The sequence below is a fragment of the Gavia stellata genome, chromosome 9 (assembly GCF_030936135.1).
Source record: "Gavia stellata isolate bGavSte3 chromosome 9, bGavSte3.hap2, whole genome shotgun sequence".
Lineage (NCBI taxonomy): Eukaryota > Metazoa > Chordata > Aves > Gaviiformes > Gaviidae > Gavia > Gavia stellata.
Genome location: NC_082602.1, coordinates 16675180 through 16745149, shown reverse-complemented (window position 1 = coordinate 16745149; position 69970 = coordinate 16675180). Strand labels below are relative to the sequence as shown.

Genomic DNA, 69970 nt, shown 5'->3' with positions numbered 1-69970 from the left:
CATGAAGAACAACTTTGTGAGTCCTCCCATGTCGCGGTAAGCGAGCCTCAGGAAAGACCTTCCAGGGATCCAGGAGTGTAGCTCCTCCTCCCCTCTGTTCTGCTTTCAGTTCCCCCGCTGTGATCACTAATGGAAGCAGCCAGAGAAAGGCAATTCTGTATCATGACTGCTTCCCAGGTTTTTAACGTGTGTCTTTGCCCCATGCTGGAAGGAGATAAACACTTTCTTTTTTTTAAATGGTCTTATGTGAAATTAAAGGAAACTTTGTCAGAAGGGTTGCTTTCAGATGGAAAAATTCAAGTTTGTAGTCCTTTCCCTCTGGATGTGCGCAAGAGCTCATTCTGGACTCTGAAAACGTACATCTTGTAAATATTATAAAATGCTTCAACTTTCACAAAAATGGTATGATTTGATGAGAAAATTTTAATTGGAAAAAAATGTTCTGTTGTTCTACTCAATTATAGCCATGCCTGAAATTTTTCAAACTCTCTTGTCCTTTGCTGTAGTCAGATCTAGTTTTTCACAGAGACCATGGCTCAGCAATTGGGCATTACTGAAGTAACCAGTGGTTAGAATTGAATTTGAACTTCTGACCACCTAATGGACCGCTCTATCTCCCATTAAGGCAGCTAAAAAGATGTTGTATTTTTAGCATGAAAATTTCGGAACACTTCTTCACTGGAAATATTCATAAGTTTGAAATGAAATATTTTCTGCGGTTTTTTTAATTTTAATTTTTTTAGACTGTCACATTTGTGGTCTCCTGTTTACTAGTTGTATAGTTCTACAAAAATGCAATTTAACAACAATACCATTTATATCTAGAAAAAGATGAAAATCAGTAAAAACAATCCCATGTTGCTTTTTTTTCCTTTGGAGATGGAATAAAGTACCTCAGATGCTGCTTCTCTGTAAAATGTGAGGAGGGGTAGAAAGAATGGACAGCTTTTCCTAGTTCCTTGTTTTGTTTGTGCTTACAGCATCTTAATTTCTCTATTACCAGGGAACGAGACAAAAATATCCTTGTTGGATGATGAGCCTACATCCAGCCAAAAACCTCAGACTGATTGCCTCCATCTCCCCGGGTGTTAATTCTGGGTACTTTGTGCACAGCTTTTCATCTTAAATCCCATTTTGTTTGTGACAGAGTATTTATTTAGCAACCGTTCCAGTTCTGACTAATGATGATGGCATAGCCACATGCTCGGAGAGCGCGAGCATGTGTTGTAAAAACCTGCTCTGGCCAGCAGGTTGAGAGAAGTGTTGAATTCCACAATGTGTGTGACACAGCCACCTTTCGTTATCCCGGCATGAGAAATCTGAGCTCAGCCCTAAGGATAGACGTGTCTTCAGCAGAAATAAAGGGACAAATATAGTCTCCAAGGAAGCGGTGAAAACAGCTCTAGTGACAGCAGACTTGGACTCTGCATCGAAACCTTTGGGGGAAGGAAGAGGTTTTTCCAACGTAATGTCAATTTTGCAGAATTAGAAGGTCAAGTGATTACTATTTGTGTTTTCCCATTCAGATACAGCTTCACGGAATTTATTGAGATACTGATGCCATTATTCAAGTTAAATTACATCTGTCTGTCAATTCCATTAACTCCATGGGGATTCTTGGAAGTGAAGTCCTACTTTTTATGGGAATATGGAAAAATGCTTTGCACCCCTGCTAAAAGATAATGCTAATTTGAATTTTCACTAGACATTTTTTTCAACGTACTGCACTACCATTAGCCTTCACACCAACCTTGTGGGATATGTACGCTGTATTATCCTCCCCAGAGGAGGCACTTCAGACCCAGATAACCCAGGTCTGATATTTTCAGAGGAACATAAAGGAGTCAGGAGCACAATTTCTCTTCAAGAAATACTGCAAATAGGGCTAAGTCCAAAAGGCCTCTGGAAAATCCATGCTTCAGTAGTTTGCAGTAGGCCTAACTGCAGTGTAGTGGCAGGGACTGGGGAAATCCTACTCACCCTAATGCATACCCCAGATAACAGAAGCCAAGGAACAACATGCTCTGAAAAATTTTCTTGGAACCAGGACACCTTTTTTGGGGGGATTTTTTTTTTTTTGGTCTGAAAAATTCTAAGCTGCTAGCCCTCTACAACTAAAAGAAAAAGAATTTCTATTTATGGTTTGAACTGCACCAGGAGGGGGAAAAAACAAACAAAAAACAGCCAAAAAGAGATGGCTTTGATGTTGGTTTTGATTTTTTGAATCACTAAATACTTTGAAATTCAGTCTAAATTTGGCCAAAAATTGGATGGGGGACAGGAGACTTGCTGTTCTGAACCGAATTTCTGTAAAATTGTTCTTGGGTCCACTTTTTTTCCACCCATATGGAGCCTTCTGCTTTGGAAAATGCTCAGTCCCACCTGCAGTCTGGAACTGAAGACCGAGCAGAGCACCAGTATGGATGCTGCCGTTAAACATTGCCTGATGTGTTTTTGTTGGGGGCACAGAAAGCAGAATAAATTCCAGACTCCCGCGTGTACAGGCTGGCTCTCTAGCATTTTATACCTAACTCTGTGTCTGAGAGGAGGAGGTGGCGAGTAAGAACACACTGAATTTTCTTCCCTGCTTCTCTGGCTTATCTGCACTTCAAGAGTCCTCCTAGATCAGTAACTAGCTTTAGAAGGTGTCTCAGCAAAAAACTGGACAAGCCCCAACTATTGACTTTGGATCTAATCTGCATGGCTCTCTAATAATCTTGTTGCCATGAGGATGCAGGTATATTATCTCTTTTACATGTGCAATATCTATTCCACATTGTTAGCCTTTGTTTCACCATGCACAGAGGTTATGATAAATGCTGGTACAGTGACAATAAAATGACTGTTTGTTGCAGATAAATCAGTCATGTGAAATCATTTAATTAACGTAAAATTGCTCTAATGAAAGCAGATTTGAATTTACTATGTGATTATTTGTAGCAAACAAATTGAATGTTAAACTTGAGTCAGGAAACAATTGTGTTGCTATTTGGTTCTGTTTACAGGCTTGGACCCTTGTCTCTTAGCAGTAGCTGTAAATGGGTTAAAGTGACACTCTGAACCCACCTTGATATACTGCATTTAAACAGTACCTGAAGCATGTCTGCACCATGTGGGCTGACTGCAGTGGTCTTGATAACAGCGCGTTGCAGCAGCCGAGATGCACCGTCCCAGCACCAAGGCTCAGATTTCCAGCTGGCTGCTGGACCGCAGCCTTCACCGAGGCAGTCGTGGTGCATGCCCCTGTCACGGGGTGGGCAAGGGGGCTATAACCAGATCTTCTCTACTACAGAATCCATGCCCCAAGCTGACATCCTCCAAATCTGCCTTCCCCGCTCCCATTTGTTTTAACATACAGTGCAAAGAGAAGTTGGACTGATCCCACATTAGAGGGCCGTGTTGCAACCTTCTCTCTGAGCGTGTAACAGGATCCCTTAGGAATAATGGGATTAACTGAGGAGAAGTGGTGGCACTTAGCTTCTGGCATTATTAAATCTTGCAATCCTTATTTGAAATGTTGCACCGCACAACTCAAGCTACTTTTTGCAGAGGCAGACAATAACTGTCATCTGGCTGGGATTTGTGCAGAACAATAACACTTGGTTTTTAACAACGGATTATGGATATTACCAGCTCATGCCTGCTGTAACTCTACTGACATCAAAGGGTTTGCACTAGGGATAAAGTTTGCACATTCAACTTTGTTGGCCAAAATCAAGTTGGGAAATTCAATGTTGTTGAACAAATTAGTAATTAAAACACATAATATCTTATTGTCCTTCTGCTACTCATCATTAACTGAGCTAAATGTCCTGAACTAGCCCTTGCTTTCTTGCAGGATGGATTCAGTTTGGCTTAAGACCAGGCTCCAGACTGTCACCCGGAGTGAATGCCCCAGCTGCCCTCGCTCCATTGAATCCAGCAGAATTATGCTGCTCACCAGGAGCAGAGCTCAGCTGGGCTAGTGGACCCCAGGGGCTCTTCCCATTCCACCATGGTTTTCTCATCTCCTGTTACGTTTTAGCCACTGTCCTGTAGCCAGGTGCAGAATCAATTGTCTATTTCTTGGCTAATCAAGTCTCTATTTTGTCACAGCTGAAAACACTAAAAAGCCTATGGAGAGCTTTAAATGGTGGCATGTCCCTTCTTCCCACGCCTCCTGGAACAGGTAAGGGCTGTCATCTGCTGGAGAGTGGGAGGTGAAACTGATGTACGTAAGGCACCTACAGCAGAATCAAGAGAAAGGACCCTTTTCTCCTAAGTTAAGCTTCTTTCATAACCACCACCAAGAAGGCGGTGGCAGGAGAGGGAGCCTAGCTTTTCATTTGCTCCAGTGAAGTGGAAGAAGGGAAATGCTATTCAGAGGGTTTGCCATTTCAGGAAGTTAATGGGTGATTTTTAACCTGCCTGTTTTAAATGTGTTCAGAGGTCAATAAAAGGAGAAGCTCTCTACTTGGGAATCTTTCACTCTGCACGGTGTTAATTTAATAGTTTTCATGGCATGCTTTCATCTGTGCTCTCAAGTTCTCTTTCCTTCCCTCTTCTGCTAGACTTTACCAAACCCTGCTGATTGACGCTTCGGTTTAGCTGCACTCCAGAAAAATACAAATTTTACAGGTGGCCATGCAAAGGGGCTAGATTGCTATTCAAGGTGTGGCCCCACGAGCTTGAGGGAGAAGGCCAGTACTTCCCTGACACCGTGTTTCTCCTTGCAGAGAAGGGGGCAGATTGTGCATCTGCTTGCTCCTGGCTAAGCCTTCCCAAACAGCTCTGTTACGTGGGCTGTGCTGAAGGAAAGGCAGCCAAGGAAGCAGAGTTCATAAAATAATGCTTATATGGTATGGCTGCAATAGTAGTGCCTGTATTTCTTAATCTGTACGACGAAGATGATGAAGGTAGTCACTCAGGGTGTGATGCAGCCATTGATCACTGTGACAGGAATAGCTCCCAATGAGGAGTATGTGAGTGCACGCTCCCCTGCTTCCTTTCACTCATGCTCTGGCATCTGGATTTGAAGAAACTGCCTTAAAAATAAATTCCTTACATCACCAAAGACGTATTCTGTTCAGCTAAGGTAGAAATCTGGAATAAATCTGACCATGCTGATTTCTGGTGTAAAGCACCGGAATTGTTCTTCAAGCATGATGGGAGTAACAGTTCTTACTTAATTCTAATGAGTATTTGGTTCATAGTTTTAAATATGTTTGTGCCTCATATAGTCTTAACTTTGACTTATCCTCCCAGGTGAAAAAGATAATTCCATTCCATTAAAAAAAAAGTTGAATTTGCTTGTAATAGTAAAGCAGCAGTCTTAAATGACTTCTCAATCAAACAGAAGTACCTTGTTACATCCTGAGTTTAATACGAACAGGCCTCTTGTCACCTGGTATAATTTTTTTGTTCAGCATCACTGCTTATAATAAATGCCATTTTTTCTCTTCTTCTAAATGATGTGAGTAACAATCCCCTCCCTGTCTCATCCCTGCACAGGTCATGGGTATTTAGCTGCTAAATTTCTGTACCTCAGGAAATTATGCTTCCAGAACATCTTGTTTATATATTTTCTAAACTGTTGCACTTTCCTTAAAATGAAGAATGTCAGCAACAGCTGGACTGTATATGATTGCGTTTCACCTTGTCTCCATTCCCAGAACCCTGCTTCCATATGGAGTTCAGTAAAGCAATATCTAAAAGCATGGGAGTAGGGATAAATATGCACTCTAGACATGATGCGTTCATTGTGTTTTCCTTGAGCCCCAACTTGTTCTGCATTCATAACTTTCAGTATTTGGGCATGCATCTTGCAAAGCACTGGTTTTGTTTGCTTTTGTGGCCACCACAATTCCACAATTCATCTGTTGTTTTCTGTCTTTTGTAAATTGATTTGGAACTATTTCTTTTACATGCTTATGAAAAGATTTTGGATCTTACCTTTCTCTGGAACACCACCAATAACGACTTGAATTGCAAATAGCATATGCTGTAATAGAAATAGGTGCAGATCCAAATTCCCCGAATATGTTGGTGGTTTTGAAATCCAAACGCAGCCCTCAATTTCACAAAGGCAAATACTTTCTAGCAGGATGGAACTAGCCCTCCAAACAGCAGTAAATGCTGAGGTATCTAGCATGGAGGTGCACTATTATCAGTTACTGTGTCTCCCTTTCCTAGATTGTATGGTGTAGATTAGCTCTACTAACTGCCTATGATTAAGCTGGGTAGTTAGTATTTTCGGATCCTCATTGATATTAAAGCTCACCATGATGCAAGCAAAACAATTTGCTGAGTGTATAACTGATCTCCTAATAAATCACTTACTTTTGAGTGGGTATCTGTACAGTTTTGTGGCGCAGTGGAGACTTGCTTTTGTGAAGGTTTGTCCTTAATGATCTCCCACTAGCCCCAGGCCTCTGGCATTGTACCTGGCCTGGGTTTAGCAAGTCCAAGGATTTTGCGGGTTATCTTTCTATTTCAAGGGTATACTCCTAGCAACAGCATGGCATTACCTCCTGGCTGGTGGTGTTGCTCAGGTTCTCTTCTGCAGAATTGCTTCCCAGCAAGTTCTTCCCTATCCTGTGTTTGTAGCACTTGCACAGATTGTAGCATTATAGCTGATACTTCTTGCCCAAATATGATGCTTGCCCTTGTCTTTTTACCCCATCCCAGCTTTTATTTTAAACCCTGTCACTAATTTGAAAAGATCAAGGGTGTGTGCCTCCTCCCAGGTCAGTGTGTTCCTATAGGTAATAAGGGATACTTGCTATTTAGTCTTTTGCTAATGAATAGCACTAGGCATAGGGAAAACTCCTTTGAAAGCCTGTTCAGTGCATCCTTCCCTGTTTCAGGGGAACAGGGGAACTCCCCCTCGCTGCGGGAGTTCAGGAGGCAGGTGTGCTGCTCCTTGGTTTGGGTATCTCCATTCTTAACCACATCTGCAGGTGGTTGGTTTATGCCAAATACTATTTGATAACTTACCCTACTTGGCTTCTTTGCAGAAGGTATGCAACATGCACAGCTGATCTAGTTACCTCTTGGGGAATTCAGTGCTGCTTTTATGTATTGAGCAACTGGGTAGAAGTAAATGCTGAGATCAAAGTTTGGGTTGTCCTCTGCTTCTACTCCGTAGTAATCCACGGGCAGATCTTTGTAGAACTTGGGTCCGGTGTTGATGTGAAATCGCCCGGCAGCGGCATTCACAACATGGGAGATGCCCATTCGGCTCAGCTGCTCTTTGTCACGAGCGATGTACCTGGAAGAAGGACAGGGGGGTTATATTTGCCTGCTGCGTGACAATGCAGGGTAGAACGTGCTTCTGATGGCGCAGTTTGTTAAAACTGCATGAAGTTGTAGTGGCTATTTTCTGACAGGTTGATCAGGTACAAGGTGTCCACCAAAATGCTTCAAGGCAGAAATGGCTCATTAAGAAACTGACTTTTATGTTTTCTGCATTTTTTTCCCCCCAAACATCAGTTTAGGTTCTTCTCAACTGACAAAAGATAAAAAGGTGGTGGTGATGATATTTCTGCACAAGCCACAAGTTTTCTGGTTTGCATTCTCACCAAGTCACCTCTGCTGAGCATCCATCAATTCAGGGGACTGATGCCATCTGGCAATGCGAGTAGAACTCAAGGCTGACCCGGTTTTACCTGGCTCTGGCGTGACTGCCTGCAGTACCAATGCCACGGCCCCACCAGGCTGTTGCAGTGTGGGACTCCTGTACTAATGCAGAAGGATAAATCAAGAGGGGGAATATTCTTTTGGGATACTTAGGATGCCTTGTCTCTGTGCTACAGCATCCTAAGCACAGTTCAGCCTTCCTCAACACTTAGACTTACTGTGAGGCACTAAATTAGTGCCCAGCTCTCTTTTTTTAAAAAGAGACTAGATGACTTCAAGGGTTACAGGGTGGGGGCTAAGAATTGTGTTAACACTTTCAGCCCTTCCCTCTCTCTCACAGGTCTCCCACGTAAAGGTTTGGCCAGACTTCATCCACGTGCCCCGGGGGGTGTGTGCGTGTCCAGAGCAGGCGCCGCAGCTCCTCCAGGGACGGTGGTTCGGCACTGCTCGGGCTGCCAGGCGTCCGGCTTGAGGCGCTTCTGATCTTGGGGCGCAGTAAGTCCCCGCTGCACAGGGAGTCCCAGGCCATCCTAAAAGGTGGAGGGCAGACGTTCACCACCAGCCAGAGATGTTTCTGAGGTCGCCCTCTCCTCACCCTCCCTTACCCCCTCACAAAGCTTGCCCACGGTTACAGCAGTAAGCTCTTTGGGGCAGAGATTGTCTTTTTATCATGTGTTTATATACTTAGCACAGCAGAGGCCATGACTGAACTTGGGAATACTGTTGCAATCTGAACAACAGTCCAGTGGCTCCCATAGTCCCATATTGTGGTTTTTGAAGCCTACGCTTCTTAAATCAAGTTTTACATTATTATGGCAGATTGGAAGCTACAGCTTTTTGAAACTAGTAGGCTCAGTGCCTCAGCAGGCTTATTGTAACCTGACTACTCAACCCTTCTTTCTAGGTACGTCAAACAGTCGATTAAAACTTCATGATTATATTTTTAAAGGTTTTTTCATAGTAGTATGAACTTTCCCACTTCCTATTTGGGATTCTAGGCACTATTACTACTGCAGTGAAACAGATCGGTCCTCGATATGCCAGCGCAAGAGTTCTGCTTTCGAATGGAAAGAGGTAATGCTACAGAAAATGTTTTGTGTAAATGTAGCTACTCAGTGGGTATATAAACAGGTTGCTAATTTGGTATGCTGAGCTTTTCCTTTAACCATGTAACTAAGACTTGCTTATATATAATTTATCTGATCTGTCTTTTATAATTTGCTCAACAAACTGAGCTGAGCTGAACAGAATTGGTCATGCAAAATCTATTCACTGGTTAACTCTTAATTGTCAGCTTCAACAGGGGAAACTCTGTAAGGAGTATATTGGTTCTTTCTGATGGTAGTTGCCAGCCATACTTGTTGTCCAGATGAAAAATGTCCATGGTAGAAAGAATCTGCATGAGTAAGTTATAGTCATTCCAGCTGCCATTCATATGAGCATTAATATTTTTTTTTAATAGGTTGTTTCATTTGCATTCCTCTCTTCTCTGCCCCCTCCAAGAACTGTCCCATTTTGAATCTTAAGGTAAGAACTTTAATTACAAGGAGAAACAGGTTTTTTAGGCATCAATTTATGTCTGGAATTACTCTGTTCCCATGTGATACGTTTCTTTTGAAATAGTGGTTCCTTGTGTTAGCTATAGAGTTGAACTGTTGGGAGGATTTTTGAAGAGGGCAATAGAAACTATTTTTACGAGACTTACGTTTTAAGAAATTATTAAAAATATATATTTTTTTTTCTATGTTCTAAAAATTAGTCAAGGATCTGCACTACAGAGATATTGGGAACTCTGTCAACTCAGGCAGCTTTAGAACAGAAGCATCTGTCTAGGACATGGATGAAGTTGTAGCCAATGAGTCAAAGTCTTGCTCTGTCACTGACTGCTGAATGTCTTTTGCCTAAAGGATTTGAGGGGTGGTTTGGGGTAGAAGAGTCCAGGACAGAAAACCTGAAACCTTCCATCTTTCTGCTGAACTGCTGTCCCATTTACAAATAGGTTGCATTCATGTTCAAGCACCTCCATTGACAATTTATTTCCAAATGCTAAGTGGTGAAAGGTTTTCCTAGTTTCCCATCAAGGTACTAGCCCTAAGTTCACATTTTGGTGTAATTTTGTTTAAAAACATTTGTCTTTGCATGCACAAAGACAGAGAGACAGCCTGAAGACTAGCCTGCTTTGGGAGCTCGTTGCACCTTTATATTAATCCACTGTTTTGCTGAAGGAGAAATGGAGCAACTAAGTCCCTGAACTGTCCACAGAAATGAAGGAGGAAAGCAGTGACTGTGTCGGTGTTAGGCCACTGAACATTGACTAGAAGCCACCGTTCTGCCATGCACTTGGGTGATTTGCCTTGCCACCCAGCTGCCAAGAGGGGCCCTCTCTTCTGTCGGTACACCTTCTTCTGCCACCTTCACAGGCAGCCTTGTCCTCTTGAATGCAGTAAGTTTTCATCAAATAGTGATGTTCCCAGGATGGTCTTGTATTGTTTGTATTACAAAGAGCTCCACTGGGGAATGCGCTCCCCTCTCAAATGTGCATATCTCCTCCAGTGTCAGCTTTTACTGTGAAAACAAAAGCAGATGTTCTTGCCCATTTTGGATGGCTTTATGCAAGATGAGGCATGGGGGAATCCCCCCACTGGAACGGATGTCCCCCATCGATTTTGATAGCTTCTTTGACGCTGGCCACCCCAGTGCCCACTGCGCCAGGTCTGCCTGGCTCCCGCTGGTGATCTCAGACACCAGCGTGACTTCTCTGAGCCCACACAGGAGGTCTGCAGCAGAAATGGGACTTGCATTTCCTGTGTCCTGACCACAGGGCCGTCTGCCAGTTCATTAAATACTTCCAAGAATAACAGCCTCCTCCAATCCTTCCCACCTCATAATATCTGCAGCAAATGTTCCCCTTTTTGATGTACCTCATTCCTTGCAGTGTGGCTAATGACCACTCTAGGGCACTTCTCGCTCCCTATAAAGTTGCTTTCAACTGTTTTGTTTTTTTCTTATTTACTACTGCCTGTTATCCCTTCATCTTGCCTTCTCCACTGTATATATACTTTGATTTTCATATTACCTAGCCTCAGAAGACTGAAGGCTGCTGTCAGCCTTGCTTTCCTAAGCCTCAAGGGAGTGAAGAATTACAGGGCACTGCCCAAAAGTCCTGGTAGCGTTGTGGCGTTGAGGCTGTCATTAAGATGGGGAGGGACAGGCGGCAACTCAATCACGCGGCTCTTCTGGGCGCTGTGCTTTCCAGGTCCATAACTCCATCCCTGTAACAGCTGGATGGACAATTCTGAAATATAGCACACCTTAGGAAAAGTGGTCCTTCAGAGATTTTTTTTTTTTTTTAAGCTGTCTTTCTAGAAGGGAACATAACTGCGTAGGCTTGGCGAAAGAAGGTAGTGTGTGCTACGTGGATATTGAAAGTTGTGGAATAATGGTCTTTATAAGATGGGTGTGCTTCTTCAGAATTATCCTAAGATGACTTATGCTTGTGCTCACATTGTTCTTGTATTACAGCTAAAGAATTTACTCCTGTTGAAACACAGACATGGACTGCTGACGCTGTGTACAAAACTTACTTGTTCCATCTGCATTCTGGTCACATTTGTTCAACTGGAGAACAGCATCAGTTCGCGTAAACTCTATGTCCAATAAAAATGAAGGACTGGGGTTCAAATTTCAAATGTGAAATAATTGGAACTAACAGGCTGGGAATGATTCAAAAGCAGAGAATTCTCTGTAGGACTGTTCAACTAATATGTTGAATAATGAATACACTGAAAAAAATAATAGCTTTCCATAGAAAATTTACAGACAGGAAAACAAGGCAATTTTTTTCTGAATAAATGACTGCTCAATTTTAGCGTCAGTCTAACATTTTAACTCACTAAATTTACACATGCAAGTGTCATTTACTGAAATACACTTATTTAAAGAAAACAATGCTATGATTAAAATTTTGTGTAATGTTTTATAAGGAGCATGAGTAGATTAAAACAAGCTAGTGTGAAAGGAAACTGATTATATGTAATAATGTGGTTCTTCATTTTAAAAATATGTTTTTAATGATTCTCAGCTCAATTCCTCTATATTCGCTTTTTACAGTGGATCTGTTTCTGTGATGTGTTGTACAAATGAGCAGTACAATTTTAAAGTGCCCGTTTCTGAACCATATTCATATGAAATGTTCCTGATCTTTGTCCTACTGGAGTTGTATTGCAGTAATTATTCAATCACGTAAGACAAATTTTACCATTCTATTTAGATTAATTTTGAATTGGTTTGTACTACAACTGTAATTGTATCTGAACTGTGTAATAGAATTTCCTTAATTATGACTAGCAGGAGAATTGCAATCAAAGAGGCCTATTGCAGAGCAGAAGGTCATCCTGATCATCTAGAGTGACCTAGAGTATGACACAGGCTGTATGTGTCACCATGCCAGGCCTGCATCTCTAGCCCCCTTTCTGGGGGGCTGATGGAAATCCATTAGTGACTTTGCTGCGGTTGGGCTATGAGAGTGGCCAGGTCAACAGTTTCTTATCTGTGGAATATCCCAGGAAGAAAGGAAAGTGGTCCTGTGAGAGCTCACAGAGAGCCTCTCCTTCCTGAATGTTTAGGCTTCCTCTCTTCCCAGCAGTGAATGCCCCTGTGGACTGCATATACTGTGGATGCCTGGGTTGTTTTTCAGTTAATTCAGTGACTACAGCTTTATCCTTACCACAGTTAGTGCTGTTCAGTGCTGTGCTGAGGAGAGGGCCTTTAGAGACATGTATCCCTTGACAGGTGTCTCAGTCCTTGGAAACGTGCCACCTTTTATCCAATTTCTCCAACACCATAGTATTTAATTAAATAAGAACAAACTCAAAAGTCAGTGTAATTTGACAATTTGGCATTACATTGGTACCAGATCAAGCTGAGAGGATGCTGTGAAGGCTGAGATGGGGCGACATGAAACCCTGCGGCATGATGTTGTGGGAAGTCTGGAGGAAAAATCAACTCTTGTGTCTAGGATGTTTAGCAGAAAGCCTCTATATCCTCTGCTTTTCCTTGCATTTTCCAGTGCCAAGATAAAGGATGGATCTGAGTACAATATAAGGATGTCAGTGCTCTCATTTCAATGATATAATGAATATTTTAATCATCCCAGGCATTGTATTGGCTCTTGTGTATGGGTAGAACATAGCCATTTTCCTCTGGCTTTAGTAAAAATATTTCTCAATTTTTAAATCCTAAGAACAAAGTGCTCTACATCCTGTTTTTTCTCAAGCTGGTACGCGCAGTAACCTTGTCATCTCAGTGAAGATATCAGTCTGACTGCACTTCAAGTAGACTGTTTTATTTGTGGTGGTAAAAGACCAGGCTGAAGCCCAGGGCTTGGCCAAAGTAGGTCGTGTCAAGTTCATGTCTATCGTGTATTCAAAAGTCATAAACATTTCTCCGAAAGCCTATCCCTAGGAAAGATTCCTCCAAGATAACATATGTTTGAGAGAGGGTTTTGTGTTGCTACATTTCCACACAAATGACAAATATTACTGTCATCGTTCTTTCTTCCTTGGTGTTTAACCCGATAGTCTTGCTGGAGCTGTAATTTATCAATTACTAGAAGCGCTACAGGATATAGATGGTATGAATCAAATACAGCGATGACTGAGGTAGGGCTGGCTGGACTTGAAAGCTGAGATAGAGGCGGTTTCCAGGGAGGCACGAGGTATTTCAGTAGCCAACTGTTTGTAAGAAAATCCCTCCAGCAGCTGGAGGATGTAATCTGAACAGCACTTCCAAATTTAGTAGAGGCTTCCAGACCCACAACTTTAACCCACTATATGTTTAGGGTAAGGCACCCACTTGGTGTGACTTGGCAAAATCCATTTAGATGGCCTCGCTCTAAACAGACCACGCAGAGCCTATGTTGAGGAGCAGACTAGCTAAATTAATCTCTGTATTGGACAGCTTTGAGCAGCACAAGGAAGAGGAAAGCATCTGATTGGGGTTTTTTCCCCTCAGTATTGCGTTGGTACCAAATTTTCTATCCTAACTGGAGAGGGATCGTGACACCTCTCCTCTGTCCATGTAGAACTTTCCTCCATGTGACATCCAGGGAAATCAGCAGGGACATTTCTGATGCAAAGCGCAACTCAAATGTAAGGAAGAAATTAATCAGCCCATCCTGGTTCTCAAATATGCTGATTTTGCCACAGCTTCCACTGATGTTATGGGTTGCCAGGCCTCAGAAGCCTCAAAAATGTCTAATTTTTTCATAGCAAGTCTGTGGGCCAGCCAGCAGGGCTCAGACCCTATGGTCTTGACTGTTTCAGGATGTACATCAGCATGCAGGCCCCAAGGCAGGGTGGCCTCGCTCTTGTCTGTAACTGTAGTATAAAATACTCTCTTGTCATCAGCTGGTTAGTACATTTGTATTTACCAACCATGTGTGTGGTTCCTGACAGTGGGTAGACAGAAGCAGCCATCCTTTCATGCGCAGCAACGTTGTGCCAAATGGCCAAAAACCTGGCCACTTTCTGATTTTGCTGATTTTTCTGGGTCTTGCATGTCTATTTATTTTATTCTTTAGCCACGGGAAATCATCTCTGTAGAGATGCTGCCCACACTGCAGCTTTGACTGGATGAGAGAGAAGTGAAAAATATGGGCAGCTAAATGGATTTTTCCTGACCCACCCCTTCCTCATGGAATGCAAACCCAAGGGTTTTCTGGACACAGTCGCATTTTTGTAATATAAATGGGATCCTAACCATGTTTCTGAGTCAGAACAGAAGCAGGGGCAGAGTCTGCATCAGGCAGGAGTGGGCACATGGAGTATGCTTTACAGAACCCACGGCTGATAAGTAGCACCACCAGAAGGATTGCAGAGGTAAGAGGAGATAGCTCGTCCAGCTTTTCTGTGGCTTCTTCACCACTGAAGCCTGGGTATATTTTGTTGCTGAATTGGACCTTTTATTTACTAGTTACAAATTTTACATGCCATTTTAATAGTGTGCATTGTAACTATTTAAAGCTGTGCATTAAACAGGCCCAGACACTGTTAACAATCTGCATGTTACGATATATTTTTTTGTAACCGCTTGTTATAGCATCAGCTATTAAGAATTTATTACTAGTGCATTTTAGGTGGTGCTTTACAGTCATTTAATTACAGCCATCTAGCAATCGTTACATAAATATGCATCGAGAGCAAGAACCCCAATGTAAGGTGACCCAAAAGGCTTTTACCTGCCAAGACCAGAGTTCAGGCCCTCAGGTGGCAATGATGTCATCAGCATATGCAGGGAAACACAAACGTTTAAAGCTGTGCAGGGAGCTGTGTTCCTCCCGACTCTAGGTGTTCATGAAGTCATCAGCTGGAGCGAGAGCACTGTAGAGCTCTAAGGACCTGAACTCGGCTCTTGGCAAGCAAGCAAAGGAAAGTCAGTTCCCCTCCAGCCCTAGTCCCAGCAAAGATGCAGGGCTTTTGGCTGTAAGCACAGAAGTTCAGCTGCAAAATTGGGCCCTCTGGAGCCCCTTGGTACTCCTGTGTTCTCAGCTGTCCAGTACATCCTTACACCCATTAACCCAACCTGATCTGGTAGAGAATCAGACCCAAAGACAGTAGCTGGTCCAAAATGCACCTACTGCATCTCCATGCTATTTGTCATTGCAACAGCACACCTGTATTTGAGAGTCTCTCCAGCTCCCTGCCAGGCGACTGCTCCTAGATCCAACATCACTGCTAGTTTCTTCTGCAATGGACTTCAGCCATCAGACTCGACCGATGATAGTTTCTAACAGTCTGTAACTCCCTCCTCCCTTGCTGATATTTTTCACTCCCTCTTGGGAAACCAAAAATCCCAATCTACAGAATTGTAGCGCTAAACAGCTCTTGGACATGCTACGTTCATGAGACACTCTTGCTATCCCTGTGCTCCCACTTGAAGACAAGCTTGCCTAAAATTCAGTTCTTCCTGTGTATGGCTGGCTCTTCTCCTGTACACAAGGGTTGTTACATGCTTTATCTCTATTGCCTCCAGCAATGACTTGTGCAAGATGAAAGCTGGTATACTCTGAATGGGTAAACTCTGTTTTATCTTCTGGAAGCACCCTCAGAAGATCACTGAAAAACTCGAAGGATGAAACATTTCTGAAAGAGAGGCTGGGAAGTTGATGCAGGTTGCTGTAAATCAGGAGTAATGTGTGCCACTTCGATTTCCTCTTGGAGCTGCCAGTAACCAGCTGGGCTGTCTGGCTGACACTGTGTTTTGGTACAACCACTCCAAAGCCTTCACCCTCCCTGAACACCACAAACCCTAGTCGCTTTTCTATGACTTGTAGTAATGCTCTACCCATATTTGCAGCCTGCAGTTGCAGAGAGCGTGTGGTGCTCTCATTACTGGATGATGTTAGTACAGCATGACCCTGCAAGAGGTACAAGCTTGGGTTTATTCACAGATTGCCTGAAATGTGCTGAATCTATTTCTCTGAAGCAGATCCAGTGGACTGGAGGCTCACATTTGCAGTGATGCATTTCAACCTCAGCGCTGTCGCTGTGTGGGAGGCAGAGCCTGTTAGTGCTGTACGCCGCAGGGTACATTCTCTGCTCCCTCTCGGTGGCTGTTGGGGTGAAACTGCAGCTGCCAAGCAGCCCAACTGCTACACTCTTTTGCATACTGTCTACTTTGTAAGGGGTGTCGATTCAGACATCCCAATTCCAGCTGAACACGAGAAAGCCACAGACAGGTTGCTGGGGCACACTGCATCTAGCTTCGTGAAAGAAAGACAAAGTGTCACTTGGGTGTTGTTTCCAGTCTCTCAGCTGTGGCTTTACTCTTCAGGCTTACTCTGTGTTGCATACTCTTAATCTAGCCTGATCTAATTTTCCCAGGTCACCTCCAAAATGGTCTGAGGCAGAAGCCATGTTTGTTTCTTGCTTCAGCAATAACTGTTCAGAGGCCAAGGATGTCTGGCACCGTGCCTTGCACAGAACCCCAGCTGTAATAGGGTCCCTGAGGCTGGTGTCCTGTGTCCCCACCAGAGTTCAGCAGGCCCCATCTGAAGGTGGATGAGGCTGCTTTAACAATAACTAATATAGCAGTGTCCTCCAGCCCAGTGCTGGAAACATCAGGCTTCAGAATTCAAAGAATCCCATTACTAATGAATGGGTTTTTCCCCAAGGATTTAACTAAAAGGATGGCACAATGCAAAGCCCTTTCCCCTGTGACTCGCTCTGGTATATTCTTCTATCTCAAAAACAATATATTGCTCTTTTTTGGGTTTGTTCTGTTTGGGAGCTTTGACAGCTTCACTGCTTTTTGTTCTTGCCCCATGGCCTCTACCAGCACCACGAAGACAGCTCTATGCTACCCAACTGACAGGAGACAGCAGGCACATATCCCTACACTGGCACAGCAGGAGGGCTGAGCAACCCGCTAGGAAGGAAGACGGGAAACAGCAGGAGGTAAGCGGCTGGTTCCCTGGTGTTTCTTGAGCACTGGAATGCATTTTATAGTTGTTATTACAGTGAGTCTGGGAGGAAGACACTGCTGTTCATACTGCACAGGTGGAGATGGTAAAGTTAAGTTGGATGATTTTTTCTACATCTCTCCACAAGTCTGAGCTGGGAGGCAACCTAGGGGCAGAGTGCTGCCTAACACTTGTAGTGATAGCTGAACCAGGGTAAGGAGTCACCCTTGGATTTAATTCGGGTTAAAAGCTGCGCCCACTTCTAATGAGTCAAAGGCAGCTTACGTTATGAGGTGAAAGTCATGATCAAGTGTGGACTTCTATGCTGGCGGTCAAGGTTTCCTAGGAATGCTTCAGCAGATTTTGGCTTTGGTGTTCAAAACAGAATTCGGAACATGCAAAATCAAACCAAGAACACAGAAACCCTATATCACCATGCTGTGCTCCTGATACCTGTCTTTCCGTGCTTGCAAAGTTGTTCTTAGAGATAACCCTAAAAAAAAAGAGCATGATCCCTTATTAAATGCAGTGACCTTAAGACTTAAGAACAACTGCATTGTCTTTCTAAGTGTTTCTTCATCTTTCTTTCTCTCATTCCAGCCTCTCTGATCTGAGATTTTCTAGCAATGATGTGATAGCCATGGCAGGACTCAGACAGGTTTGGAAGGCTAGTTCCAGTAGCCTGTGTTTCTCACCAGTATCTTCTGGCAGAAAGATAAACCACAGAGCTGATAGCAAGCTCCTGTTGCCCAGGTTTCTGGCGACAGAACTGGGAAGGATTAACACCTTCTTAAGCTCTGTGAGATAGAAATAGAACAAGAGAAAGGAATGGAAATCCTCTCATAATGCAATGGCTAGAAGCAATCCAGCTGTTTTGTTTTACTCCCACCATGAGAACTACGGTCAGTCCCAGTGCAAGCTTGGCCACCTGTTAAATCAGGTTTGTGAACTAAAGCTTATTGGAATTTGACACGCTTTTGTCTTGGAGCACACTGGTATGGACCAATACAGACTCCTCCTATAGCAGTGACATAACACATATGCTACCCATGCAGATCCAGATGCCCATTATAAATCATGAAAATACTGGCCAGTTCTAATCAGACCCTTTGGGGTATAATTTAATATACTATTTGAGAACTAAAAACAATAAATCAAGTTAGTACAGAGGTCAGACTGAGACTGAACCGAGCTGAGACTTGCTTGCTGATGAGTGTATAGTCTAAGAGATGCAATGGAAGGAGATGAAATCCCAAGTCAGCTAAGCAAATTGCTTTCTCCTCATTGTAAAATCTTGCTATTAATTCTGCTGAAAGGAAAAAAAAAATAGGAACTCATCATATTCTGTAGCACAGCTGATTTGAGGTCTAGAATTTCCCACCATTTGTGTTAGCTCTTGGGATTACAGGTATTTCTAGTCATTTGTCCTTTAGGTTAACTCTTACCATACTCCTAAAACAAACTAGCAGTTAAAAATATGTGCCCCCAAATGTCATAGATCACCTGGTACAAAAAGAACAGAACTAATTTTCTTCTAGAGCTGGAAGCCAATTAACCACTAGCAAAAAATAATTCAGATCCCATCAGAAGGCAGCTGCTGTGGTTGCGCTCTTCAGTCTTGCCTGGGACACAACAGGCGCCTTTGTGAAGGGGAGGTTGCCTTTCAGTGCCCAAGTGCTGTGAGGAAGTAACAGCCTGCATGCTGAGGTGCTGCTGCATAAACCTAAATAATTGATGCCTTCTCTTTGATGCAGAAAAGGTTGAGTCCCATCCATGTTTTGCAAGGGTTGTCTGACTCTGAGGACAACACAGGATGGGGTACGGCCAATCTCCGTGGCCAACACGTAGTTTGGCCACCATAAATGTTATCTGGCGAAGAATGATGCTAAAGACTAACTCCCTCATTCATGGTGTATCTGCATGTACCTTTTGTTTCTTACCTTGTATTCAGAAGATAAATAGCTAATAATTGTTTCTCGTCTTACCTTAAGGCAAGGATAGCCTGTGGTAGAAGATCCTGCTCTGCAGGTACACTGTAGATGCTAAAGCTATGTAACTCTCAGTACTGCTGTTTAATTCCCCTTGCTTTTCTTGCACTTCTTCTTCAGACCTTTCTCTGTTTGGTCTAAATTGGGCAGAGTGTTTTGAAAGGCCATAAAGCAGAGTAGCTTGGCACCTGGGTTTTACCTGTGGAGCTCTATTTCTAGTAGTGGCCTGCGGGGAAGGCTGTCAGAGGCACCAGTTGTGGCAGCTTCCCTTCAGTCATGAATATCAGGAAAGGGCTTTACTCTTAATCCTGTGAAAGCTGATGTTATGCTGAGCACAGGCTTTGCTGTGGGGTGGTGCGAGTCGTGTGAACTCTTGGGGTTCATTCTGGTGGCTCTTGAGTGGAAAGGTGTGGAGAGCAGTGCCAGGAACTGATCTCAGACCTTGTATTTGGTAATGCAAACCACTAATCCAGAAAGTCACCACAAAACAGTGAACAAAGTCTCTGTGAGACACTGGCAGTAAATAAAAGAGCTAGCAAAAACCAGGGCAGTAAAGAACTGGTGGTGAAGAGAGTAGAACCTGGCTATTTGAACGATGCACCAGCACCTCCAAACTAGGTGCATACCTGGGGCAAGGTGGATTAATACTGTGTTTTATTTCTAAGTAGACCTAAAGAAAGTCTGAATTTCTTTTAAGCCTGGTGGAGAAATAGTTGAAACAGATGGAGACACAATAATCAGTTTCATCGGAGGTGCAGCACAGCTTGGTGTGGGAATTTAATGAAGATTTGTTGGTCAACAACAATCTCCCAACCCGCTTAATGTGCTCTCCATTTAATTTGCTCTGCTATTGTAGTAAATTTGAAGCCCCCAGGTCAGACTCCGCTTTCGTGGCTCTTGTAGTCTCTGCAGTGTCAGCAGGAACCATGAACCAAAGACTTAGAGCCTGGACTCGAACAATGTGTATTTCTCCTAATGAAACCCAAAGCCAGGTGAAATTTTTGGGAGAGGAAACAGGATATGGAGTCCCTTTGGGTAGTGGGGGGTGTTCTTAACACTCAGAAACTTGGCCCACGTTTTTGGTCTCCTCCCTTTCTATTACACAAAGGGCTTGTAGCATTTTTAGACAAACTTGGATCCATCGTATGTTGTGAGAGAACCTGCTGGGAAATTTGGTGATTCCTGCACTCCTGGGCAGAGGAAACGTGTGTTTCTGCTTTGTGTTTTTAGGAAAGTAGGAACATGAAATTCAAAATAAAACACAGCAGATGGGAATTTCAGAGACAGACACCGGGAAATGTTTAGACAAGCTTTGTCCCCAGTCCTTGAGCTCAGGATTTAGCAACTAAACTGTACAGAGACTTCAGAAAGACAATGAAATGCATTTTGGCTTTGAATACAGTTCCTCCAGAATCCAATGCACGTGAATCTGACAGCAGAATATAGCCAGCAGTATGGGGAATAGATGTAATGTGAGAAACTCTCATGCTATATTATTATAGTCTGAATTGTTTCCATCATTTTGGGTTAAGTAATTCCCCACTATCCATCTCTAAAGTGCAAACAGTACAGCCTTGATGTGCCCCAGGGAAAGGAAGCAAACCAGCCTTTGAATCTTTACCCAACCTTACTGCTCATATTTTGCTTTCAGTGAATAACTGTTCAAATCCTTTAATATTTCATTCCCATAAAAATATATTTACCAGGGGTTTTTGTGGCAGCAGTGAGGCTGTGTTTATTATTTTAGGAACACCACACGACTGGCTTTAGAGAAAAGACAAGGCAGGAGCACAGAGTGCTGCAAATCTATCAGAGAACAGCATGTTTTCCACCTGTTGAGGCAGCAACCACAATAACAGATGCACATAATAATTACCTGTACCTCAAAGGCAGCACCAAGTCCTGCACCTTCTGCTCCCCACCTAGCAGACAGCTTGATAACGTAAGTACAAAAGAGGAGCACCGAGAAAGCAGAGTAGGTGGTGCTTTGTGAAGAACGAAAGAGCAGCTCTTATTAAAGAGAAACTGGAAGGTGGAAGATGAGAAGGAAAGATCTGAGGCACCATGATCCTAAAAGAGTGGAGCTAAGGAACTCCAGGAGCCTGCCTTATTTTTAGAGTGGCAGTCAGGTTTTTGCTAATACCTTTTCCAAGGCTGCTCTCATTTGTGGTCTTAACATCAGAGATAATTTCTACTGATAAATAGGTGCCCCGCACACCTACTGGAGCATGTTCCTTCCCAGAGATGGAAGGCCCTGCAGTGGCGAGCAGGGCACATACCCCTGTAGGGTAAGGGCCTCATCTCAGTAAGTGACACCATGCATGACCATGACCGAGTACCAGGACCCTGTTCCTCTTCCCCTCCCTGCTGCCTGGCACTGGGAGCGTGCTGGAGCTACGCTACCCTTTTGTTTGCAAGTGCCCCAGAGCATCTGGTGTAAGGAGAAGGCTGGGGGCAGTACGGGGAGCAGGGGTGCAGAGCAGGTGAAACCCATTTGGTCTTTCCTGCTAAAGTGCTGAGGCTTGTGAGGCTCTTTTTCTCCCCTTCCTCTGACTACCAAGAGGAAAAAGGTGACATTTGGCTGGGTGAGGGCTCCCAGAGCCCAGACCATGAGAGCTCTGGAGTGGTTTGTACCTTGGTAGTTCCTGACTTGCAGAAAGGAGCAGATCCTTCCTAGAAGGGATTTGCAAGGGAAGGGGATGATCTCAGCCCCGATTTAATCTTGACAGAAGCAGATGATGAGAAGACTGTGTGCTGAGTTGGAGTTTTCCTTTGAATTCCTACGGTGTTGAAGGCAGTGCTATAAATAGACACAGTATCGCTTTTACCCTGGTACAATTCTGTCTCCAACTCCCCATATAGACAGCAAGTCTGCTGGTAGGTATTTAGCAGGAATTAATTTAACCCAGTCTTCTCTTTCTGTACTCTTTTACTCCAAGCAGCCCGATGGCTTCCATAGCCATGCAAACATATTTCCTCAATAAAAATGTTCTGGGGAAGGCTTGCGATATTAAAAAAATCCCATTTCTGTCTGAAAAGTCTACCCTAGTTATAAATAATCCATAGAAGCCCCCAAATATAAAGAGTTAGTATTTTAAAAAAGGCAAAAAAAAAATTCCCCCCCCCCCCCCCCCCCCGCTCTCAAACTTCTTAATCTTTCTTTTTTTTCCCCCCAGGTTTTGTTTTTGAATTGCACAGCATTTTATTCATGGTCTGTTTCACATTTTCTCCAGTGTAACTGGCTGACCAGTTTCTCCCTTCCCTGGAATGACTTGTGAACATCAGCTGAGAAGAAGGAAACCCAGATACAGTGTTTCATGGCTATTATCTTAAAGATAGATCTGTAAGAAATTTAAATACAAGCCAGATTGGTATTTAAAAACCCAAACCCCTCAAATTTAAGCATCTTTTTTAGTGAGAGATCCTCAGCCTGGGAATCCAGCTGGAAAGCAAACTAGAATTTCACAAATATTAGAGTTTCCGAGTACAATGTCAGAGACGGCAATCTGGCCTAGCCCTGCAGTTGCCTCGCTGCTTGCAGAGCTGGCTGTGGTTAAGTTCATGCTGCTCAGTGCATGTATTGAGTTCACTGGGGCTTGGTTTGTAAACAAGTTTAAAAGTACTTGCCTGGTAGTCAAAGCTCCCGCGCTGCGGTGTCCTGGATTACCTTTGTTTGAATAGTACCACTTAGTTTCCTCCTAATGTGCCAGTTGCACAACAGCTTTCTACCCTCTCTGTGTTCAGCTTATTCAAAGTCTATTTTTAATTCTGTTAATTATAAACCATAATCCCCTACCCTCTTTGGACCTGCAAGCATCAGCCAGAGCGAGGCAACTGGAGGGCAGGAGCAGCAGGAGGCTGAGTTTCGAGAGGCCGATGGTCGGGTGGTGCAAGCAGATGTGGTGCAAGCAGATGTGGTGCAAGCAGATGTGGTGTAAGCAGATGTGACCCAGCCGGCCGTGCTGGGGCCGCGCTGGTTTACGCTGGGCACGCCAATGCGGGTGGCGATACTGGGATTTGCGCTGGAGACGTGAATGGCGGGCGGGTGGTTGGGCTTTACCCCAGATAGCTGTTTTTATGCCACGTCTGCCTGTTGGCGGGGCAGTTGCGGTTTACCCCAGATGGAAGTACCGGGGAGGTGACTGGGCTCCCCCCCGGCCCACCCATGTTGGTGGGCAGTTGGGGTTCGTCCTTGCAGCAGGCGTCAGTGGGCGCTTGGGTCTGACCCCAGCCCTGTGGGGATGGGGTTACCCCTGGCACGCGTGTTGGGGGGTGTCGAGCTGTACCCCGCGGTCCTCTGGGCTCTATCTCGGCGGGGGGAGCGTGGGTGGGCTGCGCCCGACCCCCCGGGCGGCACGGGGCGCGCCACAGCGGGCGCGCTCCCAAGCACAACCCCCCGCACCGGCTGCTCCGTTTCCCTCGGGTTTGGCCCCAATGCGGAACAAAAGGGCCGATACGGGGCTGAGGCTCGGGGGGCTCCGCCGGGCCCCCCCCCGCCCCGCCGCGGGTCCTGCCGGCCGGGGCGCCGCCCGCGCCGGGCCGACGGCGCCACCTGGCGGCGCCACCCGGTGCCGCGGCTGGCAGGAGGCGGCGGCCCGGGCTGGGGGTGCGCCGTGCGCCAGGTCTTTTGGGGGGGAACCGCGTGTGTTAGATCGCGGCGTGAGACGTTACGGTCTGTGAGGTAGTCTGCAGTGTTTACAGTAATCTGTCACTACAGTAAGATGCAGCTTTTCCAGCTGCACCAACCCGGAGTTCAAAAACGCGGGAAGTTTTTATCGTATGCAATGCGTTTAATTTGCAGGTATTCTGCACCCCCAGCGAGTGCATCTTCAGCCGTGGCCTTCGCCCTGCAGCCGGAAAAGCCTGGCTGGCCGCGGTCCTGCTGCTGCCGAAGGCGAGGAGGGTTTTCCTACAGGTGGGATGTATAAGGAAACGTGGTTCTTGTGCCTGGGGCTGGGGGCATCGCTATAGCCGGATCCACCGGGGGGTTTTCCCCCACTTGTTCTCTAAGTTGAATTCAGTTTGTTGATTTCTTAGTTGGTAACTGAGACATGCATATTAAATTTTGGTTCAGGTCTGAAACATACTTCTAAGCTGACCGTTCCTACTTGCTGTGTTTTTGTTGACCTTGCAGAGCAGCCCTGGAGCTCGTGAGCAGGCTTCCTTATGCAGGGAACTAACGCAAAGAAGCACTCCAGCACTGCTCTCCCGCTGCTCAGGGATATCCCACTCACAGGGTTAGTCCAAAGCAAAACCCTCTGAGACGGCCTCGGCGTGAGGGTCAGGTCCTCAGTGCCCAAACGCTCTGCTTTGTCTTCTCGATCCTATAGCCTGGCCCACATGGCAGATGTAGGTATCGCCAAAGAGCATGAGGTCCTGAGTTGTCTGTCCTGAAGGCAGAAATCTGCCTTGTAGACAGCACTGGGAATGGTAAGGAATGTTTTCCCTTGTTGCTGTGCTGTTCTTGAGCGGCCAGCTCACATGGTGGGGAGTATTCATGCCTTTGCATTCCTGACTTTGGTACTAGGAATGCAAACAACTGCCATCCCCGAGCTGGCTTTGTGCTGTGAATGTTTGTCCGCTGGGAACCGAGAGCCAGATGTGCTTCACATAGTTTCCAGGCAGCACTGATCCATCGGATGACAGTAGCTATTGAGTGCTCTTATGGTGGCCCAGAGACACAGAGATGAAAGCCTGATGCTTGTCAGCACCTCCATTGCCGTTCCTGTGTCCCTTCAGTTTTCACTTGAGTCCCCTCACAAAAGCAAATGCCACAGAACACGATGTTGCAATGTTCATGACCTTTATTTTTGAGAAAGAAAATCCCAAGTTTTATAATGTTGAACTGTCAGACTAATTTGGGATACGTTGAACTTTGTTGTCAAATGCTTTCCTGCACCCACTCCCACTGCCCACGCAGCTGTTTGGAGCCTCAGCTGGGAACCCACCTTCCTCTTCAGGAGCATTTTCCACAGCATCTCCTGGATGAATTTTACTAGGGAAGATGAACAACATTTGAATGCCCTCTCAAACAAAGGTATTTTCACGGAAGAAAAAAAAGACCATCTGATGAACAGTCAAAGGGAAAACACTATGAGAGACCTCGAATAATTTCTTCAAGAGTGGCTTGTGTTGTTTCCCAGCTGCTCTGCCTTTAAACAGCCTCTTACCCCCAACTCAGGGGCTCCACCAGTTGTAAAAGCAAGAACTAACCAGTGCCAGATTCAAGTCTCAAAATACAAACCATTTTAGATACAGGGAGCAAAGGGGTGAGGGGCTGGTTCATAGGAAAACTTCTAAGCGTTATTGTAGCATAAATAATATGGCATCTTTCACCTCAAATAGCCTAACACTTCATAAAGTGATATGAGCTTCACTAGTTGCTGAAACACAGCTATTTCTGAAGTGGAACCTGATATCTTTTTTTTTTTTTTTAAACCAGCAGAGAGCAATGTTTTAAGGTGGAGAGTGAAGGATACAATATACAATGAATGGGTTATTCATAAGTATAATCTAGGAGGGCTTTGCAAAATGGAAAGATCAAGTAAAATCTACTTTTAGTAATAGCATGCATTCTGGTGTATCATAAACTTGCATCCTTAGTTTACAAATGCAATTCATTTTAAGAGATACAGGAAACTCAGTATTTTGTTCTCTCTCTCTTTCAGCAGTACTCTCCTATCGCTCTTTGGTAGCAGATGCTCTGGTTCCTTTCCTCTCTTCATTTAGTTTAATGTCCAAGTCCCGGAGCTGGCTGAGGAACCCTGAATTTGGGCAGATGTCTCTGTGAGCACTCACTGTTTTCAGAGCATCCACGAGTGTCATGTTTTCATGGATCATTAAAAAGGCAAGCACTAAAGATGCAGAGCGGCTCACCCCCATGGCACAATGAACAAACACCTTACCTGCAGAAAAAAAGAGGCACAGCAAGGTGAGTGGGCTTTAGCATTTCTAAAGTGAGAAAGACACCCGGAAGGACAAAAACTACTAGAAACAAGTTGGGAAACAAAGGAGACAATTAGTAGATACTCAGGTTTTCAGGGAGGGTTAGCATGACACCATGCCATACATCTCAGGCAAGGTGGTATTTCATACTGACCGCATGCATCTAACTTAGGCCTCAGATTAAAATAGTTGAAATTTTCTGTGAAGGAGAAGCTTTCTGTGACTAAACTTGTTAGTATAATTTTCTGTGGAAAAAAACCCAGTTTTGGCAGAAAATTTTGGCCCGGTCCTGACTGTGATCACTGACAAGTCCCATAAACTCTGTAGGATAGTCTGCCTGTAAAAATGGACTCATAATTTACTGTATCTCAGCAGCCCAGTGTGAGCTATAACTGGGGATTTAATAAAGCACTCCAGTGAAAGCAGCAGATCTCGCAGCCAGTCAGAGTCGGAGCAAACTCTGGAACAAATGGAAATTATGATAACTAGGCCATAATCCAAACTCTGCTGACAAGAATTCAGCAGGCTGTGGGTCAGGCTCGTAGTTTTTGACTTAGTTCATTAACTTCTGCTGCTTCTCTAGCTTAATAGACAGTCTGAATAAAGCTCCAATTCTGCGAAGCACTTAAGCATGTGAAGCATTTAAGCCAGCGCTGAAGTGCCACTGCTCCCAGCTGAGTGCATCGGGAGTGGGAGCAGGGCTGCGGTATGCCAGGCAGGATCGCCGGGCTGGAGCCCGTGCTGGTGCGTGAGGGGTGCGAGGTGCGGATCCTGCCGGTTCCTCAGGATGCGCCCATGGGGGAGCACCTGCAGTGCCCTAACCTCTGCCCTTCCCTCTTGCTCTGCTCCTGGAGTTGGCCCTTCCTCCCACCGTGCTGGGCTTGGGGCAGCCAGCCTTCCCCAGCCCCGGGGGACCTGGCCTTGACCGTCTTCTCTGCAGCGCGTGGCATGGGCGCCCTTCTCCCATCCTCTGCGCGGCAGTTCTGCGTGTGCCTTCTCGAACCATATGCTGAATCTGAGCTTTGCTGGCTGCCTGTTACTGCAAGGAGAAGCCATTTGGCTCATGTTGAAACTTCCTCCTAAAGCTTCTCTTTGCCTCCCTCTTACCTCCTGAAGTGTTTAAGGCTTTGCCTATGAAATTGGCAGCATCGTAGAAGAAGATACTTAAATCAAAGGCAGGATCATCAAATGCTTCTACTCCGTAGTACTCTATTTGCAGATCTTCGTAATATTTGGCTCCTGTGTTGATGCTATATGGCCCATCTGCTGCATTAAGGATATGAGTAATGTTGAGGCTTTGAAGAGTAGTTTTGCTCCTAGCAGCCCACCTGTTGAAAGACGTGAAGGGCTCACTGGCAACACTCCTAACATTCTGCTAAAATAGCATGGTTTAAAGTTAGTGCCTGCTCCCGCTAGGGAAGGATGCAGGAACTGCAGCTTGCTTACAGAGTAGCAAATTTTGAGAAGCCCATAGTGCTTTGTGCATGAAAAATGTGATACGGTGTTGTGGAGGCAGCAAGAGCACAGACTTGCTGCTGGGATACTGTTAGTTAAGCAAATGCCTCCCAGCAGTTAATCCCCGGGAACACGGCTTATTGTATAAAGCGATCAAGATTTCCCTTTAAATAGTTGTTTAGCAAGTTCTAGAGCTAATCTCACATTCATAGCGTGCGTGGGTCGCAAGGGCGAGAACCCACACAGATGCAGCAGCACCTCATTCCTGGTTCGAACATGAAGCAGCTGCATCATGCTCACCAGCCAGGTTCTCCCCACTTCCCACCATAAACTGGGACTGAAGTTATTCCACGAAACTGTGATCCTTAACTGCTGTATTCATGAGGAGGAGAAGTTGGGAAAAATGAGCTGATGATCTATGTAATGTGCAGTAATCCAAATAGAAGAAAATAGCAATAAATAGAAGTGGTCATAAGAGTAAGGTATTTGCGTGAAAATTCCTGTTTGATATTTTCAGTTTTACCATCTTTGAAAGAAAGTTTGAATTTGGACTGGCAAAAGCCCTACCGTATAATTCATTTGGGTCCTCCTCCACCTGGCTCTTGATCCTGCTACTCCTATTTGAGTGTGAGGGCTACTGTGCTCATCTGCTGCCTTAGAGCAGTTTCCAGGGCAGATAACGCATCTCAGAGAGGACACCAATTTGGGATGGGTTCTTTAAGGACTTTTGTCTAGAATACAAATAATTCTTGCTCTGCCCAATCCACTGTGGTTCACAGAATATAGCAAACCCAACTCAGACACACTGTGAGTAAGTCACCATTTTGTATGTCATGTTTTTCATTACATCCAAACTCCTATGTTATCAGTTTCGGAAGCCTGTATCGCAAAAACGTTCCTGCAGACCCAAAAGCTGCTCCCCAGTGTATCACACCCCTTCCTCCTCCTCCTCCCAGGGACCAATAACAGCTAAATGATAGGACTATATGTTCTTACGCATCTCCCAGGTAAATATTTGGCCAGACTTGGTCCACATGATTATCAGACCCTCCTCTGAACCAAAAGAGCCTCTGGAGGTCTGATAGCGCTGGTGTTTCATAGGAGGCTCTGCTCCCTGCACTGCTAGTCGGAGGTGAAGAGTCTCTGGTGTGAGGCATCTTGCTCCTCTCTTGCACGCACTGGGGCTATATCAGAGACAGCTTTTCTGAAATGAATTAAGAGGAAATTTTCATACAGAAATAATATTCCCTAGAAAGTAGTCCTATTCATTACCTTCCAAATAGCATTACATTATTATAACTAGTGTGTGCAGCAGGGCCTGCAGGTGTTGCTAAAAGCATCCAGAGAGCAGGACTGACTCTGTGGTAGGACTCTACAGGCATGTAATTCGTCCCCTGAGAAAGCAGCAGCATAAGACGGTATGATTTAATTTCTTGTCAAGTAACGCTGTTGAAAAAGAACATCCTGTGCCACCCGAACGCAGCACTGGCTGAACCTTGTAGGTGCAGGTATTATTTCTGTTACTGTAGTGCTGATGAGTGTATGCAGGAAAGCTCCAGTACTTGATGTTGGAGAGTTACCAAAGTGTTTGTGCACACTTGGTTCTGGTTAGTTAAAACTGGAAGTTTTTGAAAGAATGAATCATTGGACTGACTTATACTTACAAAGCTTCTAGGGCCAAGGTAGAAATCTTAGGATGTGTATGTAAGACATATGCATATGGTGTATGTGTATACGTATATAAAATGTATGTGCGTACAATTTTCTTTCATTTATAGGGATGTAAACACACGTATACACATGCATATACATGCATGTATACATATGAATGGATTTTCACATGCATATATACATATCTATATATATGTACATTTATAAATAGAAATTGAGAGAATTTGAACTAGTTTTTTCTATCTCTCAGGTGAGTACCCCTGAACACTCAGCTACACTGGTATACTTGTGTCTGTCTGTCTCATTCTCTCCTCTGGGAGCTGTTCCATTTTGTATAAATAATGTGATAGCTATTTGTCTCCAGAGAGAGGCTGTTTCTCTCATCTGAGGGGTAGGGTACTTACCTGGGATGTGAGAAAAAAAAGCATCTGAATTTTGGGAAATTATAGAGCTGTAAATTCTGGCTTTGTTGTCCTGTTGAGAATCCCATCTAGGACTGGCTCCCTCACAGATCCTGCAGTGGAATATGGGCATCCATTTTGCAATGTTGTTTGCTGGTTTAGACCCAAGAAAGCTCGGGCCAGCCAGTTCAGCCTGATGCAGAGCTCAGCTGAGTGCAAGAGCTCAAAGATATCCAAGCAGTCCCTTCTCTGAGACTTCAGGAGCATTTCTTCTGCTAGGATCTCATTATCCTGAATTGCTGTTCTCAGCACCAGAGAACATCATTGATGAGATTTGTTTGGTTGCTTGTTGGTATTAAAGCCATAATCAATGTGGGAGCCACACCAGAACTCTTCCCAAAGTGAGGTGGCTGGTGTTTATTCTGTTGTGGCATCAGCTTTCACTCTAACGCCTTTGGAAGTCATCTAGTCTGTCCCCTGCCACACAACAGCAGCAGCCAGATGGATGTTGCTCCTAAAGCAACAACCACAACTTTGTCCAAACATCCAGGTACGTTATTTTTAACAGTGTAGGCTGATTCGGGGAATAAGCAGAAAGCAAGGGAGAATACCTTGTTGCTTATGGAAAAAGAAGTAGAGATGATGCAAGGCATATTATGGAACACACCACATATATATTTCTGTGACCTCAGCCTAAATTTGCTTCCCCTGCCCCCATCTCCCTCCTCCCCCCCACAAACATTAAGAGCAGTTATAGCTTTTTGCATGTTCCAATAAAAAGGAAGTCTCCCTAGGGTAACTACTTAATAAGCAAAATATGAAAAGCACAATAAAAATGATGGGAGAGATGGAAAAAAAGCTGACTGGTTTTACTTTTAATGATGAAGAAAAAGAACTGCAGGGAAGTAGAGAGGAGTATAGGGATAAAAGCCTACGAATTTTTCAGGGCAGATAACGTAACACCAAGAGCTTTGGTAAAAGAGTATGTTGTGCAATCCCAGCGCAGATTAGCATGAAGAATAGCACAGAAAAAAATATTGTGCATCGCCCTACAAGTTTTACTGCCTTGTGAAAGCTATGCACTGTGCTCAAGAGCTACTGCCAGCATTGTCATGATGACCTGTTTGTACTTTCACCGACACAGAAGGTTAAGCTGAAGCAGTAAAAGGAAATCAAGAAAAAGATAATACAGCTTCTACATCAGGAGATTCATAAGACCACAGGCTCATTTTCAAGGAGCGTGGCTGACTCTCAATCACTGCAGATGTTCAAAGGCTGAAGTTGTGGAGGTAACCAGATGGATACTAAACTTTCAGTTCTCCTAGCCCCCACTGCTTTAAACTTCTGTTGTAGCCTGTCAGCTAGTTACAGTAATGGAAACGATTAGCAGAGAGAGGGATAGAGATGATTAGCAGAGAGAATTACATTGCGAGGCCTCTTGTTCAAGACCTGACTTTGAGGAGGTTCTCCGAGAACGGAGTCGTTTTGGTGCCGGTGAAACTTAGCAGGCGACTCCAGCCTTTGCAGCCAGGGAGGTGCTTTGCAACAGAGCTCCCTTTCATACAGTGATCCTCTTTCCAAAAAATATGTCAACATCGTTTGCTTCACATGACTAATGCCAGACAAGCGAGCTCCTCGCGTCAACATGAAGCAGAGCTCCTCCCAAGCACACCGCTCCATCCTGCGCTGCGCTGGCCTTGAAATTGAATTGCTCTGCGGGGCCTTCGGGGTAAGCTTGGAAATAGCTATACCAGATGATTGGACTAATGAGCAAAGTAATACGCATTTTTTAATTGAAGGCCAGGGACTTTGCTGAGGGTTTCCCCCCACCCCTTCTACTTTGAGATACTGCAAAGCTAGCAAAAGCACTGCCACTGATTACATTTCTCTAAGCTTCTCCCTCTGGGTGGCTCCCAGAAGCTGCTCTAGTTGGAGACAGCCAGTGACTGCAGGAGGGCAGGAGCTCCTGTAACTGGGAAAAAAATTTTCTGCCTTACAAGGTCAATAATGTTTTCTGCAGAGATCTAGACCATGCAAGTTGGATAGGGTTACTTTTCTTTTAAACTGTAGCCTGGAAACACCTAAAGACAATCTCCTTAGATTCTTTCTATCTTTCTTTCTCTCCCATTTTGTTTTCCTGGTTAAAAACAAAACAACAGCAACAAAAAAAAGCGCCTTCTTCCTATAGGAGACATTTGAGACTGGATAGCGATTTTAAGGGCAATCCAGATGTATTAACCTCCTTGCTTCCCTGGGAGAATACAAGGTAGCACAAGTTTTAAAACTGTTCTGTCATTGAGCATCAGCTCCCAGACACCCAGAGCACGGGGGCACACCCCAAATGGCCGGGGCCTGCTTGCCGGCGCATCTGAGCTGTGGAGCCCGAGTCGCAGAGGCTTGGACTTGGGGGGCGGCCGGGAGAGGCGCCCCGGAGGCAGAGCACCGGGCACTGCCGAGCCGCAGGGAGCGCCCCGGAAGGGCGGCGGGTGACGCCGCTGTTTGCACGCGGCTGGGTGCAGTTGCCAAGGGACTTGGTCATTCCAGGACCTCGTCTACAACAACCTAGCTGAGCTTTGTACCTCCCTGATATTATCCAGCCACTTGAGTACTGCAGTCTGCAAGGCTTTTTTTTTTTTTTTTTTCCTTTTTCTACACTGGAAACAATTGCCGTTTTCCACTGAAGATTTTTCTGGCAAAGAAAAGAAAAAAAAACACCACCCCCACTGACTTGAATTGGCTAAAGCATTTAACAGATTTGTGTTGCATTTGCAAATTCCAGTCAAAGAAAACTCGGCAAAGTGCTGGAAAAAACGCAAACTGCCAGTATTGTAGAGTTGTAATAGTTCATTTTGTTATTTCCAAAAAAATCACCATTTCCATTTTTCTAGTCAAAGTTACTTTTGTTTGGAATTTCACTTTAGCATTGCATAAAATCTTTTAAAATATTAAAACAAGATGAAGTGGCTTGTTCCTAGTTGAGAAAAACATGTTTTGTTTAACTAAAAATGAACACAAACTGAGCAACCACTTACTCACCTAGCCCTCATTTGCATTTCTGCAACAGGGAGAAAGCCTCTTTGCCATTTTGCCGTGGTTGTTACCTTTTGTCCTAAAGACTGAACTGAGCTGTAGAGATCAAATGATTCTCTGAAGACCCAAGAGGAGTCTGTGGCAGGGCATTAGTTGGGCCCCAAGTCATCTTTCCTCTATCCCTTTTGCTAGCACCTTCCTAGCTGGCACAGTTCTGCTTGTGGTTATGACGGTAACCCGGATGGGGACAGGTGTCTTTCAATAACAAGGTCTTACATGAGATTATTGCTAGCCTCGGGCGGGCACAGCAGGGCACTGATTTTGGCTGGACCTGTGGTTACTACAATAACACAAACACTAGATAACAATAACATGATACAGAAAGCTCCTGCAGCCAAATAACCTAAATTCCCTGAATCAAAACCAGACAAACTAAATGGTTCAAAATACCAAAGCATGAGATCAGAATATAATTCATGTGGAAAAAAAGAACAACAAAGCCACCTCTCAATGCATTTGAAATTGCTCTCTACTCTATTTTTCTTCTCTTTTCTCTGAGCAAGCATCTCTACAACCATCTTTTACACTCCTTCCTCTTTTCTCTCAGGTAGTGCTTAACACTACGGCTCTTTGTCCTCCTGATGGAAAAATCCAGATGGAAAGAAGTGTGGTTCACAGGGAAATGATCATGTAAGTGGAATTAATCTTTCAGATACTGTAATGTGAAATCTGATCTTCCTTTTTGTTAAGACGACCCAATCTGTGTCTCTACATTTTGGCCAGAATCTGATACTAAGAGAACCCAGGAGTCTCTTGAGGTAGAGCTGAAAGCCTCGTGTGCAGGAACAGGCACATTTAAAAGCAATAGCAAAGTTAAAACAGCCAGATGGGAACCTAGCAGGCAACCGAGAGGGGAACTCTCTGTTTTCCTTGCAAGCCTACAGGGGCTTGTTTGCAGGAATTAGAATCTCTCACCAGCAGTTCACTGCAGCTCTAATACCAAGTGGTATTGAAAATGAGAAGCAGGTTATGGCTGATGGTTTAAATGAGGCACCTATGGGAATTTAGAAATGAGATCCTGGACTCGTCTCGGTGTAGACCGCGCACATGGCAGAGCAATATTGCTTTCTTGGCTGACTGCATCATATATTATGGCCTTTTATTTTGCCCACACTCAAACAGTGGGGAACAGTAGAAGTTCATTGCTCCTGCTTGCTGTTTAAACCCTGATCTGCCTCACCAGAGGCAGCGCTCCTGAATAATGGAAAGCAGAATCGGTCCCTCAGCCTCAGTGCGGGTATGTGTTCAATGCAGCACTGTATTAATACCATTGCCATTATTCCGGAGTGAAGAGAAAAGCAGAATGTACAATTAAAGCTCTGTTTGGTTCAGTTTTTAAGAGAATTTACTACCTGGGAAAGATGCCAGATCGAGGGCTCTGGAAAACACAGCCCTCTCTTTAACCGCAGCATCGGGAAGGAGCGGGAGCAGCCCTGCAAGCCTCCTCCACGGCTACCCCCTCAGCTCAGCTCGGCTCGCAGATGCCCTACGCCGGCAGCCGTGTTTTACTGGGTGGGAGAAAATCTGAGTCTTCACACCTCTTCATTGCTTGGTCTCCCTCCTGACACCTCCGTTCGCATCCGGCCTGGCGCATTTATGATGGGGCCCTCCGACTCCTCCAAACTGAGCTGGAAGGTACCAACTTCTGCTTGCGAGGAGCCTGAGCTGGGCAGGAGAGCAAAAGGCTTCTTCCTCTGTAAGCCTTCAGGTCCCTGCACAGGGCTGCCCGTGGGACTGGAGGGACTGCTGCAGGGCAGAGACAGCCCCACGGGAGCTGGGAGCACCTGGGGGTGGCAGGGACACGCGAGGCTGTTTCAGGAGTGGGAGCAGTCAAAGGGCAGGGCACGTGAGGGTCACCAGCCTCAGCCAGGCATTCGGAGAGCCAGGAGAGCCCACGGCGGTGAGGCAGGTCCCAGGTGAAGTGGGAAGTCAAGGGGATGCCTGGCCAGGCACGAGTGGAGCTGTGAGGTGGTGCAGGTGGAGATGTAGCCCAAGTGTCTCAGCTCAGATGGGCTCCTGGGTGAGGTGGGGAGCCCCAGCGAAGCCTCCCACTGCTTGCTCTCACACAGCTCCCTTCCAGCAGCCTTATCCCAGGTCACATAGCCACCGCTGTCCTTGGACAAGGCAAGCCCCCAGGAGGGGCAGAGCTCGCGGAACCGGGGTCATGGCCCTGCCAGCAGGATTCAGGCTAGTGGGGGAGCTTCATCTGTGCCCTGCTGGTTTTTGGGGAGAGGATGTTATTGCAACCTCATGGAAGTGCTGGAGAGCATTTCCTTTCCTTTGCAGTGTAACTGATCTGCACATGTTTTCCCAAGAACGTATCTTTCCAAGGGGGGAGAACCTCCGTGCTGCCTCCAGCCCCCCAGCCCCAGCCTGCCTCCCCCAGGCCTCCTGTTTAAGAGCCACTCAGCCGAGGAAGAGGCACCTGCCCATGCCTGGAGCTAATCCTGCAGGAAAGGGTGCTTGGAGAATGGGGGCGGCAGATGGAAAAACGGGGAGTCCTGCTTGTGGTGACACGCCATAGCTGTGGCAGGACGACAGCTTTTACATCTGCAGCTTTCAGATTCAAAGGAGATAAAAAAAGAAGTATTACCTTAGCAGCTGGCATCTCTGAGCTATTCAATGCACCATCCCCAGCAAGACAGCGCTGCCCTCCACAGGCTCCCACCATAATTTCCGACTCGGCTGTGGATATCTGTCAAGCCGAGGGTGGTGCTTTCCCCTTTAATTCTCTTCTGGGGCACTCCTGTCCAGGGTACCACTGCTAGGAATTAAAAAACCTCAAAAACTACGGTTTTTCTTGACACATCTCGACTACATTCATGCTTCTCCCCAAATTGAAATAGCTGTAGTTTTAAGTCCTGCTGCCAGCAGCCATAACTGTGCTATATGCTATAATCAGGAGAGCACACAGTCACCATGCAGCTAACTGCTTCTAATAGTAGAAACTTCACTCTAATCTTATATAATGCCAGTAATGGAGCAGAGAGGCTGTGGCTTGTGAGGAGCTTAGACAGAAAGCTTCCTTGGGCAGCCTGTGCCCTGAGGGCAGAGGAGCTCCAGCAAGAGCAAGAAAAACAAAGTGACCTTGATATTGGTAACAGTTCAGTGAGTGCTGTCACAGCCAGTGCTGTGCTGAGATTTCATCAGTGTCACAGGCTGTCGATAGATGTAAGTTATGGGTCGTTCTGATACAATTGATGTCAAAGAGACCAGACTCTCAGAGAGGGTGAAAAAAAATGTCTTGCAAGCTTCAGGAAAGTCAAACAAGGATGTTAATATATTGCTATTAAAAGGGGCTCCAAAGCACTTGCCCTTCTGCAGGCAGTATGGATTTATGTGACTGTGGATTAAAGGCGGGGGGGAGGTGGATCTCCTTGATTTACTCCTCAAATTATTTTTGTCTGACTGCTGCTGTCAATACAAAATTGACAATGCTGTCAAGCTTGCAAGATTTCAGAATATTTGAAGGCACGAGTAAAGGGGTTTTGATATTCCTCAGTCCTTCGGCAGGGCTATCTTTGAGCTGTCTGTCTCTCCCTGCACTTTTTATGCAAGCAGTGAAGTGCTCTCCTTGCCTTGCCTTGCTTGAAAGGGTACGTACGAAAAAGGCACCTTTTTCTAAGGTTGACAAAGCTGTACAGACTCTTTGCAGTGGACTCAAGAGCAAAAAGACTTCAAAATTCTACAGTGGAAGATCTATTTTGGCACTTAAGTGTTTTCAGGCACGTCGTAGAGCTTTCAAGGGACACTCTCAGCTTTGTTGGGCCAGAGTTTTTTTCTTTAGATTTAATTGCTGACTTGAAAATCATGATTTGTTTTTTGATTAAGTCATCTTTTAAGTAGGGTGATTGTCTGTCACAAAGGAATTGACCACTGAAGAGGTGCATGAGAACAACTAAGAGGTGATATTAAGACCTAGAACTGGGGTTTACTTTCTCTTGCAAACTTTTGATTATGTGTTTGATGAGTATTTGCTCCTAATTTCTTATCTTGAATTTGAAGACATAAAACTGGGGGTGGTCTTCCTGTTGTTCCTCCCTGGTATGGGGGTACCAGGTAAACCAAAGTGAACCAGGGGCTGCCTAGTCAGGGGGTATGGGTAAAGCAGCATGTGCAGCCACCTCTCCGGGATGCGATGGATGAGGGGCCAACGGCAGGGGGGACACGCTTGCTGCTGTATGGAATGTCCAGTCCCAGGGTCACTGGGAGAGCGTGTCTTGCTATTTGCTGGCTGGTGGGAAGGAGTTTCCCCCCACCAGGCCCTGCTGTGCTGTCTCTGCGAGGAGCTGGCTGCGCAGTGCTGCCCCACTCCCCAGGTACCATGTTGATGCCGCCTGAGTCTTGCAGCTGGTCAGGAGCAAGGGTTGCTATGTGCCAGCAAGTTTTTGGAGGGTCCTTTTGCCTTCATCTTGTCAGGTTTTATGCTGTTGTTTTTCTGATGCTGTTTCCTGCTGAGGCTTGGCATGGACTGTAGATTGATGCCAAAGCTGGTAGAGTGATGGAGGGAGGAAGAGCCTCCAGCAAAGCAGCAGCCTCATGGCTCCCAGGAGGGGTGAGTCAAGCACAGGTAGCGGGGAGGGGTGTACCCTTGCTGGAGGTTGTGCCTGCTGGAGGCGGTTTGTAACAGACAGTTTGGGAACAGGCTGCAAATGTAACAGCCCATTTTCCCAAAGCAAGCCTCAGTGCCTCCAGCACAGCCCTGGGAAGGCTGTCCTTTGCTTGGGAAAGTTGCTGTGAGCAGGAATACATTAAGGCCTGCGAGCTTCTCAGGTACAATGGTAATGGGAGCCACCCGTGAGCTATAAATAGCATTAACATTCCTTCTCTCCAATGCCTGCCATCCCAAGCAGTCATTTTTGCTGGTGCTGGTGAAAACGAACAAAGGTTTGAACAGCTTTTATTTATGTTCTCTTTGCAGGCTGGAATTTTGTGAATAGTTTTTCTTACTGGCTGTGATTTTTTACTTTATTTTAAGGGAAAATATTGGCATTTTCTCCTTTTGGATTTTTTCTTTTTTTAATTATCATATATCATTGTCATATTTTTAGCACAACTATTTTGGAAAAGCTATTGTGACGGAAGAGTGGGGATCACAATTAGTCATTTACAAAGGACCTCTGTGTGATTGCAGGAAAATGGGGGAAAAAAACCCCCAGGAACCAAAATTTAGTCTTATATAAATCTTACATACATTTTTAACAAAATACTGAAAATGTCTTGTTTTAAAATTAAGCAAATAATGCAAGGTGTTTTGGCATGATTTGTGGTGTTTACATGGAGAGATCAGACAGAAATAGTTGCTGCAGTAGAAGGAAAATCTTTACATGCCTATCAGACAAGATCTTCCTGCGGTTTCATAGGAAACAAAGATGTCTTTTGTCACGGAGCTATGAAGACCAGAGAGCAAAACCGGCAAAAAAGACTCTTCAAAATATTTAGGCTACACTTGATGAAGTCCTGTTATAAAATGATAAAGCTTCACATGTTATGCAACTCTCCTTGGCTGTTACAGGCATTCAAGAAACACAAGGTCTACAAAACAGTCATTTTACTCTGGGATAACCACTGAACCACTGCTACTAGATCAACTGGTAGAGCTGGAATAGTTAGGCAAGCTTTCAAATATGCAAGAAGGCCTATATTTTTTTCCAATTATGCCAACTGATCTAATTATAGACTGCCTTTGCTGACAACCTTGCCTTAGACCAGCACAGCAACACTGCTGTTACTGAAACGCTGTGATTTTTCATATTGCCAGAAGATGGCAGAAGAAAGCAATCTTGAATGATTTAAAAATGCACAGTATAGTCATGACTGGCATTTAAAGGGAGCTGTTACTGATATACAAGAAACTTGCACTGGTTGGATGGAAGAAAAAAGTGAAACATACTGGATGAATTAAATTGGTATTGACCTGAGTGTATACATCAAAATGATTTACACTGTATCCTTTTCCATGCAGGTTTTCTGTATAAGAGAAGCCTGTAACAGTGCTCACTTTTCCTACGCACAGTGCAGTTTGGCCTGGTTTTGCTCCACTGGCAAAATCTGGTTGCACAAACCAGTCGAGGACATAATGCAATCACCCGAAGTAAAAAGCAGGGTACTTCTTTTTGTCTTTTATTCTCTCTCTTTCCAAATGTGTTTATCTTCCCTTTCCCAGTTCCTCCAGTCATAATAGGAAAAGAGCCAAGATACTGCAAACATCCCCTCCTCCAGCCTCCAGGGAGAGAGGGAGGCGCGAGGGGCAGATGCCGGGTGGGAGAACGTGCCTGAGCGCCAACAACCTGTTGTACTGAGCTGCTGGAGTGGGCGGTGGGCTAGCGGTGGTGGTCACCTCAGACAGCATCTCTCCTGCCTGTTCTCCAGGGGAAAACTGACCCTTCAGTCACATGGGTCTGACAGAGGGGACATTTCCACTGCCAGGACTGAGCCTTTCTCAGGAGCTGGCGGGGCTTCAAAAGAGGGCTTAGAGGGAGGAGTCCGTGCTGTTCGTGCTCTCTCCCCAGCTGCTTTCAGTTCAAATACTTTTCTTAAAGGAAATAAACCCTCGACAAGAACGGAAATTGGTTTGGAAAGTGCAATCAGACCGGCTGGGGGCTTTGAGTTAACCAAAGGTGTTACTCCTCCTCCCCATCCAGAGCGATGCTTCCCTTGCATCCTTTTAAAAGACAAAAGAAAGCTGAAGAAAACTTGCGAAGGTTACGGGGCATGAGTGAAAATTACCAGGCGCTTATTCAAGGCTAGGAGTTATTTCCGAACGGCAGCCCTGCGCAGACCCTGGGGGGCTCCGGCGGTGGGGCCCCGGCCCCGGTCTCTGTCCCAGTCCCGGTGTCGGTCCCGGCCCCGGTCCCTGTCCCGGTCCCGGCCGCGGCCGCGCCGCCTCTCCCCGCCAGGTGTCCCCGCGACACCGCGCCGGCTGCCGCAGCCGAGGGGAAGCGTGAGGTGGGGCGGGCTCCGGCTCGCCTTTGGCTCGCGTCTGCCGTGAGCCTTCGCGGCTCGTCCGAGGAGGGGGCAAAGCCTCGCGGCCCCGGCGGTCATGCTGGAAACCCCGCGGCAGCGGCCCCCCGAGCCCCCCCCGGGCGCCAGCTGGCCCGGCTCTCCTTCGCCCTTCCTTCGCCCTTCCTTCTCTTCTGTTCCCCACAGCCTGAGCTAACTGATGCCGGAGGCAGGGTGCTTGCTGGGGGGCAGCATCGCGGGGGGGAGGCAATCAGGGAGTGTTGTACTAGGAGCAGCCCTTCTGTCCAGCCTGCAGTAATTAAATCATTATGAGGTTTAGGAAGTAGCCAATCTATTGAAGGCCAAGAGCTGAAAAATACACAGGGGAAGAATCACTCTACAGTTGTCCTGTTTCTTACGCTGTCTTCCCCCAGACTCTGCTCTGGGCTGATGGAGAATGATGGACTAGCCAGACCTTCAGGTCTGACCTGCCTTGGCACCTTTTGCACCTGTCTTATGGATGAGGTGTCCACAATATGCGTTACTAAATATCAAATTATCTAACATGGGCACCAAACACCCAGCATCTGCCTCCCAGGCTGGGAGTACATTTGTCACTGAACCGAGATTCATTTCACAGTGGCAGCGAGGAGGAGGATGACAAGGGATCAAGAGGGAAGAAGCAAGAGAAAAATGTACAAAGCAACTTCCAACTGTTGTGACAATGAGGAAAAACAACTGATGATACGGATGCCCATCGCCTGGGCTGGAACACCCTCGCCCCATGAGATGATGCCAACACAGACCCCAGTGCCCTCACACCTTCCCCCTCCGGATTCTGATCTTACTTGGCTTTTTAAGGTATTGTTTCTTATATTGCTTTTTTTGGCAAAATGACTTCGTTCCCAGCTTGGTTCTGCGGTTAGCAGCAGAATCAGCTTCATCTTGTGAGGAAAGCGAGTGATGGAAGCTCTGCGGCTGCTGGCAACACCGCAAGAGTATTGCCAGCATCCAGGAGCTTTCTTTTGCCCGTTAGCTGCCCACCTCTGAGTTACGTGGTCCCACCTGCTATTCAGAAGTAGATTAAGCTTTCCTGAAAATGAATAGGTTTAACAGAGCACAAAATGACTTTGAATCTGCCTTGTCCAGGATATCCTACAACTTGGGTCCTTTTGCCAGGCTTCCAGCAACTGATCATCTAGGTCAAAGCAGCTCCAGGGTAGGCTTAATCCTGCTGTGGACATGAGGTGAGCAAGCACATACCCTTTACACGTTGAGGTTTTAGTGGGTATGTGCGTACGGGGGAAAGAACACTCTGTAGACGTCTGTTCCCCTTCCATGCTTGAAAGGAAAATCCTGCCCTTTCAGCACTGAAGCATTAACTTCAAATATCAATTTGTTATCTTTTTTTAGTGAAGACAATAGTGAGAAACCATTCAGCACAGGTAGTTTATCCCCAGAACAAAGGCAAATTCAGGGCTATCCAGGAATTTGAAAGCTCTGGGTAGAAGGGATTTTCTATTTCTGTTCTACTGGGTGAGAGGTATATACCTGAGTTTTCTATTTCTGTTCTATTGAGCAAGGTGTATATACCTGAGAGGGAACAAGCATACGCGCAGGTCACCTCAGACGGGAGTAAGCTCCTGCACAGGTGACATAATCGCGGTTGTGGTGCCAGATCAGGTCTTGAGAGGGCTACACTGAACTCCGCTCTTCTCCTGCCACTTACTCTTGACCATTGCCACAAGTAAGGGCTGAGATTGGGTAGGTCGGTCCTAACCCAGAAAGATCAATCTGGTCTGAAATGCAGGAGCCCAGAGCTAGGTCAGCTCAGTGGGGTCCTTTTCTCTATTTCTGGGACCATCAGACAGAGGAAGGTGGTTACTGACTTGCTGACTATTGGAACAGAAAAACGTGCCATAGAGCTGAGGTGCTTTCTTGTCCTGACTTACTAAATTCCTGTCCCACTTTCTTCGTCCGTGGTGACACCAGACTCTGCTAGGGTCTGCTGATCATGCCTGTCCTGTTTTCTGCCTTCCTAGGGTCATAAAAAATTGTAATTACCAAATAACTCAATCTCATCCCTCTGTTAGTTTAAGCATTCTGTTGATGAATCACAAACTGGGTGACGACAGGCAAGACCTCTATGGTTAAAAAGTCAAACTCCCTCTGCTAGCAGAGGTGCTGGCATGGTGATGAGGCTCTCTTTGCACACACGCAGACTGCCTTCTGGCCAGTTAAATCTCCTCCAGGCAGGATGCTGCATCTTGACTTTACAGCTCCTCTACGTGCCTACACATGCTTTCACAGCAGGATCTATTAGCACCAACCAGCCCACCTTGCAGAGATCTGAAAGCATGCCACCTTTTGGCATAAGAATGCAGCCTGTACCCCTAGAGAAAATAAAGACAAAATCCTGGCCAAAGAGGGAACCATGAAACAGCGCTAAGGTTATGACTTCTTAAATGTTTATCTTCAGTCCGTACTTGATGCCTGGATATGACCAGTCTCTTACAGAAACCTGAGGCATGAGCTGCAGGACAGAGGATGTGCAAGGCCTCACCATTCCCCACTCGCAACTTCTGTGGCTGAGAATTTCATGCAGTGTCTCTTCCTAAGCCCTTCAGATCTGAACTTTAAGTATGGTAGATACAGCTGCGCTTCTTTTTATTTCTAAAAAGAATGGCTTTCCCTTTTTACTGTTTGCATTTTGTCATACTGCTTTGGTTCACTCACTGTTTTCCTGAGTTTGGTAAAGAAGGTGTCTGTGAAAACAAGAATGGAAAAAAAGAAAATTATCAAAGCCTTTTTTTTATGTATATAGGGGAGAGATTTTTCAAAGGCAGAAAGGGGAGTCTATCAGGTTATGCACCTAAGTAATATTTATGCCCTTCAAAATCTTTCGCTTACAGTGCTTAATGGGTCTGTGCAAATCCATTGCCAGAAGAGGTAATTGACCATTTTTATAGAAGGATCAGTAACAAAAACACTCCAGGCTATTGTTCTAGAAATCAAAAAAAAATTTGGAATTATGGAAAGAATATGTTTCAGGGCATCAGCCAGCCTCTCCTGAAACTATGCAAATTCACTTGGTGAAAACAACAGCAGACACAATGAAATGAGTTGTATATGAAGAACTGAGATCTCAAATGTGATATTATGCAGAAGGTAAAGAGTCTGTACTAGATAAGTAACAGCTCAATGTGTTATCAAGGGTGCACTTTGATTTTGATGAATGTTAAAAGAACCTTTAGCCTTGAAAATAAAGAGGATAATTTCTCTCTAGGCAATGGCTGTTCACGGAAGTCATAAAATAAGAGCACTGGAGCCCTAATTTTATAGTGCTTTTTAAATGATTTTCAAATGGTCCAGCTGCTTTGTGCCACAATAACACAAGGCAGAGATATTTACACCGGCGATAACAAGCATGCATCAGCCTGCCCGAGCTGCTCTCCACAGGCAGCCTGCGTTAGGCGAAACACACATGGAAAGCTGATACTTGCCAAGGCGGATTGATCACAATTACACCGTGGCTGGAATGATCCTTGGAAGTCGCTTTTTCCACCAGACAACTTGATTGTTTTTCTTGTCTGCGTCTCGCCTGCAAAGCACGGGATGCATGCAGCCGGCGATGCTGGTTCTATTTTGACACTTGAAAGCCTGCCAGCTCTGTGTGCCTCTTAGGCCATACCGTCCTTGGCAGACTTCTCTTTTTGGAAATAGGAGGGTGAATTCAGCCCTGGGTTGCACCACTGTTTTTTGGTGGGAGTTTCCCCAAGGATTAATTTGGCCCCAATATTGGTGTTCCAATGTTGCACTGCGTAATCTTGTACAGAAATGCATGTGTGTGGCAAATGAGCTCTGGGCAAATGCTACATCGTTCTGCTGAGATGCTGGAATTGCCACCAGCAACTTCCCCCAGGTATTTTACCTCTGCATGCCTAGGACTTCAGTCTAAACCTACAATTTGTTTGCCAGGACCTGCTCTAAGAGGGGAACTACCCCAGGGTCGTCTAGCTTAGCCGGCCAATTTGGGTAGTTATTTCAAAAGTCTGATTAGTATTTTATCTTTGCAGTCCCCATTCCTTTGTGAGACATGGACAGAAGACAGGGTACTGGGAGAAACCTGTCTTCTGAGCAAGCAGAGTAGGGTTGAAAGACCAGTTCCTTTATGAAATACTCCTGTAAAATTAAAGAACTTGGCTCTTTCTGTGTTCACTAGTGCTAGAGACACAGTAATGTTTGTGTAAAAAGAATTTTGGTGGGAATGGGGAATTCTGAGCATGAAAAGAAGTCTAATTTATGGCTGAAGATTTATGACATTTGCTGTAAATGTCAGCTCCGTAAAGCTAAGATAGAGCTGGGGAGAAGGCATGGTGGGAGGAAGGTACCTCTGGAAAGTCCCCGGCCATTGAGCGTCTATTGTCATCAGGGTGGGAAAATTCTGTTCCCCATCTGGGTGACTTCTTATATGTGTTGGACTACAACATTTCTCTCCCTTTTCATTTGCTGATCCCAATGCAGCAAAAGTATTCTCCTGGAGAAGCTGGCGGCTCGTGGCTTAGACAGGTGCACTCTTCACTGGTAAAAAACTGTCTGGACGGCCGAGCCCCGAGAGTTGTGGTGAATGGAGTCAAATCCAGTTGGCAGCCGGTCACAAGCGGAGTCCCCCAGGGCTCAGTTTTGGGGCCGGTCTTGTTTAATATATTTGTCGATGATCTGGACGAGGGGATTGAGTGCTCCCTCAGCAAGTTTGCAGACGACAGCAAGTTGGGCGGGAGTGTTGATCTGCTTGAGGGTAGGAAGGCTCTGGACAGGCTGGATGGATGGGCTGAGGCCAACTGTATGAGGTTCAACAAGGCCAAGTGCCGGGTCCTGCACTTGGGTCACAACAACCTCATGCAACGCTACAGACTTGGGGATGAGTGGCTGGAAAGCTGCCCCACAGAAAAGGACCTGCGGGTGTTGGTCAACAGCCGGCTGAATATGAGCCAGCAGTGTGCCCAGGTGGCCAAGAAGGCCAATGGCATCCTGGCCTGTATCAGAAACAGTGTGGCCAGCAGGAGCAGGGAGGTGATCGTGCCACTGTACTCGGCGCTGGTGAGGCCGCACCTCGAATGCTGTGTTCAGTTTTGGGCCCCTCACTACAAGAAGGACATTGAGGTGCTGGAGCGTGTCCAGAGAAGGGCGACGAAACTGGTGAGGGGTCTGGAGCACAAGTCTGATGAGGAGCAGCTGAGGGAACTGGGATTGTTTAGCCTGGAGAAGAGGAGGCTGAGGGGAGACCTTATCGTTCTCTACAACTACCTGAAAGGAGGTTGCAGAGAGGTGGGTGTTGGTCTCTTCTCCCAAGTGACAAGCGACAGGACAAGAGGAAATGGCCTCAAGTTGTGCCAGGTTGTTACTGAGAGAGTGGTGGAGCACTGGAAGAGGCTGCCCAGGGAGGTGGTGGAGTCACCATCACTGGAGTTGTTCAAGGAACGTGTGGACGTGGCATTGTGGGACATGGTTTAGTGGGCACGGTGGTGTTGGGTTGATGGTTGGTCTTGATGATCTTACAGTTCTTTTCCAACCCTAGTGATTCTGTGATTCTGTGTGATTCTGTGAAAACAGGTTAGAATCTTTTTATATCCAGGGATATCCTTAAGAGCTTTAACTTTAAACAGGAGCCTATTTTCTCTTGGAGTTGTTTTATGAGTTTTAATGAGCGGAATGGACAACAAACAGGGAACGTATCCTAGAGGAGTATCATCTAGCACATTTGTTGCCTCCATCTAACCAAATGACTGAGGAGTGATGAGCATACGAAATTCAGAAACCTTCTACCCCCTAAACAGAGAGGAAAGATAGGTTTGATGCCAAAGCTTTAGGTCACGTTCCTTTCATCTTTATCTCATATTCAGATTGTCTGTCTGACGTTTCTCCCTGTCACTTTGATCTTTTTTTAATTTCATAAGAGTTTGGAGTTTACATAGGTGTATACTGTATCTCAGTTCAATACGTAAATCCTGCAGCTTGATGAAATTGCTCGCTACTGGATAACTCTTTGGATAGCGTTGCCTAGACGAAAGTGGCAGAAGATCATAAGGTAAGCCAGCACAAGGGAAGCAGATCTGCTTTTTCTAAGAATACAGGGAACAAAGATTTTCCCTTCAAAATAGAAATGAATACATGTAAGTGCTGTTCCAGGCTGCACGGAATAGTGCCATGGTCACAGATTGCATAAGTTTGTACTTCTGCCTCACTTGCATCTCATCTCCGAGAGATCCAATTTACAGCAGCTGAGATAAAGTAGCCTCCAGGGTATTACATTCATCCCTTTCATAAATCAAGAACCACTTTTTGTTACTAGAGATCTGAGTCCAGAAAGAGAGGAAAACACATGGCATTAGGCTTTGTAAATGGCCAGTTGGCATGTCTCTACGATAGCTCCTTGCAGCTTTTGGCTGATTCTCAAACCAGAAAGTAACAATTTTTGTGTTGTGTATTCTGATGAATCAATACAGAAAAACTTAAAAAATCAGTGGTTTCTGACTGAGAACTCAGAACTTTCTCCCCACTCACTAAAATACAGCATCGTTCCCTTTTATAATTGCTTTTTTTTTTCTCTCCTGCTACAGAAGATACACTCTGATGATTACCAGTAGACCACGGGTGATCCTTGCTACTGATTTGGACATAGTTTTGTTGGTTACTCCTAATCTTTCAGGATCCTGCTGTCCTCCCACCTGCCAAGGGAGACAATGTCTGTAAGTGGATAATTAAGCTTACTCAAGCGGTTGATTGAGGTTTAGTCAATGCTGCTAAAGCAATTTGTGATCGCTTAATGAAAGTGCTGCGTAAGAGCAGTGGTTTACCACCAGGAGAGGCACTCTCCATTTGGTCTTGTGAATGCACTTAGAGGCGCTACAGAAATGTGCACCAAGATGAAAGTCGATCAAGTCCTCTGCAGGTATTCCATAATAATGCATTTCCTGGCCATAGAAAGTTTGGTCTCCTTTGCTTCCCCATGCAAAATGTACTGCATTCAGTGCATGGGTGACACCAAGCCTCTTCAGGTCTTCCTTGTTATGGGCTATGGAGCTTTGGAGGAGAATCATGTACGAAAGCTCATGACAAAAAGCAACTCAAGGTATCTTGTTGCCTTGTAATGTATTCCTGTCTGTAAAGCCCAGTGCCCACCACACTTCGAGACATGTTTTCTAAGAAAGGGTAAGGTAGTAAAAGAAAGATAAAAGGTTGTGATTTCCGAATATATTCAAAATATATGTGGAAAATGCAGAATTCCAATTTATTTAACTTCTGCAAAGACAGCTTCCTGCCTGTAGCTTCCTGTAGATTTAACAGGTGTTACAGGCTCCAGTTGACTACAAAGGCATTGGGAATTACTGGCCCAAACACCGTAAAAAAAAATCACTTTGGGAGGTAGCTCTGGTCCTCCTATAGTTGGACTTGAAATATGTATGCTGAAAGAACACACTCGGGTTTTAGCATAGCCTGTAACCATTTTGCCTCAGCCTGTAACTGTACAATATTTCTTTGCTGGAGTGGTATTAGCCTTGCTAATCTGGCTAAACTCCAGTTGATAAGCCTGCCTGCTTAAGATCAGCATGAAGTTTGATTTCTGCAGGATATTTTGCATCCTGTGCCCTCAGCTGCTTATTATGTAGCACTTCAAAAAAATATTTTACCTTTCAACCCAAAGGGTCTTGGCCCTGGCCTTGCATATCAGCAATGGCTGATAGCCAGACAAATATTTAATAATCAGCTTGTTGACCACTTCAAAGTCCTCCAGGATGAAAGACAACATGTAAAGTTAGCCATCCCTACTTTATTTTATGAGAGATATTTAACTTGTTTAAAGAGGCTGGCCATCAAATTTCTGATAAAGTCATAAGGAGAAATATTTCTGATAGAATATAGCATTATTTCTAGATTGATCTTTGATTTCCAAGTAGCTCCTCAGAAACTGCACATAACTGGTACCACAGAAACAAGCAGTGACAATTTATGGTTACTGCTTCGGGTTATTTTAGCTCTGGCACAAGTCCTGATGCTGGCACGGGTTTGCTCAGTAACAGAACCATCCTCTGTTTATTGACTTTGATGAGTATTGGGTTGGGCTCTAAATGCAAATACTCTCTCTATTCCCCATTGCCACCTCAGGAAGATCCCATGAAACCTTATTCTCAGGTGTTGTTCACATTTGTCTTATTGATGTTGGCAGAATAAAGAAAATTCCATCTATAGCACTTGATAAAGTTCCAGTTTCACTGATTTCAGGCTGTAACTCTGTATTTAAGCTCAATATTAGCAATCAGCTGTTGCATTAGCAAACAAACCTCCTTACATTTTTATTCCTGTTAGCTGAATGTTCTCAAAGTTCATCTTTTCCTTTCTGCATGTACACACTGTTGTTATCTATACATTTTTTCCCACCATTCTTTTTTTTTCCCCAAGAGACAGAATGTGATTGAAAATAAACATGCAAGAATAATATGGAGCACATATACCCACAGGCATTAAAAGGAGGTATTAAAACTGCTCTTAGAAGAATGTCTGAAATCAAATGATGGTGTTAAGACAATACCATTTCAGTGATTTTTATAGTCTTAGATCTTTGCTTTTACTACCTGTTGGGCTCAATTCTGCAAATCCTTATTTCTCCAAATGGTTCTAATAAAGTAAAAAAGTTAATTTCCAAGTATAGTACGATGTTTAACTGGAAAGGCAAAGGTTGGTTTCCCACTCTCGTCACCAAGGGAGAAGTTCAGGGAAGTACTGCATGTTGTGCTGGCTTCTGTCTTTCCACAGCTGGGGCCAGACCAGGACAACCGTGTTTCTGGGTGCCCACCAGCGGGCAGCCACCCTTTGTGCATAGGGCTCATCTGTAGGGTGTCACGCTCCTGGTTAGAAATGCGGTGAGATTAGGAAGCAGGCTGCAATTTGTAAAACCAAGTTTTGTAAATCCTGATTATTTCCCCAACGTCATCTAGCTCATTTTTAGGCCTTGCTTTTTCACAGCTAAAAGAATGCCCACTTTTAGCTGTAATCAACAGACAATTAGCCAAAGGATCATTAGTTCCTCCTGCTTCTCTCATTTAGGAATTATTGTAATTGTAATTTCCAGATATTTCAACAAGTTTGCAACCTGCTGCTGGTGGGAAGAACTTGTTTTGGCATAACATTGGGCACTAGGCGTGTTGAGTGCAGATGACTGCATGCTTTTTCCATGCTCCAGAGTGAAACAACCATCCACACAAATTTGAGAAATAAACAGTGAAGTCTGCTGTCATTAAGAATATCAGTATTTTTTTTGTCAGAAATTTCAACTGCAAATCAAGTTGTCATACAAACAGCAAAAATCAGAATACTTTTTTTATGTGAAAATTTCCATTCTAGTTAAAATGAAACTGAAAAAGGTAAAAAACAATCATAGTTCCATTTTAAGGCTACCCAGGATCATGAGTCTCTCTTGTGCTTTATATGGTAAATGTTGCAGCATTTATAAAATCTATATGTTGAATAATTATAAAATAATGCAAAACAATAGTCTTATTCTCTTTTTAATTAATTTTATTCTGCTCTGTAGGTCCTTTCTTTAGTGGATAGTCCTTTTGCTTTCTTCTATGCTAATCTTAAGCCTGTTTTAAGGCAAGGAAGTTTAACAACGCTTACTAAATAAAGTAGTTGGACAGCATATGTTAACAAGTACTGTATTCCCCAGCCCTTCAGAACAGCTCAGCCTCAAATAACACTTACATATTGCCTATGTAGAGATTAGGCCACTCTTCACCCACGTGATTTAATTCCACCTTGCAGCTCTCCAAAATATCTGGCAGTTCCTGGGCAGAGGGAGTGCCGGGCTCAGAGCATTCCTGGGCTGACGGGGTCTGACTGTCTTCAGGCGCTGACCCCTTTGGTGACCAAACGTAGGTTTAGGCAGGGGAGAGCCAGCTGGAGGCCGCTGCTGCAGAATCCACAGGGGTTTTTTTTGCTGATGTGTGCTCTTTGCTGCTGCTTGATGTTCCCAAGCAGGTGGCTGTCTCTAAATACAGCACGCGCCTTGACGCCTCCCCGGATTAGCTCAGCATTACATCCCTGATGGCACGGGGAGCAGCCACAAAAATGAAAATTCTGCATTAAGCGAATCTTATGCAAAGAAAACGCTACTGCCCTCCCCACGTAAGCTATATTGATGTGCCTGCCAGCATAGAGCTTTCCCTGTGAAAGAAATGTCGGTCAACACAACTGAGATGCAGTCCCAAATGCCTCATGTGACCCAGTTCTAATAATAAGCTACCAGGAAAGAGGGGACAGATTATCTTAGGGGTGAGTTCAAAATAAAGACCATGAGAGCAGCTGTCCTGGGCCTTACCAAAGGTCCATCGAGCCCACTATCCTGCGCCTGACTGTGGCTGTAAGTGGATGCCTACAGAAAATAAGAACACACAAGCATGAATTATATTGCTTTCTAACACTCTCCCAGCTTCCAGCTGGCTGGAGCTCATGACTTCCAGATCTGGATGGAGTTTCTAAGTATTTGGTAACCCTGAATAGATTTCTGTCCCATAAAATTTTCCAGTCACCCCTTGAACATTTATAGGCTTTTACCTATGCCTGCAGCATCCTGTGGCAAAGCGTTACACAGCTCACCTAAACGCCCTCTTGTTTCAGACCTGGCTTCTGCCGGCTTCATCTGATGCCCTCGGTTCTTGTACTGGAAAATAAAATCAAGGGAAGTTTCCACTGGAATTTTACATGGCTCCCTTCAGGTGACACTGTGGTTTTGTGATTACTTTAAGCAGATTTAACTCTGCCACAGCTGTAGCTGGGACAGTCCCTTTCACTGTGCTCTCTGCTGACAGACACACACTCACAGCCTTTGCTGAGATGGCACTAGCCCTCATGACCCACTTGGTAAGGTGGCTCAGGAATTGGATCTAGATGAAAATTGCTCTCAAAAGAACAAGAAGCTGGTTTTCAGATCCTCTTCAGAGGAGGTCTAACTCTTCTTTCTGGCATAGTGCTTTCCCACGGGAGAAGCTCACTCCTGAACCATATGCACTCTGCTGTGGGCTTTGTCAGATGCATTCTTCAGCTAAACACTAAAACAAAAGTTGAAAAGGGATAAAGGAATTAAGAACATATTGAGGAAAGACCTCATGATAAGGCAAGCCTGGGGCAGGACGGCCTGTGTGTCTGTTTGTTCCAGAGGAGATGGAAGGTAATCGGCTCCTGGTCAGGGTGGGTGTCCAGGACTGACAGCTCCTGAGGGCTCCTGGGAGGGTACACAGGCACCGCTGCATGAGCCCAGGTGCTCTGGCCAGCTCAGCAGGTACCCAGCTTACCTTTAGGTACTTAAGTATCTTTCAGCATGGGTCCTTCCCTCAGTTAACATTCAGTGCCTTTAGTCTCCCAGGTTGTGTAGACCCTGTTGACAGATGTGCGTTTTCTGAACAAAGTGCCACTGGTGAGGCAGTATTTTTCTTTTGTTTTGATTCCCTAGTCCAACTTGCCAAACCAGTATTTGAAATACAAGTTTTCTCACTGACAGTGGAAAACAGTGAAGTACTAATGTCACGTCACATCACAACCTGAACTATGGGTAGTTTAAGTGACAGGTGAGAAGGTCTCTTTTCCTCCTAGCACGTCACAGCAGACAGTGTTTTCTGTTTTAAGAAGTTACAGGACTAATTCTACTGCTTTTGCTTATGTTGACTGGAATCTTTTTCCCTGAGCAGACCTGGAGCCAAAGTTAAACTGTATATAAGGAAGGGAGCAATACAGACAGGCAAGAAATATAGGCAACACTAACTCCACAGATTAAAAACACTTCTGTGATTTGCCAGTGCCCTTGAAAAGAGTTTCTAACTAATTCACTCCCTCCACTGGGGTAAGTAAGTCTCGCTGTGTAAGATCACTACCATGTTGTTGGTGGCATGGATGCCATACTGACTGAGCTTCGCTCTGTACTTTTCTCTTCTCTAGCCCTGGTGAAACAATACTCTCCCAGGATGAGCAGTATCTCTGAGAGCAGGTACTAATTTACAATAGGAGCAGCTTTCACAGCTGTGGCTTTGTGGGACATCTGTTCAGGGACATGCAAAGTATTATCCTGATGGGAGGTTCCATTAATCTTGCTCACATGTGTCTAATTTTGCCCAGCCTAAAGCCATTAAGATGCATTATTTCACTCACATGAATTTCAGATTTTTCAATGCCATGTCTTCAAAAGGTTTCTAGACTAAAATCTACTGTAATGTGAATGAAATATAAATTGTAATGAAATATTAACTCATATAAATCCCTATTAACTCTAATGGAGAACTTCAAAGCAAACCCAGCTCCTCCTTCACCACTCTGCTGCTTTGTGAGGTATAAAGATTATCCTAGCACTATTGGGTTTCAAATGTGATTTTCTATTTGATCTTTTTACACTATAATGTCTTCTCTTTCTCTCGTCAGTGGAGCGCTTTGGCAAGATTTAGGAGAATCTGAACAGCAGTCGAATAGACCTCTGAAAGGATCTTAAAGATGCTTATTTTGCAAAGCATTTGTTCCACTGAAACAGGGAGGGATTTCTACATTCTCGTAAGTGCTAGGCAGAATCAGCATTCATGTCATAACCTCTCCAAGAATTAAGGAAGATAGGGGGTCTGGGAAGGAAGAGGTTCAACTCACAAGTCACCACTACTTAAGTCTAGTAATAACCTTGCAAGTCTCTTCCCGCAGAGAGGAAAATTATCAGAACTGATGCTTCAAATGCAAACAAGCAAGCAGAAATGTATTTACTTAATCTGGCAGGGAAGGCTTATAAGGTCAGCTAATCAATAAATCAAACCAGTAGCAAAGGGCAAAAATAGATTTGATTATCGCTTCATGGTTCACCACAAGGTAACATGCTAATTTTCAGGCAGAGTGGTAGCATGAATTTCAAATGCTGTTTCTGTATTAAAAATCACATTGGTTTAAGTACCAATTAACTGGTGACAGGAAAAGTGACATCCTCAAAACAGCTTAAAACTAATTTGTATCAATTAAGCCTAGCCATCAATGTAAGCTAGCTAAGTTCCTACCTAGTTTAAACCAGAGATGATTCAAAGTCACTTACACAGAACTGATTTGGGATAATTTGGAGGGAAAGTGAACTAATGAGTTCAAGCTTACAAAATGCTTTGAAGATCTGACATCTTTTTTTAATGTCCCCAATATACTACATAATATACATTATCTTGCTGAAAACATATTTACACAAGAAAAGCTTTGTGGGTTTGCTGACCCAAAGACTTTAGAGAGAGCTCCACAGAAGTTTATTCTGCTGGTGTGGGTCTTCAGGCTGTCACAGCTTTCTGTAGCACTGCAATATTTAGCAGACCAGTGAAAGAGGAATGTTTCTGTAGCAGTGCCTGGGCTCTTAAGAAATTGCCCTTGCCACATCACCAGGCCTGGAACACAAAAAGCTTTTGAGAGCACGCACGTGAAAACTGTAACCAAACCGAGGAAGCTGGTTATGTCACGCTCCCAAGTAAAGGGGGCTCAAACATGCTGTGCAGCTAGATGCAATTGTTGAACTTGCCTCTGGCATTAGCACAAACCAGGAATAAACTCGGTCCATCTTAACCACTGCAGTGGAGTCATCTGGTAGCACCACCACGCTAGGCAGCACAGCTCTGCAGCACACAGTGCTTACAGTGCTGATGTTGGCTGTGCTGGTCTTGGAGGAACTGAGCTATCAGAATGAATCCATTTACAGTTCTGTTGACTTTTTTCTTTGATGCATAATTTTCTTCATTTTTCCAACATACATTGATCATAGGAAGCTGTATATGCGCAATGGCTATGAAGGCTGAAACTCAGAAAAGTGAATGTAAATGGGTTTGCCCTTTCAGCAGTCCTTCTTTTGCCGTAGCTTAACCTCCAAATTTCGCAGGTGTTTCAGAAAGCCACGATTGGGTGAAATCCATCGATGTTCCTTCACTGTTTTGATAGCTTCAACCAATGGGAGGTGGTGATGTATCATGAGATATGCTAGGACTAGGGAAGCTGACCTGCTTACTCCAACTGCACAATGTACCAAAATTTTAGCTGGTTAAAAACAATTAAAAAAATAAATTATAACCATAGAAGAGAAGCAGTACAGTCGATGAAGTTTAATATAAAGGGAAAGCAAACCCCTTCTGCGTTCTCCAGCTTGGTCAGAGTAATACAGCAAACAGGATGTATTTCTTACCGTTCTGATAGATCACATGAACTGCTAACAATTAAGTCTAATTTGCAATTGTTACACTCACTTGTATGAGAAATGCCATGAGATCCCAACCTGATGTCAGAAACACTGGTAAATCAAAGAAAACCCTGTTGAAGTAATGAAGTTGTTCTGTTGCGAGCAAGAGGAAAATAAGACCCATTGGTTTCAGAGGGGCTTACTTAGGTGAAGAAGAATGCTAAAATCTTCTGGCCTGCAAGGATGGCACTAACACATGAGCCACCAAGAAAAATTACTGGCCTAGTACCATTGCATAATAAGGCAATTTGCCGTGACTGTAATTCTCTTTTGAAGGCAGAACTTGTGATGCAGTCTGAGACAGCTCCATGAATGCCAGTTTACTCATGCTAAGAAATGGTCTTTTATGTCATACAGGTTAATTAGTCTTTTATTGCACCAGTGCCAAGACAGTCAGTCTCTTATGCAACACGCTATAAATCTCCCTGGGTACAGATAAATCTTTTCCTCGGGGGCACAGCCCTGCAGGCCCTGTTCACACAAGAAGCTCATCTGCAATATATGAGCCTCTTCTCGTGGTTGGTGGCTGTAGAAATCAGGACTTTTGTGTCTTTATTCATCTGTTCTTACAAATACAGTTGCCATAAGAGTGTCTCAAGAGAGGATGTCCATTCTAAATGTACGTTTTTGCTTCTCCCTTTTTGAACCAGCCTTTCCTTCCAGATATTTTTCTCTCTACTCTGCCTCCTCTCCTCTCTGCCCCAGTCTCTCTCCTGCACTGTTCATCCTTTTTCTCACATCAACCGTTTGGGACTTATTTAGAGCTACACACACGTACCCTGTGCTCCCTCCTCCCGCCACCCACCGTGCAGGTGACCAGCAGCTGGCAAGAGACCATGGATTGACTTGTCCACTACCGAGCTTGTGGAGCTGACCTGTTACGAGAGGCTGCCAACTCACATAAGAATGAGACCATGATAATTGTGTACCTCCTGGCGTGTTCAAGGCGTTGTGGATAAATTGTGCCGCAGAGAAAAAGAACTGGCTTATATCAAAGCTTGGGAGGTCATGGGCTGGTACACCATAGTAATCAATGGTTGCTCCATAGAAGTCCTGGCCTCCATGGCTGTATGCTGTGCTGTGGGCAGCATTTAAAACATGAGTCACACCCATCTTCCACAAAACAAATCTGTTGTGAGCTGTTACTCTAAGAAAAAGACAAAGACAAACAAATTGAGATGGGTACAGAGATATTCATGGAGCAGGAGAAGCTCTGCGATTGCATCTCCCAAGCCATTTGCTGGAGCGTCAGTCCGTGCATTGCTTCTAAGGGCTAACCAAAAAGCAAGTACCAGCTTAGTCATAATTTTATCTCGGAAACCGTGCTGTCTGCAGTGTAAATGACATCAATTAGCAAAATTATTAGCTGTCTAAAGCTGCACCTATGAGGCATACTAACAGACAGAACGTATGGCAGAGGTGGGTCAGTAAAGCTGTACTCACAGGTCTCCTAAGAAGAGATTAGGCCATACTTCATCAACGTGGTTGCAAGAGGGCCGCCCAGTGTTCAGGAGCTGCTCGATTTCTTTAAGGGAGGGGACATCCCCCATGCATGCCCCAGCATCTTCGGGTCCGTGGTGGCCCAGCACCTCTGCCCCAGCCATGCCGAGAGCCAGGGAACCCCGCTCCCACCAGCCAGAGGCACGGCGCTGTGTGCTGGGGTGCTGCCAGCCCCCGGGGTGGTCACGGGGAAGGCTGGGAGATGGGCTGGGGCAGGTGTTGGGCAGCAGCTCCCGCTGCGGAGCCACGCCACGCCTGCACTGCAGCGTCACCCGAATCCCTCCCCAGGGCTGGCCACTCTCCTGGACATTGCCCTGACAGACACAGCCAGTTGAAACAGATGCATTGCTGAACTGGGCCTTTCTGGTTCCTTACTGGTTCCAGTCAGCTCCCTGGGGCTTGTCCCCAGAGCGGCACTGCTCTGCCACACAGCAGCCTCGGTGCCAGGGGTGTCAGCCACGTGCGGCAGCAGCCCCCTGCCCGCAGGACGCCCACCAAGACACAGCGGTGACTGCCTTCAGCAGTGTCCTTGACACAACAGTGGCAGTCAGCAAGATCTGGCTGTTCATCACAAGCGCTTAAAGGCCCAATAAAGGAAAAACAGAAACCTGTCCAGTGCAAGAGGAATGGCAACTATCTCCCAGTAAGAGCTGTCCCCCAGTTACTTTGAGGTGCTTAAAAACATAGCTGCGAAAGGGTCAGAAAGGCACCAGCAGGTCCTATTGGCATGGTCACCAGGAGGTTAAACACCAGTAATCTAGAGAAATGTATTTCTTGAAGCTACTGTTTTTTCACCAAGTAAAATCATCTGAGCCTAACTGTACATTATACGTTTAATCTTTTCTATTCCAGTCACTGCTTTCATCAATGTGTCAATACAATACACCTGCCACATATTGTCTGATACCTCCCTCTGTTGAAAAGAGAACAAAGAATGTGAGTATAATGGTTGTCAGGTAAAACTTGTAAGCCACTGAGTTAGTTTATATAGGAAGGTCTGGTAAGCCACATGTTGGAGACCCACGACGTCAAATTGTATTAGTGGGTCCTCTCAAGTACAGCAGTGCCTTGTGCTTCTGGTCTGCAGGATGTGTGACTCCTGGCAGGGGGCTGCAAAGCTGTCAGTGATGGAGCTACAGGGCAAAACACATGAAATGCTGATGCTCTTTGTAAGCCTGGCAGCTGACACGCAGAGCACAGTTCTACCAAAGGAGTCCAGAAGAGAAGGTGACCCAAGAGGGGAAGATTGCTGCTGGTATTATTCCTTGTAGAAAAAGGGCAATGAATGGAAAGAACCCTTGGTCAGGTCTGAACCAACTTTATTCCACAGACATTGATTTACTATGATGCAGAGAGGGTTTGCTTTATTTTATTTTATCAAGAGACATATCATGGAGAGCCGTTTGAAGCCAGGTATTAAAGTCTGGACTAATTAACTACGCTTAGGAGTACTCAGGGTGAGAGATCACCCTAATACAACGCAATAGTTTCCAGCATCAGAGGGCAAAAGTTATATGCAAGAAAAAAAAAAAAGTGACTTTGTTCAGAGTCTTTCATGAAGCAGAAATTGTTAAAATTCTGTGGATTTAGAGAATAAACTGTTTAAGAGCCTCCTGTGTACAAAGAGACTGTTAGTTCCCATTGCCATATATGTTCTGCCCTAAAAGGTGAAATAAGAGAAACTGCAAGCTGCAGTGCTTATTTAGAGGGGGCAATGGGACATGCAGCCAGGCTCTGTTGTGAGTGAAGCAACCAGCTGGCCAGATCCAGCAGAGGCGAGAACTACAGAAATGGTTAAAGCACTATGTATGTGTCTTTAATATGCTACCTTGTTTTTCTGTTTTGCTCTTTTTTCCTTTGGTAAACTAGTGCTTTTTAAGCTGATTGATTTGTGCTCATGAATAAGGAAAACCAACTGGCTGAGCAGGTGAAGCTGTTTAATTTAGTTTACTTTTCTCAGGTTTCTGGGTGGAGGCTCAAGCTGAGACTTTACTAGCAGGTTTTTTTTAAATGTAAGCCCAGTCCTCCAGCCCTTTTGTTGCCAATCAAGTTCTGTCAGAAATGTGACACTCATGTTTAAATCTGGCCCTTTTCAGCTGTAAAACTTTTATTGGCCTCTACCTCAAATGCACTGACTAAGAATTCAGAGTTCATCGGTGGCATGAAAGCTTTTGAGCAGAAAAATATGAACTCCAGAAGAATGATCTCCAAGCCCTGTGTGTCTCCAACATTTGTATGGCATACGTCCATTTGCTTCAAACTCTGGCCTTCCACACCTAGCATCTTCTAAACATTTAATAGTCTGTAAACATGACTTTGGTAAAGCTGTGTTACTGACTTTTTTTGCCAGGAGCTGTCTTTGAAACAGACAGGAGGCAGAAATCTGGCGTTCAGACCACCTCCGTTAGGCAGTAACTCACAAGACGTAACCTCACTAGAGAGAACAAGTCCATCTCTTCCTGCTCCGTGTCCTCCCTTGCCTGCCATTCTGCCCACGGCACTGGGCTCAGATGTCTCAGAATATACCTCTCCTTCCATGTGTTTACACAGGATTTAGCCATCAGGTCTGTGGGGCAATCCAGGACAGTCAGGCCCTCCTCTACTGAGATGTACCTTGACATTAAACTCCCAGGAAGCTGGAAATCCTTCTCAGTGGAAGTGCTAACTCTCCTAAGTGAAGCTGAAGGCTTTGTTCTATCACCTCCTTGCTCCTGGAGCACCTTATTTTGTCCTTGTTGTAACATTCAGGGAAAGGCCATGATTCTCTGACTTTGTGAAAAATTGTTGTGTTTTAGTTTGTATAAAAGTAGCCTGAATGCAAATGCTAAAACACTATGGAAAGCATGAGCTTAGCTTTGCCCTCAAATTTAGCAGGACATTCCTTCCAGGTGTAACCTTTTGTCCCGATGGGTTTGGCTCTCCACAGCTTTACTTTCCTGGCCCTTTTAAAGCTACTAAGGATGGATGTGAAAAGCAACAAACTGATATATGGTCTCACTGAATAGAGACAAAATCAGCTTTCTGTGAAGTAGGGACTTTTTGACATTCCAAGAATTTGGACATTCTCCTGACTGTTGGGATGGTGGGCAGCTCTAAGCCAAACATCTGTGTGCAGTTATATATGATATTAAAATAGCTGCTGTTTCAGCTGGAATTAATGCACGATTAATTTTGGAACACCCAACAGAAGGCATCCTTTTAATCAGTGGACTATGCCTTTGTGATTACTTTGTGTGTAGTACTTGGTGCAATAACCTAAATCAAACATTCCCTGGCTAATAACGCATTGGGTGGCAACAGTGTAAACTGCCATGGAGTGCTCTAGTAGCATGCAACATGGCATTACCAGGAAAATGTGCAGCGGTCGAAAACAGGACATTCGTTGAGGCTCTTCTGTTGAAAATACTCCTATCAGTACTAACTGATGCTGTGTCTGTGTCACCCTTCCATCTCTCTAGTGAAAACTGGGCCAAAATAAAACTCCTTTCACATATCCTGAAAGAAGAAAGTTTTTATAGTGAAAATGTTACAGCCTGGAAGTTCAGCTAGCGGTGATTCTATAGATACAGTCATCTCCAACTGCAAAAGATCTACTCGTTTCACTCATCAGCCTGTTTTCGGGATTTGATTTTCGGGATGATTAGCTATTGAAGAAGAATGGAACTAATTGAACTCTGGTACATTTAGGTCAATACTAAGTGAGACAGAGTTTTCTGGTGTTCTACAACAGTAATGTATTTTTAACATATGGAACGATTTTGTCTGATTAGCACATGGAGTTTACTTTTTTTTTTCTTTCTTTCTCGTTTTTTCTTTCTTTCTTTTTTTTTTCATCTCTCATAAGTTCATTTTCTGCCTTGGAAAAATAATTATGTTTCACTAATTTGCTTAGTTCTTAGGCATTCAGTCCCTTTTTCTTCCATTATGGAAGTTAAGAAATTTGAAGATAAAATTCATGCTTGAAAGATCACACATGACTGATCTAAGTGTGCTTCAACTGAAGTACAGAGATTACAAAAAAATTATAAGGCAGGACCTGATATGTCCAAAAATGAGATTACCAAAAAAACCCACCCCAAAACCCCCAAAAAGAAAAAAGCATGATTTAGATCAATTAGCACTTCTACTGAAAGATTCCTGCCCCCCCCCCCCCTTGCCACGTTGTATTCTTTGCTGGAGGAGAATTTTCATAAGCCATTAATTCTCTGTTCAGCTGGGGCCTTTCTTTCCTGCGTACAGTCTTGAGATTTATTTGAGATAGATTGATTATTTCAAATCCTTAAATGCTATCAGTATTACTTAATGACAGAGTGTTTAAAAAAAAAACAAAGCAAAACATTAACACATCTCATTTTCCTTTGCTATCTAATAGATTGTAACTAGAGCTAGTTGGGAAATTTCAATATAAATTTCCTTTCTTTTTTTTTGATTAAGCGTCAGCCTGAACATTGAATCAATATAACTATGTGAATTGAATAAATTGTTTTCAATCTAAAGACGCACCCAGTGTAATTACACATTTTAATGATGTTTTTTCTTTGCAATCTGCAGTAGTTTTAAAAATATCCATAACATATCATTTGTCGTAACTTCTCAGACTGACATGTCAGCATTGGCACTGCCTGTCAAACTTACATCAAGACATTCATGTCACATGGCATGAAGTGACATAACTCAAAGTGACGGAATGAGGTTTATTGGAAATTTCTGTTAAATAAAGCACAAACTATTTAGATAATTCACTCTTTTAAAGAACATCAAATGTTAGTAAGAGAGAAGTAGTTTTCAGCTTTGAAGTGTAGTGGCTAAGCAGCTATTACACGTCTACTTTCATTCAAGCGTTACAAGTTTTAAATTGTGCTCTTTATCACTTTCTTGCACAAGGTAATTTGATAATTTTAAAAATATTTGTTAGGTGATGAAACTAGACAGAGCAGAAAAATGCCATTAGCAGCGATAATTTCAGATAGAAACTGACAGGTAGAGGCTTTCTCCAGTGCTGAGGTTGCCAAATCGCGGCTGCAAACCAGCCCAGCAGCCCCCATAGCCCTGCACAGGGCTATCTCCAGCGACGCACGGCCAGGTTCTGTCTTCTCCGCTTTTACTGCAGATGTGACTCTTGGCCAGGGGTTCACTGCATAGAAATCTATTGCTGATATAATATATGTTGGGGCCTGTGAACTTCAGATAGTCCTGGATTCACATGTATATATAATTACGGCTCATTTTCCAGCCGGGACTTCTAAAGTCTGGAGACTGAATTTGGGAAGTTGTTTGTAGGTGGATTGCTGGTCTTACTATAAACAGTGTAGGGAAACAGGGTAAGGAAACTTCTGCTTTCGTTTTTGCTTCCTTCCTGCAATCTGGTGAGCTGGAGGACTCTAGTGCATGTTTATGCTAAAAAAAACACACAACAAAGCCACACTCTGAACAAAGCAGCGCTTTCCTGGCACCTCCCATGAAAAGGCTAAGAATGAGATCCCGAAAGGCGAGTTAGCTCCAGGAGTATGCTTAAGATACTGACACAGTGACCTATTCTGTGATAAGCCAGCCCTGTAGCCTGCTACAGTTACTTTTGCAGCAGTTTTTCATTTCAGTTTTTACTTATTTTTACACTTCTAGCTTAAACCAGGCTTTCAGATACAAGCAAATACAGCAATGTATTGTAAATTGTACCAACTTGGCACCTGGAAGTGTGCAGAAAGTTGTGACTGACTGGCAGTTGGTGAAGAAAAATTGATGGCAGAAAAAGCAAAGAATGCATGTAGTAGAGAAGCACAAAATCTTGTTTAACTAAATTGCCTGGCTCTCCTATGATTTTGTTTTCCTTGTCAGATAACTGCTAGTTATTTTGAACATGACTATGCGGACCTGGAGTAAGCAAAGTTACCTTGACTTTAAACCAGCTTTATTAACAGGTTCATTATTAACAGGAAGACTGATATTTTTTTTGTTTGTTTTTTTTTTCAGATTCACATGTATGTGTTCTACTGTTTGTCACTGATGAATTTAGACTTGTCAGTTTTTCATCTAGTGCATGTAAAGGTAAAGAAGGGGAACATTGCGAAGTCTGAAATTGCACTTAATTCCTACACTGTTTACAGAGGCTGCTAAACTGGCAAAGAAAGTGGAACATTCCCTCCAACTTCAGCAACTTATTTGGGAAACTACACAACATTTGGTGTAAAAAATAAAAGCAGGATTGAACAGACTGCTTAGAAATAAACACCTTTGAACCAGTATCAGAGCATGTGGCAATAAGCAGAAGTTCTTACAGCTTGTTTCGGTTAAGAATATCCAATATTCTATCTATTTTAAATGTATATAGCCCATTACAATTGAGATTGTACAATCGTGAACATTTGCATTAGATTGTTCAACGTAGCTTTGAAGCATTTTGAAACGCAAAATTTCCTCATGTCACTGTACCTTTATATGCAAGGATGCATGTAAGGATTGCAAAAGATCCTTTTTTTTTTTCTTTGTGAAGAAAGAATACTAGGCCAAATTCTCTGAAAAGGCTAATGTCATTAACTTAATGGAGCTACATTGGCACCTGCTTTTACTTCAGCTGAAGCTACAACTTAGGCTTGTCTTGGACCTCATAGTAATTACATCATCAACAAAGCAAATTCTGAATGTTCTTCAGACTGCATTATGCTGCTGCAAAGGGCTGGCCGCTACCACAGTCAGCTGATACACAAAATAAATTTATTTCTGGAGTCTTTTGTTTCTAATTCATCTGTCTCCTTTTATCCCCTCTGTTTGTATTATTTATGGGTTATGGAGCTCCTGAAGTTACGGTGCCTTGTTGAAGCTTTCATAAGTCATCTGTGCTGTTCACATCTGTGCTTTGGAACACCTTGGATAAACGACTGAGTGCTGTCAGCCAGCTGCCAGTTTTCAGATTTATTTTTTCTACAGACATCAGGAAAGAGTAACGGTGCAAAAAATGGCGCATCTGAAGAGAACTCTTTTGTAACGATTGCTTGATACGAAAATTGACAGTATGAGGGTCCTGCAAGTTTTCTCTACTGTTTACTCCTGACATATGCCTTTAAATAAAGGATGGGATATTTTCATGACAATGCTAGCGGGCCTTTAAATGATTGCAGGGTCACTCAATGTGTTAATTAATTTCTCATTAAAAAAATCAAGGAAAATTCTATTCAGTGTGGTCAGAAACTTCCACCTCTTTCTTACTTCCAGGCTGTACTAAGGTACTTCCCAACGATGGCTAGAAAGATCCTACTGGAACAAAATATACTACATTATCTTCCAAAACTGGTTTTATACTCGCACCCTGCTGTAAGCACGTTCTGTTCTTCTTCAGTTAAAAAAGCACGATACCGTTAGAAAAGCAAGACACCCTTGCTTCTCCCTTCAGCTGTTGGGATTATGGAAGATTCAGTCATTTCTGATTTTATGACCTCTAAAAAATATGCCACCAACCACCTATGAGTTTTGAATTTCTTACACAGCTCAACGGAGTTGTGACTATACTTCCATGTATTTAAGACTTTCATTCCCACGAACCCAGGGCCAAGGCTGCCCAATGAGCCATGTGCGTGTTGTACAGGCTGGACCCAGTGGGGTGGTTAACTAAGGGGCACCGGGGTGGAAAGCTGCCCCAAGGCCCACGAAGCCGAAGTCAGCAGGTAGCAACCCTGCAGGCCTTTGAGCCCGCGGTAACAGCCCGGCTGGGGCCCGCCGCCCACAGCCAGCCGGCCGGTGCTCCGGGCCGCTGTTACTGGGCCCTCCCTGCCACGCCGCAAGGCTGAGGCGGCGCCCTGGGCCGCGCCCCCCGCCCGCCGCAGTCACCCCAACGGCGGCCGAGACCAGAAGCAGCGGGAAGCTGGGGCCCCGCAGCACCGCAGCGAGGACACACCCGGCTCCCGCCGCCGCGGCCCCTTCCGGAAACTGCCCCCGCCCCTTCCGCCGGCCGCGAGGCGCTGGCGCTGCCGGCCGCCACTTCCGGCCGGGTGATGGGGTGGTGGTGGTCGCTGCCGCCGGCGCCGCTGGAGAGAGGGAGGGCGCGAAGGAGCCGCCGCTGTCGCCGTCGCCCCGGGGCCGGGCGCTGCGGCGCCGCCACTTAGTGCTGCTGCCGCGGCGGCAGGTGAGGCGGTGCGGGGTGGGGGGGCCTTCCCTTCCCCTCCCCTCCCCTCCTTCCCTCTTCCCCGTGGGGGTCGTGCGTCGCCCCGCAGCGGAGCGCGGTGCCCGGGGCCGCAGGGGCCGCTCGCTGCCGGCCGGGGACGTGGAGCGCCGCCCCGGCTTTGGCAGCCCGCCGCCGAGCGGCCGGGTCCCCGGGCGCTGCCCCTGCCGCGGCGGGGCCGGGGGCGGCCTGCCTGCGCCCCGGGCTGCGGGCGGGCTCCGCGGGTCTCGGGATGGAACGGGCTGCTTCACTCCAGCGGCTGCGTTGGAGGAGAACGGCTTCAACTGCGGCAGGAGGGCGGGAAAGCCTCTTGTGTTGTCTGTTGGCACTGAAATCCGCTCCACCGTAATTAACGCGCGTGTCTTTCGTGGACACCTCGCTTGAGGTCGGGCCGTCACCCCGGTGGCTGGCAGGCTCCGGGCGGCGCACCGCCGGGGTTTCGGTGCCAGCTTTTGAGGAAACCAGTCTGCTCGGAGACTAAAAATGATGGGTGCTTCTCGCTCGTGCCATTTCGTGTGCCGTGGGGAGGATGGAGTTATTTTAGTTTTTGTGCCTGGGTGTGTCGATTTCGTTCTGAACTTCGTAAATTCTCTACTTCAGCGATGATCAAGGAGGAAAAAAGCCTCACTAGCAGGCAGGGTGTGAGCGTGTTTGTCGGGGAGGCGGCAGGATCGCGGTGTGCTGAGGCAGAGTGGGTGAAATACCGGGTGTGCGGCAGGCGTGCTGCACTGTGCTTCCGTATAGCGGGTCTGGCAGGAGAGGGAAATCTTTTGGTTTCTCGTTCCTGTGGCAGCCTTCACGGGAAACGGATCGTTTCTAGCAGTGATGCCGAGTCCTTGTGCTTTGTGTCAGTCCTGCAGTTAGACGTCAAAACAGTCGTACCAGGTCAAAACAGATACTCAGCTATCTTACTGTTTTCTCTGCCAGTGGTGTAAAACCGGTGGGTTTTCTGAGGGCAAAGTATTTAGTTCTGAGTAAAAAAGTTTTTGGGCATGTAGGATTTGATAATTAGCAAGGCAGCATGGAGAAGTGCTGTTACTGGTTTGCATGCGTGCTGTTCGAGTTTCAGGATTAAATGGAGGAGTCTGCCTGTGTAAGACAGATTTTTGTGAGAGTTTAAGGCTTGAGCGTATTTAGAAAGTTGAAACTGCAGGAGCTGTTATTCACTCAGCCTCTCAAATCTACATTGCTAGTGCCTCTCAGACTATTCACTTAATGATTGCTGATTGCTGTTCTTTAAAAATAATACTTCAAAAGGGTAGATTTTTTTTCAGCTCTGTAAGTTAATGGAAGAAGAGGCAAATGAGAGGCAGTTTTAATGTTCACGTATTTATTGGTTTGTAACTGGAGTTGAAGTGGTCTCGTGGTTTTGTATTTGATGCTTCAGTTTGCAAAATTCATTTTATAAAAACCTGACAGACGTTCTGCGTTGTAAGATGACTTGATGGAAGATTCCACTTGCTCTAAGTGTGCTCCATCTCCACAGAGCTCCCTCGTGCCGCTGGACACGGTGTGTGTGCGCCATCTCCACAGAGCAGCTGATCATGCTGTGCTCTGGAGTGGCAAGAACTCAGCAAGACATTTCCTGGCATTTAAATGCTCCTCATATTTGGTAGGGGGTGCCTCTTGCTGGATATCAGAGGTAAGGAAATGCCTATGGTCTTGTTCTTCCTTTTGCCTTCTGTGATATAGAAAAAAGGTGGAATTAGCTTGCAGGATTGGGGCAAAGTGGTTTTTATACCCTGTGGAAGGAAATTTTTTGGGAAGTTTCGTAAGTTTTTGTTGCAAAAGCGCTACTTAGATGTGAAGGAAACGTTCTGTAGATTTGTAAAGAGCAAGAATTTTAAATTATCTTGTTTGCTATTCTATGTGATCTTTTTGCTGGCTGGTTGGGTTTTTTTTTTGGTAGTATACGATTGAAAACACAGGTTGGCCTAGGAGTTGCAATCTTTCAGGCTCTATACTATCACTTTTCTTTGCAGAGAGCTCAGTTTTGCAGCCCACTAAGCTGGTTAATAGCCATAAACCATATTACATTATAAATGTGTATTTGATAATCACATAACTTTAAAAAGTTTTTTATCTTATTTATTTTAATGCATCTAAAATGAGGAAGGCTCCTAGATTTTCACTCGACCAGAAAGATCAGGTTGTAAATGATTGTGGAGAGTAAGAACAAACATGACTTCACTTCAGATATTGTTCTGGTATTAATTTGGGTGGAGAGTTTGTACATGTCTTCCCTGATTTCCATCCAAAGGTGAGGGTGTGGGAAGAAAAGAAAGAAATAAAAGGGGGAAAGCAAACCTGAATTGTTTTACTGCGAAGTTGTGTAAGGATAAAGAGCAGCAAACATTCTGTTACGAGATGGATGTACTATTTCTTGAAGTTGGAGGAAAAAATCCTTGACACTTGACATTTAGCATATGAAATGTTCAAGATCTTGTACAAATATTAATTAAATACTGTGAATTACATCCTAAGATAAGTGGTGGAGTACTTGATCAGTTGTTTAAAAATCACTTGTGTGTGCCTTGAATTATGGTGGTAGGATAAAAAAATGTTTTGTTAGCAGATTAGGAGTTGAGCCGCTCTTAATGTTCACTTGAGTATAGTACAACCCATTTGGTTTAATGAGGTGTAAAAGTCAGGGAGCAGTATGTATTCTGTTCGGCTTGCTGCAATATGTAACTGCATGTAGTGGTTCTTAAGACAAGTATGTTTAGCTTTCAGGACTTTCTGTAGTAGCTGCTGTCAGTTTTGCATGGAGGTGTTCCAACAGAAAGACTCTCCTAATCTTTGATTTTACAGTATCGGTTCAATATTTTCCACAATGCAACATTTCAATGAATAATTCTTGAAAAACACATCTTCCTTGGTGGTTTAAAACCTAAGACATACAGTAAACTAAACAACTGTTACTTTATGAAATTTCTTATCTTACCTTCGTAAATAGCCCAAAGACCTTTGAGTAAGGTTAAAATACTGCTGATAATCTCACTTACTATAAATCTTTATGAAACAATTCTGATAGCAAAGTCACGAAGTAAAGCTGAATGCAATTTTTACCGGAATATTTCTGCATTTGAAGTTATTGTATGCTTGCTTCAGGAAAATACTGACCCAATTTTTCAGTCTCACAGTGGGCATTTTGCTGTGTTTAATCAGTTTTATATATAGCATGGTAGCTATTGTATTAAAAAACCCTTGAAAAATCATGTATTATTTCTGCAAGTGTTCTTATTCTCCTGTTGTTTACAAGATATTGTAGTATATACGGTGGCATTTAGAAGGTAAGGATTAAGTCACTGTGTAGTATATGGCAATGAAACCTTTGGTGCTATTTGCTTTAAATAAGCACTGAAGAATTTAGAGTTTTCAGGAAGAGCAAGTGACAAGCTTCTGATGCAAGTCAGCAGAGTATCCGAGGCTTTTGATGTGTAACAAGGCAGTGCTGTAAGTTCATTTTCCGGCACAGCAGTACTAAGTTGGTATGTGACAGTAGCCTTATTATTGCAGGGTGGCTCAGCGCATGTTTTTGCGTATGGAGCTTTTGTGCTGGGAAGCCAAGGCCTCAAACCTGGGTCTTGTCCACATTGTGAACCAGCAGCCGTTGTACAGAAAAACTTTTCCCCTGAGGTGTGAGAAGTCGTGCTCCTAGGCCAGCGGACCCGGTGAAGGAGGGGCTGAGTTGGAATTGCCTATATTCAATCTTGAGCTTGAAACCTTCCACAGAGAAACATAAGTTAAATCACTTGAGATCCGATAGTTCTTCAGTGTCTTTCCTAAAATTCCTCTCAAGGATGGTGAGAATTGAACCTAGCTGGAGAAAAACATCAAGAAGCATGACAGCAAGGAGAAGCATGGGCTCTCCCAGGCACATGAGGGCAGGTGGTGAAGCAGTAATGGTGTTGGCAGAGTTCTGCATGTGTGTCTGGAATAAACAAATGCAGTCAGCTTTCTGCTAACTGCCGTGGACATCACTAGGATCTTATTTAACCCTTCAGCTGTGATTCTGGTGTAAGCAAGTTTTGTTTTCGTAACAAGATTGCAGCCTAATGTTAGTGTGGTATTAATGCTACTTTTCTTTGGCTAGAGTAGTGATAATCATATTCAACTTTCTACATTTTTACCTCAGTATATTGCCTCCAAGTCTGCATGCTAGGAGAGTTAGGGACTTAATGGTTGACTTGCAGTAATTCAGTAGAGGAAAGCATGATAGAATTGTGGATAATCATTTTGAGAGAGATTAATTTTCCATATTTAAATATACATTTAGGAAAAATACTGTGCTAAGGGTATACTCAGCCTCTTAGAGGCATCTCATTTTTTAAAATGCCCTAACCAAATTGTAGAAATGTTTATGGCTCATAAAGTAGTATTTATCTTTTAAAAAAAATACTTATACACATGCGCATGAAGTTCATACTCAGTTGTTTTTGTGCTGTTAATTGAAAGGCTGGGGAAGGAAAAAGGGAAACGGGACACATGATACATACTGATGATGAGTTGACTAAATATAAAGTCACAGTAGCAGGAAAGTAATCAAGTAGCTAGCTACAGACATTGCTGATGTCAGGGGAAAAGCGTATTTTGCCCTCTGACGCTTAAGTCTATGCTTGCTCTGTGTTACTCATGCGTGTTATTCATTATTAAATAATGTTATCCATTATTTGGTTTCAGCAATAAAACCATTAATGTAGAAGGCAAAGTAGTTACCAGTGCTGTTTTCTTTCAGAAGCAAGTACAGGTGACTTGGTCTCTTCTGCTACACTACTGAGTTTTGCATTGCAGGCTGGTAGTCTTGGAAATGTTATGTAGCACTCTTAAGCTTCAAAAATTAACAGGAGCAGTTGGGCATGGAGATCTGTATTGCATTCCAGGTGCTAAGATTATTAGGGAAAGTGCTTTTTACCCTTTAAACTACAAAAGTGGCACTAAATGAGTAGTCTGAAGGAGAAGGCAGCTTCCGAGTTTAAAGAAATTGCCTTGTCATCAAAAACTCAACTGTTGCTGTTGCAACGAAATTAGCTACCAACTGTGTGGAATGGTTTGTGTTTTGTGTAAGTGCTTGTTTCTTTTGTTGATTTCTTTGTCTTTTCCAGTTGGTTAAGTGTCTTGGCTGTGATGGCATTGAAAAATAGCAGCAAGTCCTATCAGGTGCATCATAAGGTTAATGTAGACTTTCTCCCAGGTCCAGCCCATTCAGCAGTGACCTTTGATGGGTGTGCTTACTCAGTGTTGTAAGGTCACTTTTATTACATGTAATGTAAGGGTTGATTTTTATTCCTGCGATGCCAGATGAAGAAACACTAGGCTGGTATTAGACTACTTGACTTGTGACAAATGAACAGAATTCTCATAGGTTAGGGAAAGTTTCCAGCCTTTGCCCTCAGAAGTTGCTTTGGTTAGAAGACAAATCAGTAAGTTGAGTGTATTTTTGGTGAGTCGAAATTCACTGCTTTTAGAAAACTTGTCATGATTACAGTGTTATAAAAAACACTGTGATGAGCAATTTTTTTCAGTATTTCATCTGTATTTCTGAGTAAGGAAAGCTGGAAGTCCTGATAAGCAACTCAAGTTTGTTTGTTTTACTGGAGTAAGATAAAAATATGTAGTACAGAAAAGGCCAATTAATTGATCGTTAATTATAAATGAAATGTCATAATTTCTTTTGTTAATAGCTGTGTGAGCAACGTAGTTGTTACAGTTGTTTTGAGCAAGACTTTAAAAAAGAGTAAGATAACATAGAAATGAGCAAATACCCCCTTTTATGTGGAGAAGGAAGAGTATGAGTATAGTAAATACAGGTATTTTAGTAGTGGATGTTTTGGCAACTACTTAAACCAAGGGATTAAAGCTTATATACATATTGACTGTATATGGAGTTTTGAGAAGTTAAAACTATGCATTAAGTACATGTTGTTAACATACAGTCAACTCCAGAGGAAGTATTTTCAGAAGTACCACTCCCTTAATTCTTTTAGAAGGGCAACTTTGATTTGTGCATTCATTTTTCTTCTAAACTATTTCTTTTGTACTGCTGAGAAATCTTGTTGGACAAATTGAATCTTCTCTGATGTAGAAAAAAATAATGTGTGCTCTTATTAGATGTAATCTGGAAGAAAAAGTTGCATCCAATAATTATGATAAAAGCTACTTCTAACAATAGGTATAGTACCTCCTTTAAAGAGAAGTGAGAAGGACAGACCTTCTGTTTGTGGAAGAGCTGTGCCCCTGAAAACGATGTAAAACTTTATGTTGAGTATTCATTATGGGTTTGAGTACCTGTTTGCTATATACACAAACTAAATAATAGATTAAATAGACTTTCCTTGCTTTCATTCTGAAAACCTTGAATGATGTATGTGGCACTAGTGTATTGTACTGTCTTGTATTTTCTGAGATTTGGTTGGCATGATTGAAACATTCTAGTTAATTAGATTGTTTTTTCAAGTACAA

General features: G+C 44.4%; 4 protein-coding genes across 6 annotated transcripts in view; 1 reads left to right on the top strand and 3 right to left on the bottom strand.

Annotated features, from left to right (window-relative positions):
• DUSP13B (dual specificity phosphatase 13B) overlaps window positions 1–8146 on the bottom strand; it is a 9364-nt gene extending 1218 nt beyond the window's left edge. Inside the window, exons 1-2 of one of the 2 annotated variants that reach the window (XM_009817932.2) lie at window positions 7956–8146; window positions 7029–7249 (exon numbers count right to left, since the gene is read on the bottom strand). In XM_009817932.2, coding sequence (XP_009816234.1) covers window positions 7029–7249; window positions 7956–8146 — 412 coding nt within the window. Of the gene's footprint in view, window positions 1–6975; window positions 7250–7955 lie in introns of those variants that run through there. The other variant, XR_009484094.1, reaches the window with a different exon arrangement.
• A 16713-nt stretch (window positions 8147–24859) lies between these two features.
• Window positions 24860–49633, bottom strand: LOC104264218 (dual specificity protein phosphatase 13). The gene is made up of 4 exons (XM_059821521.1): window positions 49332–49633; window positions 28462–28669; window positions 27118–27338; window positions 24860–25970 (listed from the first exon to the last, which is right to left on the bottom strand). Exons 2-4 carry the CDS (start codon window positions 28620–28622, stop codon window positions 25744–25746), a joined length of 609 nt encoding a protein of 202 aa, XP_059677504.1. The 5' UTR covers window positions 28623–28669; window positions 49332–49633; the 3' UTR covers window positions 24860–25743.
• Window positions 49634–53457: 3824 nt separating this feature from the next.
• DUSP13A (dual specificity phosphatase 13A) lies at window positions 53458–55460 on the bottom strand. The gene is made up of 3 exons (XM_009810526.2): window positions 55300–55460; window positions 54786–55003; window positions 53458–53657 (listed from the first exon to the last, which is right to left on the bottom strand). The coding sequence occupies exons 1-3, from the start codon at window positions 55458–55460 to the stop codon at window positions 53458–53460; spliced, it is 579 nt and encodes a 192-aa protein (XP_009808828.2).
• A 7979-nt stretch (window positions 55461–63439) lies between these two features.
• SAMD8 (sterile alpha motif domain containing 8) overlaps window positions 63440–69970 on the top strand; it is a 16945-nt gene continuing 10414 nt past the window's right edge. Inside the window, exon 1 of one of the 2 annotated variants that reach the window (XM_059821519.1) lies at window positions 63440–63472. The gene's annotated coding sequence lies outside the window, so the exon portion shown is untranslated. Of the gene's footprint in view, window positions 63473–65139; window positions 65151–69970 lie in introns of those variants that run through there. The other variant, XM_059821520.1, reaches the window with a different exon arrangement.

Bases quoted from the DNA above. Each gene is read 5' to 3' on its own strand.
- DUSP13A (XM_009810526.2), bottom strand. From the start codon at position 55,460: ATGGCTGGGGCAGAGGTGCTGGGCCACCACGGACCCGAAGATGCTGGG. The intron at 55,004-55,299 runs GTGAGTACAGCT...TCTTTTTCTTAG, and splicing joins AATCTCTTCTTAGGAGACCT to AGTAACAGCTCACAACAGAT. The intron at 53,658-54,785 runs GTACACAATTAT...GTTTTTAACCAG, and splicing joins CGCCTTGAACACGCCAGGAG to CTAAAATTTTGGTACATTGT.
- LOC104264218 (XM_059821521.1), bottom strand. From the start codon at position 28,622: ATGCCTCACACCAGAGACTCTTCACCTCCGACTAGCAGTGCAGGGAGC. The intron at 27,339-28,461 runs GTAAGAACATAT...GTCTTTCAACAG, and splicing joins AATATTTACCTGGGAGATGC to GTGGGCTGCTAGGAGCAAAA. The intron at 25,971-27,117 runs GTAAGAGGGAGG...TTTTTTCTGCAG, and splicing joins AGCCTTAAACACTTCAGGAG to GTAAGGTGTTTGTTCATTGT.